We start from the raw sequence: 72089 nt of genomic DNA on the forward strand, positions 1-72089 counted from the left end.
CCTTCAAGAGTAATGAATAGAATGCCAACACCCGAGCCATGTTGTGTGTAGGATCCATCAAAATAGAAGGTCCATTGTTTGGTGGAGATAGCAAGAACGTCTCTGTCTGGAAATTTGATCTCCATAGTTTTCTTTCCAGGTAGTGGTGCTTCTGCCAGTTGATCCGCAATTGCTTGTCCTTTGATAGCTCTTCGTTCGGTGTAGTGGATATCAAATTCACCGAGGATCATGACCCATTTAGCCAATCTACCTATAAGAGCTACTTTACTGAGTAAATATTTGAGAGGATCAATTTTTGCAACTAGCTTAATTGTGTGAGCTAGCATGTAGTGCTGGAATTTTTGAGAGGCAAATACCACTGTTAGACAAGCTTTCTCAATGAATGTATAGTTGAGTTCATATCCATTCAATGTCCTGTTGATGTAATAGATAGCTCATTCCTTGCTTTGTTGATCCTCTTGTGCTAACAATGCCCCTAGTGATATGTTTGTTGTTGAAATATAGAGAATGAGTGGCTTCCCTACTATTGGTGGTACTAGAACTGGTGGGTTCATTAGATATTGCTTGATTTGATAGAAGGATTCTACACATTTGGCTTCCCATCTGAATGGTACATTTTTATGTAGCAAATGATTGAATGGGAGACTTGTATCTACTAGTTGAGCGATGAATCGCCTGATTGATTGGAGTCATCCTTGTAGGGATCTAAGCCGACTGATTTTCTTTGGTGGTGGCATCTCTATAATGGCTTATACCTTCACTGGATCCACTTCAATACCTTTAGCTGAAACTATGTAGCCTAGTAACTTGCCTGATGTAACCCCGAAGACACACTTCTTAGGGTTGAGCCTGACTTGGAATTTTTCCAATCTATCAAAAATCTTTTCTAAGATGCTTAGATGTTCTGCTCTGGTGAAGGATTTAGCTAGTAAATCATCCACATGGTCTTCCATGAAGGTATGCATCATGTCATGAAAGATTATCGTCATTGCTCGTTGATAAGTTGCTCCTGCATTCTTTAAGCCAAAAGTCATGACATTCCAACAGTATGTTCCCCAAGGACAGGTAAACATTGTTCTAGCTTGATCCTTCGGGGCTATCTTTATTTGATTATAGCCTAAAAAACCGTCCATTAGTGATAGCATTGCATGGCTTGTTGTGAGGTCTACAATTATGTCGATGTTGGGCAAAGGAAAGTCATCCTTTGGATAGGCTTTGTTGACATCTCTAAAATCAGTGCATATTCTGATACTACCATTTGGTTTTGATACTAGTACGATGTTGGAAATCCATTCAGCATAGTCGATGGGTCGGATAAATCTGACTTCTAACAATTTCTTCAATTCAGCTTTGACCATGAGTGCTACATGTGGATTCGTCTTTCTCAGTTTTTGCTTGACTGGTTTAGCTCCTTGAGCAATGGATAAATGATGCATGATTAATTATGGATCAATCCCAGGCATATCTGCATATGACCAAGCAAAATTGATTTGCTTTTCTTTAAATAATTTAATAAGTTCTGATCTTTCTTCCTCTGTCAAAGATTCTGCAAGGTGTATATTTTTGGTTGCTTCTATATTACCAATGTTGATTGATTGAGTGGGCGGTGATCTCTCATGATAATTCTCGGGAAGAGTGTCAAGTCTCCCATCTTTAGGTGCCTTAAAAAGGTTTTCACCCTCAGATGTGTCCTTTATGTTTACTTTTGTGTGATCTATTGCTGCCATTGACTGGTTTTCAGCAGTAGATCCATTATTTTGCTCATTTTTGTGATTGAGAGACTTGGCACTCCCCTGGTTGTAGACATCGTTACTTTGTTTACTAGTAGATTCTGTTTTTGGGTTAATGGTACATAAGTAATGGATAATGGATTCATCAGTTGGGAAAATTGGTATATCTTGAGTTTCAGGTTCGTCCCAATCTATGAGGTCTGGAAAGATAAGTGGTAAGGAGTCATTAGGTGGATCAAGTTCGACCGCTGTAACTGTCAGGATATGGAAGTATCATCGTGGTTGGCCTGAGTGTTAAAGAAGTTAAGGATCTCATCAAGGTCTTCGATGGTATCATCTTTCATATAGACTTGTGCATAATGTTGTTGTTCGCTTTCCTTGGCATCATAGATATTTTGTGTACCAAATTCAAGTGGTCTAGATTCTATGTCACGTTCTTCTTGAGAGATGGGTGTACGACTGTCTATTGCACAAATATCTTCAATAATGTTTGAATAGCTACCCCATTCATATTCATTGGAATCAGTCTCAGAGGTATCATCCCAGATTCTATCAGTGTTGTGAACTAGTATGTTGTAGGGTGAGAACAGGTCTTTGATGACTGATACAAGTTTGATAGTTTTCTTTGATTCTGTGTCAGATCCTACTTCCACTTTTTGCATTTGTTCATATATTGTCTTTTCTCGAGGATGAATGATACAATTAGGAGGTGATTCCTCTTTGTCGATTATTAGTTCTTGAATATGATGTACTTCTGTAGATGCTTCCTTCTTTTGAATGATGGGCTTCTCTTGATGGTGCTTTTATTCTTGATGTTCATGTTCTTTGTGTATTGTCTCAGTTGACTCAAATAGTGCCTCCTGCCAGGAATCTTCTTTGTACTTCTTCTTTGCTTTCCATTGAGGTTTTTGATGTTTGCATGGTGCTCTCCTCGGTAGTAGAGTGAGTTCAAATCCCAATCCCTTTTTGTCTTTACTGAATTGTGAAGGAGGATCTAATGGTTCTGTGATGCCTTCTCGACGTTTATCAATAGGTCCTTTGCCATTGTATCCCATCTATTGCATGATTAAGTAGCCTTTTCCATATAGGTGTGTTGGTATAGCTACTTCCACAGTAGCTGCTCTGTCTTCTTCCTCATCTTTGTATAGCCAACTAAGGATGTCCTTTTCCTCTGATTCATGTGCTAGAGTTCTGAGTTGGATAAATGTGCCATCAAACTTGGTGATGGGCTGAGTTACTTGAAGTGTTGATGATGTAGGTAATCCATGAGATCTAGGTGATGTTGGTAAGTTGGCCAAACACATGGGTTCCAAAGAGTATTCCCCCATGCCTTGTTCTTTGATTTTCATTTTCTGCTTGAAATCCATAGATAATGATTTAGACTTTTCTTGTTGAAGATGTAGTGCTGAGGAATTTTGTTTCTCTCTATTATGTGGAACCAAGCTATCTTGGGCTACCCCCATAGCATTACAATGCTGTAATGGATTATGATCAGCTGATATAGAAACTTCCTGCCCATTGTAGGGGAATTTAACACACTGGTGATATGTGGAGGGTATTGCTTGCATTTCATGTATCCAGGGTCGACCTAACAAGATATTGTATGTGAGGTCTATGTCTAAGACCTGGCACATAGTATCCTTTTGTATCGATCCTACCTAAATTGGCAACACCATTGTTCCTTTAGATGATCTTTCTTCATCATCATATGCCTTTATAGTGATCTTTTTGCATGGATCAATAGACTCCTCAGAGAATCCTAATGCACGAATAAGTTTTAAGGTACAAATATTAAGTCTAGCTCCTCCATCTATTAATACTCATTTAACTCGGTGTTTATAGACCATGACTTCACTATGGAGTGGAGTATTGTGTGGATGGCTCAATGAGATATTATCATGATCAGAAAAAGTGAGGTTATGAGGTTCTGTCATATGAGCCACCATGGTTTGGAATTTGTCAGCATCCATATCTTGAGGTACATTTGTTTCCAATAATGCTTGTTCCAATATGTCTTTGTGTTTTGGCAAAAGTTTCAGCAACTCAAGTATAGATATTTGAGCAGGAGTTTTGCACAGTTGACTGACTAGATCATATTGAATTTTGGGTACGGTGTTTGTTGTTGACATATGTCCCTTCAAGACATATTTTTGAGCTCTGGTTGTTACATTGACAGATTCATGTTCACGCCTGTCTTTGATTGTGATAACATTGACTTGATTGTCCTCAGCTGATATGTAATTGATGGTGTTATTGTATATGTGATTGATACGAGCTTCACGTGTATCGTTTGAGGTTGAAGCTCCATCCTTGTTATACTTTGGAAGAGGATTCTTGAAAGCTCCATGGTCACCATTTGTCTTGAGACCATCGATCGTCAAATCACCTCTATCAATCATGTCTTGAACAATGTTTTTCAGCCTCATGCAATCATTTGTTTGATGACCTTTGTTGCGATGAAAATCACAAAAGTGTGAGTCATTCCACCAGGGTGGTTTGATTTGTGGTTCAAAGTTATTGATTGCTGGTAAAGAGATAATTTTGTTTTCCAGGAGTTCTCTGAATGTTGACTCCAGTGATTGCCCTAGTGGTGTATAAATGCGTTTCGAAAAGTTGTTTGCATTACCTATGAGTTTGGATTAGGTCCCCCATTGGTGTTTTTGTGTTGGGTATTGTTGGTGTTGAGTTGATCTTGATTGGTATTCGGTGCATACGTGTTAGTGCCTGGGTTAGCACCTTTGGGATTCTTTGTAGCTTGAGGATTACCTGATGATGCGAGAATGGGCTTCTTTTATTTTGGATCATTTGATTCAGTTCCTCCTTCATTTCCATTGTTTTTGTTTCTGGTCCAGAATTTGGATTTGTCCAAGTTGTTGTTGTTTTGGTTGTTGTAATTGGATGAACTTGTTCCTTCTTTGAAAAATTTCAACGTTCCTTTCTTGACACATGCCTCTTCTACTTGGATGCCATTCTCAATCAATTTAGCAAAAGATGGTATGCATTGGAGTTTGAGTCTGTAACTCATCTCACTATTCAAGTTGTCGATGAAAATTTCCATCTTTTCCTTTTCGGGTACATCACGAGGATATCTCAAAACCATTTGTCGCCAATGTCGAAGGAAGACCATGAACGTTTCATTGTTTTTCTGTTTGGTGTCACAGATGTCTAACATGGTGATAGCATGTTGAATGTTATAAGAATATTGAGTTATGAATTTGTTGACTAGTTCATCGAATGACGGGAGGTGTGATTTTGGATAACCATTCCATTGTTTTCTCTCCCAAGCTTCTTGGGAATAACCTCATCAAATATGTATCATCATGAGAAAATTCAAGACTCATTATACAAAATTATCGAACATGATCACGGGGATCGCTTTTCCCATCATATTTGTCAAATTTGGGAACGTCTGAGTTTGGAGGAAAAGGTACCATGTTCAGTCTTCTATCAAACGGATAAGGACAAATTTCAGTTAATGAACACTGTATTGTTGTCCCTTGTTGCATGTCTTGCATTTGTCTTTGTAACATTTGCATTGGTTGAGTAAGAGCAATCAAAGGTGCATTATTTTTCTGAGGGAAAAATTCTTCCCTTGTATTAATTCTAGGCTGAAATGGTGTATGGAACAGTATGTTTTGCTCAGGTATATTTTGTTCAGGAATATCTTGCTCAGGGTCATGTACCTCTTCTTCTCGTTGTCATTCTTGATATTCATAATGTTGAGATCTTGTTCTAAAAATGTCTGTGTCAAAGTCTTCAGGAAGTTTAACTCCTTTGCTTGTGAGCATGAGTAAGTAATTTTCCTTGTCATTTTCCATGAGTCTTTCCAAAAGTCTTTGAAACGAAGCACTCTCTTGACATTATTGTAGAAGTTCTTCAGAAATTTCGGTGTCCTTTAGATTCAGATGCTCGAAATGATTTGATAATCTTCGATTCATGCTGGATTCTGGTTGCATTTCGCTTTATTTGTTTCATTGAGAGCAAGTAACAACAGGCATCTAGTAGAAGCTTTATGTGACAAAAGGAATGAAATCTTCTTCAATGTTTTGTTCAGGGGTTGGTGGTTCAAATCGGGGTATGTTGTAAGTGATGCACTCTTCGAGAAAGAATGTTGGATTGATCTTTCCTCCATGATTTATTTGTTGGTTGAATGCTGAGTTTTGACAGAATGCTCTACTCCTCAATGGTTCCTTGTCGAATTCATTTGTTTTTTTTTGAAGATATAATCGTATATGACGAAGGAATGTTCGATGAGATTTGAAGAGTTGACGATTGATGTATAAAAATTTATTTCTTTTGGCAAGTTTCAAAGAACTTGGTTGTTGTTTCTTCAACTTAGTGTTATGATAAATATTCTTTCTTCTCAGAATATGAGGATTAGTCATCCACAAATGATTAATGGTTTCCTTTGATTTGTTTTGGATTTAGTTTAGCTTGTTTTAGAAAATCAAGTTTTACTTTAACAAAGTGAAGGTTTAGATGCCCCCTCACGATAAAGTGCGTCAAATGATGTGGAATACAAGCTTTCTCGATATGGAAACTTGATTTGACAACTTGGAGTTTTAAACAAGTGTGTTTTGGGATAAAAATACGTTTGATTTTAAAGGACCTATTTGCCACTTGTGATGATGTTTCCTGATTTTGATAGGATAGATATGTTTATCGTGTGACTAGCTTCAAATTTCAGACAACTTTGCTTGATGGAAACTTGCTTTTAGAAATAGATTTTGATACTCTATTTTTTTTTGTTTTTGGTTTTCTGATTGATGAAGCTCAGGTTGATGAAGGGAACCTTCCGAAATTGTTCTCAAAATTTTCAAAATTGACCTCTGTTTTGCTCCCTATTTTTCTGATTTTGACTATGCGCTGAAACAGAGATGCAATGCACTATAAAAACTTCTCTATGCGCTGAAGAAAAGACTCTATGTGCTACACTGCCCCATGATACATGCTAACTAGTTAATATTGTTTAATTTTGCTTCAACTTTGGTTCAAAAGGTCATGCGCCAATATGGGCCGCCTATGCGCTAACAGTTAAACCCTACGTGCTAAAGTTTTACTTCCATGCACTAAATTGATGCTTCAACGCGCTAAACTAATTTCAAAACATGCTAACTGCCACTGTTTGTTTTTAGATTCTAGTGAAGTGCTACTGTTAAGACTTGACGTGCTAAAGAGAAGGTTAAATGCACTAAAAGATGGTTCCTACGTGCCAAGAAGTTTCTCTTACGTGCTAAACTATCTTGAAAAATATTGACTTGGTTGTTTTTCAGCAATTTTGGAATTTTTGCCTTGAGTTTCTAGTGTTGATAGATGATTTTCTGAAGTAACAAATGAAAGCACGACACCAAAGAGACAACCATTTTGCTTAATCTAAACAATAAGTGTATGTTCTGCGAGGATGTGTTCAAATCCCCAATGTTTCAATAGGTTTAGATACAACATGCATTTCAATCAAGCTCTTTATTCAAGGGTCATAAGCAATATCATAGCCCACTAGTCTTAATACTCCGTCAGCTCAAATAGTCGTGTCACCCGCTAGGGGGCGCCCATTTTTTTGCCTTTTTCCAAAAATTAACCCAAAGTGAATTGCTTCACAATTGAGTAGTTATCTTGGGAGATATATAATGAGCGATCTTGGGGGCGGATTCTTCCCCACCCTTGCACTATGATATTGTGAATGTCTGGTTACTGACTTGGCTCAAAGTTTCTATGCTAAGGTTCGTAATCAAGCTTCTTGTTCGGCCGTCAGTGATAAACTCGCTCAGGAGGCTTCCCAACCTTTAGAACAAAGGCTTTACGTATCTCAAGGATCTTGGGGGAAGGCTAATCGCTGCATGCAACCGTTGAAAAGGACTTTCGTCACTTTCCACTTTTGATTATAGTGGGTTGGAACACTTGGCTTCAAAGTTGTTTCCCACTTAGGTCATTCCCTTCACACCGGCCAAAAATGGCTCTAAGAGTTTTTCAACCCCTCGGGAAGGTAGGCCTGCTAAAGGTTTTATTGCTTGAATTAAAGAAAGATTTAAGAGTGGTTTGGCTTTTTGATCACCCAATTAAGGGGAGAGCATATACCTTCCACTTTCAAGACAAAGCACACAAGTTCCTTTTAACCCTTCAAAGCAATGATTTGTTAATCCTATATGGAGATGTTGCTCCACGAAAACATGGTGTTCTTTTTAACTTTTCAAGGCAATGATTTTCTAATCTAAAAAGAAGAACTTGGTCAACAAAATGAACACGATGTTTCATTAACAAAAGAAATCAATTTGAAAGGGGAAGATCTTCCCTCTTTAGTTGCAAAAGAAAAGACTTTTGGGATTGTGTGGTTCTTTTACTTTGCTAAAACCTAAAATGGATCCTTTTATACACCAAAGGATGGTGAAGTTCTTTTTAATCCATTTGTTTGCAAAACTTGAAAATTTTTGACTTGTTCTTTTTAAAACCCAATTTAAAAATTTTCTCTCCTAGAAAAGCAAGAAAAAATTTATTTTGTGGTTCTTTTTAAAGCCGAAACAAAAGTGAGTTCAGTTTTAAGAAGAATTAAAAGAAGTTTAAATTTTAACTAACTTAACTAAGTTAGTAAAAACTTTAAACTATTTAATGATCCTAAATTTAAGCTCCTACCTGCAAGAAATTTGTTAGAACCCTGCAAAATAACAAGTAAAATTGTTAGACAATCTATGGACTTCAACAAGTCTAATTTTTATATTCGGTTATAGTTTTTGGTTTTGCCTCTATCTGCAATGCGCTACAGAACAAACTGTATGCACTACTGTATAGTCAGGATGCGCTATCAGACATACCCAGTGCGCTAAGCTATTATTACTCTGTCCCGAGACCTACAGGAAAAGGTTAATGAGGATTATGCACTAAAGTATGATCTTCACACGCTGGGAAATGAGTCCCGCATGCCAAACAGTGAGCCGGATGTGCTAAAAGGTTCACCAAATACGCTAAGGGATGTTCCCTATGCGTTGATTCCCGTTTCCCGCATACCTGTACAAGTGTTTATTTTTAAAAACCGATTTGATTAATGGGCTAGGGCCCCATGATGGGCGCCAGAAATGTATGCGGGAAAAGCAAGGCGATGAAACTTAAAATGTGAAAAATGAAGCTCAAAGAGGCTTGTCCACACACCCACGGGACTTCTTGGTGCAAGTTATGGAGTCATGAAGAACGACTCAACTTCTCAAGGTTGGTTCCATGATTCTCTATCTCACAAGGTCCCTCAAGCCAATGCCTTTGCTCTCAGATCACTGAGCAAAGTGGCTTAGGGATGACAAATGCAAGAATGAGGGATGCTTATGATTGATTTAGTTATGAAAATGCATCCTATATATGCATGATTCTACAAATGCAATAAACTAGATTATAAGATGACAAGATTAGTAGCAATACTATCCTAACATGATATACTAGTTTAAGAGTTAAGCTAATGATAAAGGAAATAGTCTAAAATGCTTATTAGATTAATTCCTATTACAAAGAGAAGATAGATGTGTTAATAAAATTGAGCATAAATGAGATACTAAAAGCTTGCATGGATTCTAAAATGGAGGAATGAGAGCTCTATTTATAGTAAAAATAAGGCAATGGATGGTCAGGATTGAAAGAGTTAATCAAGGGTCAAGTTTGAAAGTTGTCAATCCATGTTTTCAATTTTCACCAATTAAATGGTGACAATTGTCAACATAAGGTTGGTTGAGAGGAGAGGTAAGAAGCATTAAATGTTTGAGAAGATCTCATGGTTACCCTAGGAGGTAAGGGTTAAGGTTAAGTTAGGGTTATCCATTGGATAAATCTTTTACCCAATGGGTAAACTCTTGTGCAAAGGTTAGAGGAATAACCATGGTCAAAGCAATAAATGCTTGATGAGACCCTTGGGTTAGATGGAGGTTACATTAGTCAAAAAGTCTCTAACCATGCCACTAAGGGTTAGTTCGCCATTAATGGTTTGAAGACTTTGGGGACAAATTTGTAAGAGCCCTTCCAAATTTGGGGGTATTCAACAAGTTAGCTTGTTGAATGGATAAAGGCTTTAATGCCTTTTGAAGACTTTACTCCAAATTTGAGAAGTGACCTTCTGAAATTTAGGGAAAAGGGATAATGGATGGGTTTGGGGTTAATTGATTAGGATTGGATGGATTCTAGAAGAAATTAGGAATAGGGTTTAGGATGCAAGTGGGAGATGTAGGAAAATGCAAGTGGGTGAGGGAAAATAGAATTAATTAAAACAAATTACTTTATTTCAATTTGGTTGCAATTTGGGAAATTGAATAAATTAGATTTATTCAATTTGGGGTAGACTATTAATTAAATGTAAATTTAATTAAAAGGTAAGAAGAAGGGATTTAACTAAATAAAATGATTTATTTAATTAAATGATGTAAAGGGCTTAAGTGAATTTAACTAAATAAATTGAATAATTTACTTAATTAAATAGAGGAATGTGGGTGATTTAGTTAAATTAGATTTAACTAAAATAGAGGAATGAACATAAAATATTCATTTAGGAATATGGTCATTTTTATATGTCTACACATTCCTCTACCACATAATCTCACAAATGAGATCTTACATATATACCAAAACCTAAGACCAAATGTGTAGGTCGGCTCACTAAGAATATTACAATTAAATATGAATCAATATGTGATGCATCATGTCGGCTCAATGCATTTACAATAATAACCAATCATTAAATCATCTGCATAACATTTCGTGCTTATCTAGAATAGATAATGCATGTCGGTCCATAACCTGGACCAATTTGCCAGTAACAACAAATATGACAACTCGATTAGACCAATAACCAAATCACCAAAACTAAGTGTCCAAACCATGTCTTCGACATAACCAAGTAATCTCCAGATGATAACAAGTCATCCTCTATGCCGATGAACAATATAACCTGTTGGTGAACTAGATATCGGTGACTGTGCATAAGTCACTGAACATGCCGGTGAACATAACCAAAGATCTCCAGAAAGATAGGTATTGATAAGTGTTGACAAGTGTTGACATCAATGACAAAACCAATTCAACACATCCATAATACCAACAATGACCCCTTAGCACACCATACGACCCATAAAGGACACCATATGGTATCCTTCATTTGACACCATATGACTCCTTAGGACACCATATGACCCCTTAGGACACCATATGACCCCTAATAACACCATATGGTGTCGTTAGGGGTCATATGGTGTCATAAGGGATCATATGGTGTCCTAATGGATAATAGAATATCATATGACCCCTTAGGACACCATATGATTCCTAACGACACCATATGACCCCTAACAACACCATAATGTTTCTTGAGGGATCATATGGTGTCACAAGTGGTCATGTCATGTACTAGGATGTTAAAATGGGTCATATAGTGTCCTAGGGTGTGATAGAACACCATATTGTTGGCATTACAATAAGTTTGTTGGTACGAGGATATTGAGAAGGTTGTTGGAGATTGATGATATAATTGATAAAGGATGATTACTGTCTTAATAATATTATTTTGTCATTGATGTCAAGCAATTGATTTTCTGATTTAGTATGATGTTGCCATATCTTAAAGAGTATGTTTTGATGAGTATAAAGATGTCGGTAAGTGACACAGAAAGAATGTGAAAATGAAGGGGAGTAATAAGTTATTCAATGGGAAACTATTACCGAGTTAGATAGTGATGAAATTATGTTATTTTGATTGTTTTGATATCCTATATATGTGTATTTGAAGACTGAATAAGAAGGAGAAAATATTTCATGCAACAGAATGAGTAAAGGATTGATACTGTTCTATTTTACTGAGCAAGGAGCTAGTCGGTAAACACCAAGGTTATCAGTATCGATTAAAGAAGGAAGAAGTCACCGAGTGTCGTCAGCAAGCAAAACTACTGAGATAGTGACCGAGACAAATACAGAATGTCTACCGAGTAAAGTTCAATATTAACCGAGTATCAACCGAGCAGTAACAGAATGCATTGGATGAATAAATACATTATTAAATGAAGGATGCCAATGAGCTGGAGATTTATAGAAGATTGGAATGTCGTGCAAGAAGTTTGTTAAGGATCAACGGCAATGAAAATTCAAGAGTTAGATCTACAACACAGATTGAATAGTCAAAACTGAGCACAAGTACCAAGGAAGGAATACAAGTTTCAAGGCAAGATAAAACATTTGTCAGTTTGAAGGATTCAATGAACCTAGTCAAGTTTGAAGATCTGATGGCTAAGATTAATCATGGGAAATGTGATTAAGGAGATTAAGTGGTTAGGAATTGCTTATAAATAAGGAAAAGTTGGTGAACAAAGTATGCAGGCAAATAGAAGAGTAGTGATACTACAGAGGTGATTACCGAGTACAGAAGATTGAAGATCTGATTGAAGAACAGATTGAGAAGCCCAGCAAGGAGGAAGATAAGTCTTATGACAAGATTATTTTGAGCACATAGAGTCTGCTTTAACATTTCAGATGTGAAGTTGCAGATATATTTAATTACTGTTATTTATTTTTGTAAGTGACAGGAAATCTCTTAACTGAGTGGGTCTAACAGTTTTATTTGTAAATCCTCTAGCAAGGTAACATTCTGAATGAGTGTTTGAAATCCTTTGACAAGGTCACTTCTAACAAAGTGCAAGATTCTGATAAATCTAAGGGCACTTGATCGGGTCACATCTAACAATGTGTTTATGTAATCTTTAATAGGATTGGCTTTTAACCGAGCATACTCTAGAAGAGTATATTTTCTTTGTGGGTTCGAAATCCCACAGTGGTTTTTCCCTATTAGGGTTTCCACATCAAATCTTGTGTTAAATATGTTTTGATGTTTCAAGTTTATCAGTTTATGAGTTTGAATGATTTACAGTCATAGTTGCATATCAAGTTCGTTCTACCAAGGTTGAATCTGATGAATATGTTGTATTGTGAGTTTATTCGATTCAGCCACCCCCCCCCCCCCCCCCCCGCCCCTCTCATCTAACTAACAATTGGTATCAGAGCTAGAACTCCAAAACAAAATTTTAAAGGAACTTGAGGCAAGATCCGAAGATGTATAAAAGGGATGCACCAAAGTTGAACAAGTCAAGTTTCTCCACATGGCAGAAAAGGATGAACTTACACTTATCAGGAATTGGATAATATGCAATATATTATCTGGAGAATGATTACATTGCACCTAGCACCTACCCTATGACAATGGAAGAGATAAAGGCAAAGCACGAACATATTCAAGCAATGATTGAAATAACATCAACATTGATCGACTTAGAGTTTAATGATCTAGAAGGTTGTAATGATGCCAAAGCTATGTGGAATAAGCTTATATCTATGTATGGTGGTGATGAACATGTTCAAAGAGAAAAAGTAGATAGTCTAAGAGGACAAATTGAATCCATGAGAATGAATGAAGGTGAGAACATAATCCAATATAGTACAAGGTTAAAGGAAACTGTCAATCAAATCAAAGGAGCAGGAGGAACTATTGAAGAAAAGGATGTAACAAGTAAGTTGCTGAGAACACTCCTACCTGCTTATGCCATTCGAGTCTCTGTAATTAATGAATTAAGGTCTGTACCAAACATGCCAGTCTCTTTGGATGCTACTATCGGTAAGCTACATGCTTTTGAGTTAAGTAATTTTGATAACAGTGGGTCTTTGGTAAACAAAGTTGAATCTGCATTAAGTTCTTTTCATCTTGGTGAATCTGATGATTACAATGATAGAATGTATAAGTATGCTGAAGGAAATCACAGTGGAGTAAGTGAGAGATTTCACAAAAACATGGAAGAAGTACCCAAACTATATGAGGAAATCAGAAAGCAAGAAGAGTTTGAAGCATTATTGGCCAAAAGGTTACCGAGAGGCAAAGGTAAGTATAAAGGAGAGTTACCTTTAAAATGTTTTAACTGTGATAAAATTGGACATATGGCTTCAAACTATCCTGACAAAGAATCTAGTGAAAAGAGAGAATACCGAGATGACAGACAGAAAGACAACCAATGCATCGAGACTTCAAAAGGAGAGATAGAAAGACATGCCTAGTAGCTGATGAGGAATTCAATGATGATAAATCTGATGGGACTGAGACAGAGGAAGTTGTATATGTGGCTATCAAAGATGGATCAAATGAAGAAAGGTATGAAGAAAAATCCTTGATATCACACATAAATAATAATGATTCTTGGATCATAGATAGTGGATGCTCACATCACATGACAGGTGATAAACACACGTTTGTTAATTTAGAAGATTATGATGGAGGTTATGTAAGATTTGGTAATGATGCACCATGTCCTGTGAAAGGTAAAGGATCTATCACACTTCTTGAAAATGCTAAATGTGATGATGTATATTGGGTTGAAGGTCTGAAATACAATTTGTTGAGTGTAGCACAACTAAACAATATAGGATACCGAATAGAATTTCAGAAAGGAATTGTCAAAGTTCATGACAAACATGGAAAGTTGGCTGCTACAGGGACTCAAACAAGAGGTAGTACATTTCATCTTGACTCAATCGGAACAATTGTCTATATGCAAAAATAGATACCTGGTTATGGCATAAAAGGTTTTGTCATGTAAATTTTGATAACCTGATCAAAATAAGTAAGAAGCACCGAGTAAGAGGTCTACTGAGCTTGGAAAAACCTGAGAATGCAATATGCCGAGGATGCCAGATGGGTAAGATGACAAAATCAAGCTTTACAAGTAAGTCTTACACTTCTAAAGAAATTTTAGATCTTGTGCACACTGATCTTTGTGGTCTTATGAAAGTTCAAAGTTATTATGGTGATAAATACTTCATATTATTTGTGGATGATTACTCAAGGATGATGTCAGTTATGTTTTTAAAAGAGAAATCAGAAGCCTTTCAAATGTTCAAATGGTATAAGGCAAGAGTTGAAAAAGAAACAGGAAGACAATTGAAATGTCTAAGATCTGATAGAGGAGGAGAATTCATTTAAGATGAATTTAACTTATTTTGCAAAGATCATGGTATAAAGAGACAAGTATCTGCATCGAGAACACCACAACAAAATGGGATAGATGAAAGAAGAAACAGATCAATTGTAGATTATGCCAAAACTTTGATGATAGAAAAGAGAGTACCTCAAATATTTTGGAGAGAAGTAATAAGCACTACAGTTTATACCCTGAACTGAGTACAACTGAAGAAAGGAACTATGAAGACATCGTATGAAATATGGTATGACAAGAAACCAAATGTAAGTTATTTTAAAATATTTGAAAGTAGATGTTATGTTCACAAAGATGACATAAATGGAAAATTTGATCAGAAAAGCGAGGAAGGAACATTTCTTGGTTATTCCTCTAGGAGTAAAGCATTTAAATGTCTGATCAAATCATCTAACAAAATAGTGGAAAGTGCAAATGTTAAAATTGATGAATTTGCAGAAAGGAATGATGAAGGAAATTCCAAAGAACCAGAAGATTATGAAGAGTTTGTATATGTACAACTGAGAAGTTTTACCGAGAAAGCCGATGAAGAAAATACTTAGTTACCGAGTGATGAAGAAGATCATACAGAGCCTACCGAGCCTATATTAGCAAAATATGTCAGAAGAAATCATGCATCAAGTCAGATTATAGGAGATAAGGATTGTCTAGTGATGACAAGGAACAAACTAAGACAAAACACATGTCTAATATTCGAGTTTGAACCGAGGATGGTAAAAGAGGCATTAAGCAATGAAGATTGGGTGAATGCTATGACAGAAGAGATTGAACAAATCAAGAAAAATGAAACATGGACACTGGTCCCAAGACCAAAAGAGAAAAATGTAATCGGTACAAAGTGGATTTTCAGAAATAAGCTAAATGAAAAAGGTGAGGTCATTCGGAATAAAGCAAGGCTAGTTTGCAAAGGTTATGCTCAAGAAGAAGGAATAGACTATGGTGAGACTTTTGCACCTGTGGCAAGACTTGAGGGAGTGAGAACATTTTTGGCATATGTTGCTTTCAAAAATTTCAAGGTATATCAAATGGATGTTAAATTTGCATTTTTGAATGGTATACTAGAAGAAGAAGTCTATATTGAACAGCCTGAAGGATTTATTGAAGAGAAGAATAAAGATCAGGTATGTAAGTTGAACAAAGCTTTATATGGCTTAAAGCAAGCACCTAGAGCATGGTATGAAAGGTTGCACTCCTACTTAATCAAGATTGGATTTATGAGGACTAGTGAAAATAGCAACATGTATATGAAGAATGATGAGGATAATGGAATATTGATTTCAGCCATATTTGTTGATGATGTTATTTTTTGTGGAAATGATTCTTTATGTAAGAACTTTGGAAATGAAATGTGCAAAGAATTTGAGATGTCATTAATCAGTGAAATAAAGTATTTTATAGGTTTACAGATACTGCAAATGAAAAATGGGATTTTCATTACTCAATCCAAGTATATAAAGGAAATCTTGAAGAAATTTGGAATGAGGGATTCTAAACCTGTAAGTACTCCTATGACTACTAATTGTAAACTATCAAAGAATGATGAATCTGCATCTGTTGATCTGCATCTGTTGATGAGACACTTTACTGATCTATGATTGGAAAGTTACAATATGTAGTTCACAGCAGGCCTGATATAGCCCATGCAGTAGGCATAACTGCAAGATTTTCTGCAGATCCCAAAGAAACCCATATGACAGCAATCAAGAGAATTTTCAGATACTTAAGAGGCACTGAAGATTATGGTTTACTATATAAAAAGAGGAATGATTTTGACTTAAAAGTCTATACTGATGTCGATTGGGCAAGAAATATTGATGACAGGAAAAGAACAAGCGGTGGAGATTTCTTTTTGGGAGAAAGACTAGTGAGTTGGCTTAGCAAGAAACAAGGATGCATTTCACAATCAACAGTCAAAGCTAAATATGTTGTTGCAGCATTGAATTGTACCAATATAGCATGCATCAAACAACTGTTGGAAGGTATGAATGAGACAATTACCGAGCCAGTAACTATATTTTGTGATAATATAAGTGCTATTAACATTTCAAAGAATCCAGTAATGCACTCGAAGACAAAGCATATTTCTATAAAGTATCATTATCTAAGAGAAGAAGTTCAAGAAAAGAAAGTTGTGCTAGAATATGTTAGCACAAAGGAACAAATAGCAGACATCTTCACAAAGCCACTGCCAAGGGACACTTTTGAGTATCTCAGAAGTAAGTTAGGGGTCCTACCCCTATCTAGTACTCACTGACAGAGTTAGGTGAAAGCACCAATTCTATGACTCTACAGAATACTATTTGTGAGTTGATGTTGATTTACACACTTTAGGATGTTGTCTAAAGTTGTGCAGGAAATAGTGAATGAAGACAAGATGCTCTGACCGAGACTAAGATGATACATTTGTATATGTTGTAACAACAAGGAAATTACTTCACAGGGGAAGTAATCATGGATTAGTTTTACTTTCAGCATTGTTGTCAAAGGGGGAGATGACTAATGACAGGAAGAGAGGATAATAGGAGAAGAATAACAATAGTTCAAATCAATTGGAATAAATCAAGTTGGTATTGCCATCAATGCCAAAGGGGGAGATTGTTGGCATTACAATAAGTTTGTTGGTATGACGATATTGAGAAGGTTGTTGGAGATTGATGATATAATTGATAAAGGATGATTACTATCTTAATAATATTATTTTGTCATTGATGTCAAGCAATTGATTTTCTGATTCAATATGATGTTGCCATATCTTAAAGAGTATGTTTTGATGAGTATAAAGATGTCAGTAAGTGACATAGAAAGAATTTGAAAATGAAGGGGAGTAATAAGTTATTCAATGGGCAACTATTACCAAGTTAGACAATGATGAGATTATGTTATTTTGATTGTTTTGATATCCTATGTATGTGTATCCGAAGACTAAATAAGAAGGAGAAAAGATTTCATGCAATAGAATGAGTAAAGGATTGATACTGTTCTATTTTAACGAGCAACGAGCTAGTCAGTAAACACCAAGGTTATCGGTATCGGTTAAAGAAGGAAGAAGTCACCGAGTGTCGTTAGCAAGCAAAAATACCGAGACAGTGACTGAGACAAATACAGAATGTCTATCGAGTAAAGTTCAGTATTAACCGAGTATCAACTGAGCAGTAACAAAATGCATTGGATGAATAAATACATTATTAAATGAAGGATGCCAATGAGCTGGAGATTTATAGAAGATTGGAATTCGTGCAAGAAGTTTGTTAAGGATCAATGACAATGAAAATTCAAGAGTTAGATCTACAACACAGATTGAATGGTCAAAACTGAGCACAAGTACCAAGGAAGGAATACAAGTTTCAAGGCAAGATAAAATGTTTTTCAGTTCGAAGGATTCAATGAACATAGTCAAGTTTGAAGATCTAATGGCTAAGATTAATCATGGGAAATGTGATTAAGGAGATTAAGCGGTTAGGAATTGCTTATAAATAACGAAAAGTTGATGAACAAAGTATGCGGGCAAATAGAAGAGCAGTGATACTGCAAAGATGATTACCAAGTATAGAAGATTGAAGATCTGATTGAAGAACAAATTGAGAAGCCCAGCAAGGAGGAAGATAAGCCTTATGACAAGATTATTTTGAGCACATAGAGTCTTCTTTAACATTTCAGATGTGAAGTTGTAGATATATTTTATTATTGTTATTTATTTTTGTAAGTGACGGGAAATCTCTTAACCAAGTGGACCTAACAGTCTTATTTGGAAATCCTCTAGAAAGGTAACATTCTGAATGAGTATTTGAAATCCTTTGACAAGGTCATTTCTAACAAAGTGCAAGATTCTGATAAATCTGAGGGAAATCCCTTGACCGGGTCACATCTAGCAATGTGTTTATGTAATCTTTAACAGGATTGGCTTTTAATCGAGCATACTCTAGAAGAGTATATTTTCTTTGTGGGTCTGTAATCCCACAGTGGTTTTTCCCTATTAGGGTTTCCAGGTTAAATCTGGTGTTAAATGTGTTTTGTTGCTTCAAGTTTATCGGTTTATGAGTTTGAATGATTTACAGTCATAGTTGCATATCAAGTAAGTTCTACCGAGGTTGAATCTAATGAATATGTTGTATTGTGAGTTTATCTGATTCACCCCCCCCTCTCATCTAACTAACACATATGACCCCTTAAGACACCATATGACCCTTTAGGACACCATATGGTGTCGTTAGGGGTCATATGGTGTCCTAAGCGGTCATATGGTGTCATTAGGGGTCATATGGTGTCCTAAGTGGTCATATGGTATTCTATGACCCATTAGGATGCCATATGACCCCTTAGGACACCATATGACCCCTAACGACACCATATGTCCCCTAAGACCACCATATGGTGTCCTAAGGGGTCATATGGTGTCGTTAGGGGTCATATGGTGTCATTAGGGGTCATATTGTGTCCTAAGGGATCATATGGTGTCCTTAGGGGTCATATGGTGTTCTATGACCCCTTAAGACACCATATGACCCCTTAGTGCATGACATATGGTGTTGCTAGGGGCATATGGTGTCCTAAGGGGTCATATGGTATTCTATGACCCATTAGGACACCATATGACCCTTAACAACACCATATGGTATCGTTAAGGGTCATATGGTGTCCTAAGAGATCATAAAGTGTCCTAAGGAGTTATATGATGTTCTATGACCCCTTAGGACACTATTTGATCCCTTAGGACAACATATGACCTCTAAGAACACTATATTGTGTCCTAAGGGGTCATATGGTGTTCTATGACCCCTTAGGACACCATATGACCCCTAACAACATGATATGGTGTCTTAAGGGGCAATCTGACATCGTTAGGGGTCATATGGTGTCCTAAGGAGTCATATGGTGTTCTATGACCCCTTAGGACACCATATGACCCCTTAGGACACAATATGGTGTCGTGAGGGGTCATATGGTGTCATATGGGGTCATATGGTGTCCTAAGGGCTCATATGGCATCCCAAGGGGTCATAGAAGACCATATGACCCCTTAGGACACCATATGTTGTCATTAGGGGTCATATGGAGTCCCAAGGGGTCATATGGTGTCCTAAGGGGTCATAGAATACCATATGACCCCTTAGGACACCATATGACCCCTTATAAAATCATATGACCCCTTAGGACACCATATGGTGACGTTAGGGGTTATATGGTGTCCTAAGGGGTCATAGAATACTATATGACCCCTTAGGATACTATATGACCCCTTAGAACACCATATGACATATCCTAAGGGTTCATATGGTGTCTCAAGGGGTCATAGAACACCATATGACCCGTAAGGACACCATATGACCCCTTAGGACACCATATGGTGTTTTTAGGGGTCATATGGTGTCCTAAGGGGTCATAGAACATCATATGACCCCTTAGGACACAATATGACCCCTAATGACACCATATGACCCCTTAGGACACCATATGGTAGTCTTAGGGGTCATATGGTGTCCTAAGGGGTCATAGAACACCATATGATCCCTTATGACACCATATGACCCCTTAGGACACCATATGACCCCTAACGACACCATATGACCCCGACACCATATGACCCTTAACGACACGATATGGTATCTTAAGAGGTCATATGGTGTCCTGAGGGGTCATATGGTGTTCTATGACCCCCTAGGACACCGTATGACCCCTTTTAACATCCTAGTACATGACATGACCACTTGTGACACCATATGACCCCTAAAAACCCAATATGGTATCGTTAGGGGTCATATGGTGTCCTAAGGGGTCATATGGTATCGTTAGGGATCATATGGTGTCTTAAGGGGTTATATGGTATTCTATGACCCATTTGGGCACCATATGACCCCTTAGGACATCATATAACCCCTAACAACACCATGTGACCCCTTAGGCACCATATGCCCCATAACGACACCATATGGTGTCGTTATGGGGCATATAGTGTCATAAGGGGTCATAGAATACCATATGACCCCTTAGGATACTATATGGTGTTGTTAGGGGTCATATGGTGTCATTAGGGGTCATATGGTGTCCTAACGAGTAATATGATGTCCTTAAGGGTCATAAAACACCAAATGACCCCTTAGGACACCATATGGTGTTGTTAGGGCTCATATGGTGTTCTAAGAGATCATATGGTATCCTAAGAGGTCATAGAACACCATATGACCCCTTAAGACACCATACGACCCATAGTGATACCATATGACCCCTTAGAACATCATATGACTTGTAACGACACCATATATTGTCCTAAGAGGTCATATGGTTTCCTAAGATAGATAGTAATGGTTTCCTAAGGGGTCATATGGCCCTCCATGCTCCTGCACATACCCAAATGGGTTATATAGAGATATAAGATACCTAGAGGGGGAGAGAGGCGTGAGAGACCTAGATAGGGTGAGAGAGAGAGAGGGTTGAGATAGATGGAGGGGGATAGAGAGGTTGGTAATGAGATATGGATGGAGATGTAGAGAAGTGGAGAGGGAATGAGGGAGAAACCTAGAGAGGGTTAGAGAGGGTGTGATAGAAAGATAATGATGTAGACAATAAAGAGAGAATAATAATTAGTAGGGAAGGGCGAGAGAGATGGGGATCAGGAGGGAGAGGGAGATAGAGAGGGAGATGGGAAGAAAATAATGGAGATGCCTATAAATGGGAGGGAGGGATTAGAGGAGAGATGAAAGAATAAAGAGAGAGAAGAGTATGAGGGGATTGAGGGAGAGGTAGACATGGAGGGACTACAAGACCTATGGAAGGAGATGATTTAGAGGTGGGGGGAAAGCGAGAAGAGGAGGAGAGAGTTCAAAAATAAATAGGGGTAAAGGGAGAGGGAGATATAGGGGAAGAGAGAGGGAGAGAACTAGAGAGGGGACAAATAGATAGGTGAGAGAACTATAAATTGGGAATGAGAGATGAGAGACCTAGATGAAAAGAGAGAGGAATGAGATAGATAGAGGGGGAAGAGAGAGGTGATTAATGAGACATGATGCAAAGGTAGATATGTGGAGAAGAAGGAAGTGGTAAACCTAGAGACATGAGAGAGAGTTGATAACCTAGAATGTAGAGAGAGAGAATAAAAGAGGAAGAGAGAATAAAAAAGTGGGGGAGTGAGATATATATGAGGGTATGTATGGATGGGGAGGTAGAGAGGGAGAGGGGAAGAAATGAAGGGAGAGACCTAGAGAAGGGAGGGAGGGAGAAGAGAAGAGATAGAATAACAAAGAGAGGAGTAAGAGGGGATGGATGGAGAGGTAGACATGGAGGGAGTGAGAGACCTATGGTAGGAGGAGATAAAGAGGTTAAGGGAGGAAGAGAAAAGGAGGGAGTTCATAAAGGGATAGGATTAAGGAGGATGGAGAGAGAGGTAGAGAGGGACATAAAGAACTATACAGGGGGCATATAGACAGGTGAGAGACCTAGATGGCCAGAGAGGAGTGAGATAGATAGAGGGGGATAAAGAGAGGTGGGTAATGAGACCTATATGCAGAGGTGGATAGGTGGAGAGGAAGGGAGGGAGAAACATAGAGAGGGGAGATGGGGTGGGATGGAGAGGTAATGACCTAGACAATGAAGATAGAGAATAAGAGAGGAAGAGAGAAGACGAGAGAGTGGGAGAGGGAGATAGAGAGGGAGAGAGGAAGAAAGGAAGGTAGAGACCTAGAGAGGGGAGGGAGGGAGAATATAAGAGATAGAAGAACAAAGAGATGAGCTAGAGGAGATGGATAGAGAGGTAGATGTGGAGGGACTGTGAGACCTAGAGAATGAGGAGATAGAAAGGTTTGGAGAGAGAGAGAGAGAGAGAGAGAGAGAGAGTTCATAAATAGATAGAGGTAAGGAGAAGGGAGAGAAAGGTGGAGAGGGAGGGAGAGAACTAGAGGGTAGACAATTAGATAAGTGAGAAACCTAGAGGGGGAGAGAAAGGTGGGTAATAATATAGGGAGGGAGAGACAGTGAGGTGAATGGTGAGGGAGGGACAACCCTAGATATGGGGAGAGAGAGGATAAAAGGGATAGGTAGTGGCCAAGAGAAAGGAGTGGGAGGGGAGAGAAACAATAAGGGAGTGAGAGAGAAGAGAGAGGGAGAGAGTCAAGGATAAAAAAGAAAGAGAGATAAGAGAGGGAGAGAGATAGGTCTAGAGTTTGGGGAAGATAAAGAGAGTGAGATACATAGCTAAAGAATGCTAATGGGATCATGTTGATTACTGAAATTTGACTAAGTCTGAAATTTTATATGATCCTCTAAAAATTAGAATCTACATTATAAGTCCTATAGAGCTATACTAAAATTTTATATCTCATGTATATATTATTCTTTGGGGGTGGATTTAACTTGTGCCCAGATTGAAAAATCTACACACTCACAAAATCTTCACATTGGACAATGCAAAATATTTGGCGCACGCCAAATTTGGCCCTCGCCAAATGCAAAAAAATGACTTTTCACATTTGGCGAGCGCCAAATTTGGCGTGCCCCAAACATGAAAATTCAAATTTTGCATTTGGCGAGCGCCAAATGTGAAAATTCAAAATTTTGCATTTGGCGAGCGCCATATATGGTTTGCTTGGGAGAATACCAACCCTTTAGGTTGGATTTGCCTTAGGCATCCAACCCATAGGTTTGGACGACCTTTTCATGCCAATGATGCATTTTTATGAAAAAATAAGAAGTGACACCTTTTTGGTACCACAACTTGGTGCACTTACCCAAATATAAATTCAAATCAAATGACATTTCATTTTAATTTCCTACATCACATGTCAAATTCCTAACTGCCACTGACTTTGAGACTAACTCTCAATCACCTTTTTCTAACTAATCAATCAGTTCAACTAACTGGTCAATCAAATCAGTCAAGTTAGTTAACTTTCAATCAAATTTTGTAACTAATCAATAAATTTTGTTTGACTCCTAGTCAAATTTCTAAACAAATCAATTAATCTTCATTACTCTCAATCAAATGACTTATTTTCTCAATCAATGAGTAATTCTCTCAATCATTCTCAACCGTAGATCGACTTTATTGTTGAATTAATCTCAGCCGCTCAATCAATCCTTCCAGAATCTATAAATTCGATATCAATCCTTCATTACTAGTAAATCACTATCTTCGAATTATTGTGTTAACATATTGTAGGTTTTCATAGTGCAACTTTGAGAGCCAATCTCCCACAAGAAGTAAAAGAACAATAGAAGCAACATGTTTGGATTCAAGAGTGAGTTTCTAGTATTTTGATTCGTTTTTATTGTTGAATTTACTAGTAGGCTTTTATTGTCATTACATTTGGATTTTAGTTAATTAGATTGGGTTTAGTGGTTACCTGTTAATCTGATTAGCATGATGAATTTCCATGTATACAAACATCATTATTAACTTGATTAATTCTAAGAGATCAATTTCAAATAAAACTCTTGATGCAAAACATAATTCACAACCAATAATTCATTTGAAAGTGAGCTATTTCTATGGATGAATTACAATCTTTCTTAATAAAAGTATATTAAGGAACCATAAAGCTGCACTCACTACTTATTTTCTTTATACACCAAAGTAGATTCCACCTACTTTTTGACATAACCTAAATATTAGTACAATCTCATGCAACCCCAAAAAATTGTAAACACTTTCCTCACGGAAACATCTATCTAGAAATCAAAATGCATTATTGATTGTACTTTTCTATATTTATTGATTAATTAAAATCAAAATATTTTTTTGTTTTCAATTAATTAATAGTTTTTTAAAAATACAATGATACATTTTGATCTTACAATACACAATGGCTTGTGCTCAGCTTTGAAAGTACAAAATCATCTTAATGATTTTTGCATGGCAGTCAATAGTTACATATTTTTGAATGTAGAGCCTTACACCCGTCACTCGCTGTTTGTTTGAATAATAAATGTTGATCGAGAGGTGGACTTTTTTCAATCTTTGTGGCAGGTTAACACCATCAATTATTTTTTGATCTTAGCTATAGATTCCCCTTTGATTGTTCAGATCAACGATTTCATGCAGCAATGGAGGTTTGACCTTTAACTAATATAAAGCATGGTGTCCTCTACCGTTGAGGAGAAGTTGCAGAGCTTGCGATGTTTGAAGATCAAGAGGACCTTGCAGAATTTTGATGACCTGCCACATGTAGGGTCTGGCCTCTTCCCTTTCCTGAATGCACCATCCACCCACCATGGTAGCTCTTCTAATCTCCTCGCCCTCTGAATTGCCGTGAACAAGATCCCCATCCTCCTCAGACAGTAAAGGATTCCCCCTTTTCATCTGCTCTGCAGCCCACGCCTGAAAAAACATACTGCTCGACTCCACGATCAGATCCGAATTCCTTCGCCCCGCAATGATTTCAAGCAGCGTCATGCCAAAGCTGTAGACGTCAGCCTTGGCAGTGATGGGCAAGCCAGACATCCACTCGGGAGCCAAGTAACCCCTCGTTCCTCTGATGAACGTCTCTTCATGGCTGAAAGCTACGCCCTCTAACTTCGCCAGCCCAAGTCCTCCAACTTTCGGGTGGAATTTCGCGTCCAGCAGGATATTCTCAGGCTTTATATCACAGTGCACAATTTCCTTGTCGTGCAGATAAGCGATCCCCTTTGCCGTCCCAAGGGCTATCTGGAAGCGGGTCTTCCAGTCTAAGACCTTGTATTGGGCTTTGGAATTGTCGAATAAGAAGGAATCAAGGGATCCGATGGGCATGTACTCGTACACCAGCAGATTCCTCGACTGCTCCAAACAGAACCCTCGGAGCTGGATCAGATTCTGGTGTTGTAATCTCCCCACCGTGCTCAATTCCTTCTGAAACTCTTTCTCTCCGTCCTTTGAGTTACCAATTTTTTTCACGGCCACCTGAGTATTATCGTTTAGAGAACCTTTGAACACAGAGCTGAATTCGCCGCCACCCAACTTGTGGGTGAAATTCCTGGTTGCAGTCTTGAGCTCCTTGTAAGTAAACGCTCTGAGCGAAGGGTTGCAGGACTCTGCCCACCTCTGTGGTGGTACTACTCGCTGCCTTCGCTTGCGTAGAAACGTAAATATGCCCAAAGCAATTGCGACTGCAACGACCACAGCTAGCGCTGCGCCTACGATAGTTGCTGTTTTGCGTTTGGAGGAGGACGATTTATCAGTCTTTGGAAGTGCAGAGGCAGCTAGTCGAATAAAAACATTTGAAGTGCTTTTTGATGGAAGAGAGCTACGCATGTTTAACAAATCTCCAGACAAGATGTGGCAGAGTCCTGAAGACGGATTGAAAGAAAACGCTGTGCACGAGCAGTTGAGGAGGCAGGCTTTCTGGCAATCTTCCTTTGTGGTTGCAGGGTATGAAGAAGCGGAAACAGCATCAGGCAACGCGGTGACGGTCAGCTCCAGAAATCCGTCGCTGCTGCCATTTTCGGCACCGCAGTTTAACGGGCTCTGTCGAACACAGCCACTTGACCACGACTCTTGCGAATACCAGGCTCGAGTGTCTTTGGGAGTGAAGCCTTCCACGCAGCTGCAGAACTGAATATTGTTGGAGTTGCAGCTTCCGTAAGCGCCGCACAAACCATATACGGCACATTGATCTCTCGGTTGAGAGAAGAACAGGCTCCATTTACCGTCATCAAGCAGAGCATATAATTGCATTCCTCCAGAATGAAGTAGGACGGAACGTGAGACCACATTCTTGATAGATATCGACGTATATGTGACATAGAAACCAGAGTTGGTAGTTTCAACGCTGATATTGTATAAGCCTTTGTTTGACATTTCTGGAATTTGACTGAAAACATTGCCATCCCAAGCTCCGCTTGCCCAATACTGTACAGAATTGTTCCATTTTAGCAATAATTGTTTGACCCCAGATGGATCCACTTGATAAGAGAAAAGCCCAGGAGCAGGATCCAGTGAGCTTTTCCAAGAGACTAGCTTTTTCTGTCCACCGAACCTCATCCCTGGCAACACCGTGTCAACAGGGTAGTCGAAACTCTGCCAAACAGGTTCAGATTTATTGAAATCACTGAGCATTACAAAATTACCAGAATCTAATATCACAGCATGTGAGGGCTTCTTGGTCACATTGACCGACCAAAGAGACGCGCCCTCTGCATCGAACAGTCCCAGATGACCTTTTTTTGACAGCTTCAAAACGCCTGACCTGTTTCTCGCGGGAGTCTCCCTGTTAGCCACCCAAACGATTGTCTTCTCTGGTATATTGGCATACCAGATGCCGATATACCAGTTATTGGTTCCAGTTGGGCTGAAGAACCCCAATTCAAATGTGCCATTCTTTGAAATTATTGTCCGATTTCCAGTAATTGAGGCACCTAAGGAAATAGTATCTATACCCTCGACTGCAGCACCATAACTTTTGAGTTGAATAAACACTGCAAAAACAAAAACCAGGCATAAGCAGAGCTTTTCCCTGATTTCCCCCATCGCTGAAGTGTTCGGTAAGGAACGAATCTCCCTCTAGCGTTGAACTACAAGAGAAATGCTCAGGCGCGAACTCTCCCGACAGAGAAACGTCACTCCCAAGATGCCACTAAATTTAGAAAGGAGATCACTAAAAGACGTTCAGTTTTGCATACCAAAGAGCTTGGAATGCATGCACCCTGTCCCATATAATTGTTTCAACACAAAATTTTAGGCCACCGAAGCCAATGCTTTAGACTGTATTTGGGCTTTTTCTAAATTAAATGTTTTTGGAAAAGAAGTATTACCCGGGTATATGGATGGTAACATTCAGGTTGGACCTCCAAAATTTCAAAGAGAACCGCCATTCAAAAGAAATCTGTTGACGGTCACAATTATAGTGCCGTTCGAATGCGCGTGGAAATTTCGTTTCTTATGTTGCGTGTCATAGGGTGCACGGCATACACAGGTCCATTCAATTTTAACGTTTGCGCAAAAGTCAGTGGTCGTAGTAAACACGCAAGAGAGAGGGAGGAGATAATGGCGGGTAGGTATGGAGGAAAGCAACAGCCCATCTTAATACAGACTTCTAGCGTGAGCTTATCATCTAATTCGCACCAAGTCTTTGCACGTTGCAGGACTCTTAAGGATTCGATTGCAACGTGAGGTGACTTTTGCCATTTGCATTACAACTGTTGTTTGACCCTGCAAAAAATCACCTATTGTTTGACAATAACAGCAACAAATCATGGCTTAAAACTATATACAAAAGTAACTTTGTATACAGTAAAAATTTAAGTCGATTGTTCACATATGTATAGCTATATATAATATACTTTAAAGAAGATATGTTTTAGTATTTGAAGAGTGATTTTAAATGGATAAATATCATCAAAAATTTGTTTGTTCAAAGTAGTATCATTTGTCAAATTTAGATTTTCAATTGAGGATTAATGAAATAGTTAAAATAATTGTGTTAATGATATTAGATTCTCACAATTCATAATTTTAGATGTTGTTTTTTGATTTGCTTGTGTGAGAGTTCTTATCATCAACATTTCGGATCATACTTTTTGATCCATCATCACGATGAAAGAGCATAAAGAGAATAAAAAATGATTGGATTTTTTAATGAAAATAATTTCACCTTAAATTTAATTTTGGTTAATCAAATAAAATACAACACATCAACATAAATTAACCTAGATTAATTAAATTGATTGTTGTATATTAATAATTGAATAATTAAATTGTTTCAAAAAAATAAATGCATTAAATTAGGGTATTTGAATTCGGAAATGGTTATGAAAGAACAACTCTAATGTAACACTAAAAATTTCTAGTTTTCTAAAAAAAAATAATAATAATCTAAATACACTGTCTATTTTGGATTTTGCACATAACTTTCAATTTTTCAAGTCAATGCCCTTACCAACATGTGCACTTCATATGCCCAAGGATTTTAAGTCAAGAGGAATGTGGGCTTCAAAATTCAAGAGAAAGACCTCATGTAAGAGGCGATCATCAATAATAAAGAGCTCAACACCATTAAAACACAAAAAAATCTTGAGGGGTATCTCTTCATTGTCCTTTCTACAAGGTTTTTCTTAGCGGAATAGTTTGGCACAATGAAATTACCTCAAGTCAAATCTTTAACCATTACAGGTGGGAATACAGTTATTAGTTTTTTCGTATAACACTCTAGATAACCCTCCCTTATTGTAAGTGATAGGGTCTCTAATTTATGCCTTGCTATCTTCCATTAGACCAATAAGTACAACACAACTAGTAGCTTGTTTAAAAGATTTTAATGTCTAGGAAGATGTCATAGTTACATATAGGAATAATTTCTCTTGGTGGATATGATTATATTTTCAAGGGACTAATTTCAAAATAAGAACTTTTACGCCATAACTTAGTTCAAATCTAGTACTTCATAGCAAATAAAATACAAATAAAATGTTTACAATTGAACTATTTATGTGGATAAATTACAATATTTCTTCAAAAATGTATAACGAGAGTATAAACTTGTACCCACTAGTTTCCCTATACACCAAAGTAGATTACTCCAACTACTTAACATAGCCTGAGTGCTAATACAATTTCATGCAACTCCAAGGAATCACAAACACTTGCCTTCTAAAATTTGCAAGTATAGAATTATCAATAGATTAGAGCACAACTAATTTATTTTTTACATAGTAGTTAATAACTATTATGTTATGAATATGGAGACTTACACCTATCATTGTTTGTCCATTCAAATACTAAATATTAATGGACATCTGGACCTTCATTAATCTTCATGAGTAGGTTCTACATTCAAATCCATTTTGATCTTAGATTTCCCTTTGATTATTTAGATCAATAGTTTTATGCAATCATGGAGGTTTAACCTTCATCTAGCTGGTTATTAATATATGGGCACAAAACTTAAAGCAAGGATACCATCAAATCAAATAGATAAATCAATTATCAATCATTTTCCATAAGTACCATCTGGAACCACTAATCACTGTGTTCAATTGTAGTACAAATAGCCATGTGCCTTGAGATGATAGGCTTGGGCATTAGTGTAGTCAAGGAAGGAGGAGTGGATCAACCTCTTAAGAGCATAGGAAAAGAAATAACATGAAGAAAATGAGGAGTTACCATGCGGTAGGCATACATAGTTGGTTTGTTGTTAAATTGATAAATGAAGGCTTTAGTAGGTTGGAGGACATATGTTACGTTCTAGTTCATCATTTGCAACTTACTTCAACAAGATAGTTGAAAAATCCTATACTTTAATCACGAATTATACTTTTCAAAAAAAATAAAAGATTATAAATTAATATCTTTAGCCGATAGACTGTATTACGTGAGGTTTTCACCAATACCTGTCTCACGCTGGTAAACAACTTTCAGGTTTGAGAATCCGGCCTGCGAAACAACTTTCAGGAGAATTTAATGTCATCTCCAAATCAAATCGAAATAATCTAAAATTTCTGCACCTCTACAATAAGTGGATGTAACTGCCCTGAAGCGTTCGTGCCCTTTTGTGCTCCAAATCTGCGATTTAATCTCCTTGTCGTCGATTTCCATTTGTCGTTGATTCCATTGTTTACGTCTGATTGTTGGTTTCAAATTCAGATGGAAATTCGATTTCCCCACTACAGAGACCCCTGTCAAAACAATTTTGAAAAGGTAATCTTCACTTCGATCATAATCGTAGGCCATTTCAACATTCAAATCAAAACTGGGGAGACAACAATGCTGCTGTGGACGGTAAATTTACCATGGAAAAACAGCAGACCTGTTCACAGATAGTACAAATCTTGATGTAGGGGAAATGTTGTTAAGAATATATATAAAAGTAACAAATCCCCCTCCATTGGTGACAAAAATAAAAGCTTAAAATGCAATCTTAATCAAAATCAAAGGGAGGAGATGATAACCTACAGGAGATTCGAAGGGAAAGAGCAGCAACAGAAAAAATCCGTTTAAACGCCGTAGTTCAGCAGAATAGAGGCCTTGAAAGCACAAAATGCCTCAAAGAGATGTCTTCTCATTGACTGCAATGATTGCAGAAAATGCACACATTGCGTTTGCTGAAAAAGCTTTAAAGACTTTCAAGCAAATGCAATTGGCGGGTATAAAGCCAGCTTCCACTATCTTTGCCAGCGTCTTCCCTGCCTGTGCCAAAATGGGAGCCTTGGAATAGGGCATGGACATCCATCAAAGCATAAATAATAGAAGAATTTTATCAGATGTTGCAGTTGCAGCTGCCCTGATATACATGTACACAAAATGTGGAAGCATTATTAAGGCACGTGAACTGTTTGACAAAATGCCTCAGAGAAATTCCTCTTTCCTATTAAGACTTCAAAATCATACAAAGATCTGGCCTTTATAAAAACTAAAATCTAAAATATATTTAAGAGAGCATGTTTATTATCATTTCTATATAGTTGATATCTGTAATAGTGAAACTATAATTAATGGAATTAATATTTAGAAATTTAATATCAAAATATTTTTATAATTAGAGTTAATTATTAATAATTGTGAAATTTGTTCGTGAAAGTTAAGAAGGATTATATTGCAATTCAAGTTCCTCTTAAATGTTATTAAAATAATATGTTAAAAATAAGTTCAAAGAATAATGTAGTCTATAAATTTTAAATGTATAATATACAGGCTTTTAATTTACTTGTTTTTTTGGTAGTAGACAATTGAGCTTGATGTGAGAATGAATAGTTTTAGCTTGCTATTTACATGCATTACAAGAAATTAATAGTTGCTACCTTATATCACAATGAAATATAATACATACAATAAAATTAAAATCACTTTATATTAAAATCACTTTAAAAATCAGCAAGAAGCCAAACCTTCCTGACACAAGGTGAACTAAATTGAATCTAGACAATCCTTCTCATTTTCTACTTGTTGCAAAGGGTACCAGAGGAAAGATAAGATTTTAAAGGTAATTCGCAATATCATGTTCAAAAAAGAAGATTTAGAACATTTTGAAACATTTCATTAGAGTGAGCTCTACTTCTCTATAATTACTTTTATGTGGCATTCTCATAGATATAGATGTCATACAAAGGAGGTTAAAATAAATTAGAAAGAATGAATATTTAAAACAAATACCTTGTGTTGCATGATGACCATATAATAAAGAAAAAAAGTTTAGTGACGAAGAGGATGAGGACATTGATATTGTGGTAGACACAAGAAATATAATAGAAATGAAAATTGGAGTTGTTATAAAAAATAGGCTTTAATAGTGGTGGGAATGTAAATACCATTAAGATGCTTAGAAAACACAATTTTGATAGCTTCAATAAATGTAATATACATATTGTACCCCCACATCTACATGACATTGGACATAACATTTCATAAGCACATACAAGACGTCCCAACAAGATGACTAGTCCAAATTAGGATTGAATGATCCACCATATGCAATATCTCTAAAACAACAACAAACACCCATCATAATTATTAAAGAACAATATAATAATCCCCCATATGTAATATCTACCAAACAACAACAAGCACAAGTGCCAACTTATTAAAGAAAAAGCATATCTATTACTCTCATTGTTGTCTTGGAATAACTACCACACGAACGTTATGAAAAACTATCTATGCATCACACTCAAATCCTAGATTCATATGTCAACAATTTACTACAACCATTACATTACAAATATTTTTTATCAATGGGGTGACACTCACTAAAGTTGACTTTTCCAAACATTATGAGATGTAAAACAAATAAAAAATGATCAAGAACTACTAATGAACCACACTAACAAATTATTGTCAATAAATAAACAAAAAGATTTTGGTCGCTCAATGCACCTATTTACCACAAATTATTTAATGAGGCTATGCAAAAAAATGCTCGAACTACTAAATTTTTAAATTGCACATAGTGTTGCAAAAATAAAAATACATGAAATCATACATTGATAACGATATTGACCAAGTTTCCCAAGTACTCTTGTCAATAGCAGGGCAAAAAATCATGCTAACAACAAAATTATGAATTCAAAAATGGCTTGTAAATGTTCTCCTTGAGAGATCATTGATTTGATGTACATAGTTATCTTTAGACCGTCCAATTTAGCCTTTTATGTACTGGTGTTAATTGATAAACATAGTGGTCCACATGGAACTAGAACAACTTACAAATTATACTTACAATACTTATATTGATAGGAAATTATGAAAAAATACTACTATCCATGGCAATGACCAATTACTATACATAAATCCCAATGATGAATGCTAAAGAAAGAAAAATTGATAGCAATACACAAAAAGACAAGACTTGACTTTTACAACTATGTCTATATTTAAACCTAGAAGGTGACTTTGAAGAGAGTTTCCATTCTCCTTTGATTGATATTCAAGAATGAAAAAGCAATCTATACATAATTATTAGGAAACATAAGAGTATTTCCCATGCTTGCTCTCCTTATAATGAGTTTAGGTAGGAAAATTTTAATGCAATTGTAGACACCTAAAATTGTCTACAATTGCATTAAAATTATTTTAGCCTAATTCTTCTATTAATTAAATAAATTTTTATTTATTTAATTAATTCATTTATCCTCTTCTAGCCTTATTTCTCATTGATATAAATACATTTATTTATTTAAATAATCATTTTCCTTAATTAAATAAATATCTTATTTATTTAATTGATCCCACTTCCTCTATTAATTAATTAAACCTTTATTTATTTAATTCATTCATTACCCTTTTCTACCCATGACACATGTCATTCATCTCTTAATTCCTACACTACCTACCCTCTCATTATTTTCTTATTTTCTTTACCTACCCTCTAATCCTAGCCAACCATTTATCTTTTACACCTCTCAATCTTATCCTTCCATTTCTTATGGTGTCTTCTATATAAGGAGACGCTTCCTTCATTATCAACCCTATTCAATTCTAATCAATAATCTAATCATTCTAATCAGCTAATCAACCCGACTACTCTAGCATTCGATCTTTCATATGCGATCAAGCCTACTTGCAACCACATTTCCGTTCTTTGTTGAGCTCTTGTGCACACATAAAATCTGAGAGCAAATATATCAAGCAAGATCAATGGAGATAGGAAGAATGGATATTCAAACCCTATTGGACATGTGATGGTATAATCTTTGTGATTTCATTTGATTTGCATTGTCTTAGGTAATCTTCATATGTTATGGTGGATCTTTGTTGATTGTTAGGCTAGGGTTTTGTGGTTGAATCTATTTAGTCTTTCAATATTATTGTTATTCCATTTTCACCATAAACAACAATAATATGTAGATAACTTTTCAATCTATTATTTTCATTGCAAACTTCATTCTATATGCTTTATAGGTGCACGCTGACAATCATATATTGATGCATCAATAACCCTTTTATGTTAACCTTATTATATTTTCTTCACATTATTTCCTTTTCTTAACTTAAACTAACTTTCTATTGTCTACAATATATACTTTTATCATAAAACCATGAACACATTTTCAATATAAGTCCAATAAATTTTTGTTTGAATGTGTAGGAAATTGTTAATTGCATTCCAAACCGAATTTAAGCTGTTACAAATAATTCTTTGACCAATTGTAAGAAAATATGTAATACAAACATATTTAAGCAGATTCCATAGCTATTGCAGAGCCCTCAACACCCATACCTATTCCCACATCTGTTGTTGCTAATATTTGGGCATCATTAACTCCAATACCCACTATGGCATTCATGCCCTCCCCCTTTAGCTCTCCAATAAATCTTAGCTTGGCTTCTGAGAGATTGGGAATGAACTTCAATTTCTCATCTGTGAATTAATAATGTTGTGACAGGATTGCCTAATCAAATAAACAATAAATAAGATGTCTCCTTAGCATTCTAACTTAAATATGCTTTCCTATCAGCATAACTCTTGCACCCCTTTTGGTGCAAGTGCTAGTAAATACACCTATCTAAAAGTTGTTAAAGATTTCAATCTTGAAATTATTCAAGATAAATAAAAAATTTAATAACTCTCAAATAAAGTAGCTCCAAATGAATATCTTATGACATTTTTAAACAAATATATTTAATATATTTATAATAATAGCTATTATTTAAATCTAAATATTTTATAACCTAACAAATAATAATTTACAAGTATTTAAACAATCTAAATTAACTTTACTATTCAATAATGTGGCTCCCAACAAGAGTAAACATATTAATTATAATTAAATTTATATTTACAAGATAAGTTTAAGCTTAAATAATCTGCTTCTAATGTTTTTTATTAAAAGATGAAGCAGGTACACAGAGAACCAAGACATACAAAAGACCAAGAAAGAACACAAGAAAACAGAACAGCACAAAACAACTAATTCAAAATCTTAAAAGGCTTCAACAGCTTCCACTTCGAACTGAGCCCTTATGTTATTTCAAAATGATTCCCCTCTATTATTCTACCTAGTGACATCGCCATCGCTGTCAGTATCGCTTTGGTCTGTTTTATTGTCCACGAGCATAGAGCTCCGAATCTGCTGAACTTGCGGCTGCATCTTCCCTTCCAGCATTAGCACAGCTTGCCTCATGCTTGGCTTCACCTCTTCATCCTTTTCAATGCATAATAAACCTACAATAGTTCGTTCTTCTTACCTCTTCAATATCTCTCTCCTCTGCACCACCCTCCACAATATTAATAGTGATCCCCTTGCAAATTTGAGTTGCAGCCCACGCGGGAAAGTAATACTGACTCGAATTTTGCACGTTTAAATCAAGAGTTCTTCGCTCGGAAATGATTTCCAAGAGCGTCACACCAAAACTATATACATCAACCTTGGGTGATGGGAAGACCAGAGATCCACTCTGGAGCCAAATATCCTCTCGTTCCTCTCGTTGTGGTCAGGACATGGCTGAAATCTCTACCCACAAGCTTTGCCAACCCGAAATCTGCTACCTTGGGTGAAAAATTATTGTCCAGAAGAATGTTTCCGGGCTTTACATCGCCGTGACAGATGCGATCTCTGCACTCCTCGTGGAGATAAACTAAAGCTCGTGCCGTGCCTAACGCTATCTGGAATCGGGTGTGCCAGTCGAGTACCTTCCGTTTATTTTTTGAATTACTGGTGAACAGTAAAGAATTTAGAGAGCCATTAGCCATGTAATCATAAATCAGAAACCTTCTCGATCCTTCTGCATAAAACCCTCGAAGCCTGATCAAATTCGCATGTTGTATGTTTCCAAGAGAACTGATTTCTGCTTGGAATTGCTTCTCATCTTGTCTTGAACCCTCCATCTTCTTTACGGCCACAAGTGTACCGTCTATTAGGTGTCCTTTGAACACCGTGCCGAATCCTCCGCTCCCCAGCTTAGACCTGAAAATGCTAGTTGCAATCTTCAACTCCATGTAACTAAACATTCTTAGAAAAGAGTCTGAGGAATCTGCAAGCCTCTCCATTGATCGTAGCCGATGCCTCCGCCACATTAAAAGTGAAAAGATACCCAATACAACGGCAAGAGCACCAACAATACCTAGCACAATAATTGTGGTTATGCGTTTTGAATCTTATTTTGGAAGTACAGAGGCAGCTACTCAAATAAAACCATTTGAATTGCTTTTGGGTTCAGTTTTACGCATGTTTAACTAATCTCCCGACCAGATTTTGCACGGCCCTGAAGGTAAATTGAAAGTAAATGCAGCGCACGAGCAGTTGAGGAGGCATGCTTCCTGGCAATGTTTCTTTGTTGTTGCAGGGTATGAGGAAACGGAATCAGCATCAGGCAGCGTGACACTCGGCTCAAGGAATCTGTCGGTGCTGCCATTTTTGGCATCGCAGTTTAAGGGGCTCAGTCGAACACAGCCACTAGACCACGACTCTTGTGAATCCCAGGAGCGAGTGTCTGTAGGGGTGAAGCCTTCCACGCAGCTGCAGAACTGAAGATTGTTGGAGCTGCAGCGTCCGTAAGCGCCGCAGAAACCATATATGTCACGTTGATCTCTGGGCCGAGACCAGAAGACGTCCCATCTGTCCTCATGAGACAAAGCATAGTGTTGAATTTCTTCAGACTTAGCTATGACTAGCTATGACGAAATGCACATTCTGGATACTCTTCGATGTATAACTGGCATAGAAACTAGAGTTAGTATTTTCAAAGCTGAAATTGTAGCACAAGCTTGTCATTTCTGGAATTTGACTGAAAACATTGCCGTCCCAACTTCCGCTCGCCCAAAACTGTGGAGAATTATTCAATGTTAGCACGAGTTGTTTGGCCCCAATGGATCCACGTGAAAGGAGAAAGGCCCGGGAGCAGGATCGAATGAGTTTCTCCAACAGACTAGCTTTTGCTCTCCACCAAACCTCATCCCTGGCAACCAAGTGTCCACAGGATAGTCGAAACTCTGTCAAACAGTTTCAGATTTATTGTCATCACTGAGCATTACAAAATTACCCGAATCTAATATCACAGCCCGAGAGGCTTTGTTTGATATGTTGGCGGACCAAAGAGACACACCCTCTGCATTGAACAGTTCCAGATCACCTTCTTTTGACAGCCTTAAAACGCCAGACCTGTTTCTCGCGGGATTCTCCCTGTTAGCCACCCAAATGAATGTCTTCTCTGTCAAATGGGCATACCAGATGCCGATATACCAGTTATTGGTTCCATTTGGGCTGAAGAATCCCAATTCAAATGTGCCATTCTTCGAAATTATTGTCTGATTTCCAGTAATCGAGGCGCCCAAGGAAATAGTATCTCCACCCTCGACTACAGCACAATAACTTTTCAGTTGAATAAACACTGTAAAAACGAAAAACAGGCATAACCAGAATTTTTCCCTTATCATGTCCATCGCTGAAGTGTTAAGAGATGGAACGAACACCCCCAAAAGAGAAACGTCACTAAGGAGAGGCCATTAAATTTAGAAAAGTTTCCCATAAGTGTGAGATTCAGATTCATACCAAAGAGCTTGTGATAAAGAGATCCGTCATTCAAAAATTCTTTATGGTTCACTAGGGTTTTGGGTTGCGTATTGCTATTCTGAATTTTTTTTTTTTGTATGTGTGTCATTCTGCATTCATTGCGGGATTCATAGGGTTTATTATAGTTCCGACCAACTTTAGCCTATCGGTTGATGTTGGTGCTAGAGTTGCGACGGATGCTCATAGCGCCCCCGAACAAGCGCCTTTGCAAATTCGTTCCTAAAGTGTTTCACGAGGTATGCCCTTACCTGATGTTGTGCTTCCTGTTCAAGATTTTGATAATGCCTGTGAGTGGCTAGAAAGTTGCGCTTTGATAAGATATTTTGTGGGTAGGATCCCCCCTGAAAGCATGCTATGGGAATGGGTTGCCAAAGCTTGGAATCCTCATGGGGTCCGGCTTGATGGCGTTCAAAGCCTTACCAAGGGCTTTTTTCTGTTTCATTTCTCGAACCCTTCCCATGTTGAGCTATCCTCTCTCATGGGCCATGGACTGTTCGGTCTTCCCTTTTGGTTTTCCAGCACTGGTCTCAAGAGTTTATTGTCTCAGACGAAAAAAAGTTGAGGGTCCCGGTCTGGGTTGAGTTCCCTAGTCTTCCTTTGCCTAGCTGGCGTTTCATGCAAATCATTGCTCAGTCTGTTGGCAAAGTTATTTGCCTTGAACTAGATTGTTTTTTCAATGCTTGCCCTCAAAAGAGTGTTTGTGTTGAGGTCGACCTTTCCTGCGACCTCAAAGAAACTGTTGATATTCAGGTGGGTGGCAACACTTTCACCCAGAAGGTGCTTTATTTGAATCTTCCCAACACCTGCTTTAGGTGTCAGTCGGCAGAGCACAAAATCAAGGATTGTCCTTTGGTTGTGCCATGGACGAAACCTCTTGTTCAAGAGGTCGGCTCTCGACCTGTGGAGGGAACAAAAAAAGATGAATGGACCACTGTGGTTCGTAAAGGCAAGAATTCTTCGGCTTCGACCCAGAAGCAACCCGTCGATTCAAGCTCTCAGCCATCGGCGAAGACTCCTCCTCAGACACCACCTGTCCAGGTGGTCTCTACACCGCCAACTCCAGTTTCAAACCCTGGCCAGCAGGGGAAGGATTCTTCCGAGGGTGCCTCTCGACCCCCTTGGGTCCGCACTCCTCAAGCTACGACTGTGATTTCTGCTACATAGTCTTTGCACCATTCTCGCACCCCTTCTGGGCGTGTTGAGAACGTAGATTGTGGTTGGGAAAAATGAATAGTTATCTCAGATGGGGATTCTCTTCCTAGCTTCATTACCAGTTCGAATATTTTGCATAATAGTTTCTCCTCTCTTGGGGACGAAGATGGTATGTAATATTTTTCATGAATTACATCCCATGGAATGTTCGAGGTCTCACAGACCTAAACAGAAAGTATTCTATTAGAGATGTTTGTCAACGTGTTCCTGGTCTGGATGTTCTTTGCCTCCAGGAGGTTAAAATTGTTCATTTTATGCTTCTTGTTGCATGCCATGTTATTTGGTCGGATAGCCTAGTTTTTTCTTCCCAGCGTGATGCTAGTCGAGGAGGAGTTACTACTCTCATTTCCCCTCGCTGGCATTCTTCTGTTATTATTCACGGTTCTGATCCCATGCAGAGAGTTGTATGGGTTTCGCTGCTAATAGACAATCATTCCTTTGTGATAGTTAATGTTTATGCTCCCAATGACGTGGTTGAAAGATCACACATATGGCATTGGATTGCGAATTCTCTTCCCCCCGCAACTTGGGTCATGTGTAGAGACTTCAATATGGCTGAGGTGGAGTCTGATAAGGATGGGATTTTACCTTTTCGATGGACGACTGGAGAGAGACAAGCCTAGTACTATATGCGCAGTAAATCAAATCTTTTTTATCCCAATTCCAATCATCGCCGCCTTGGTGGGGTATGGTACACTTGGTCTAATTTTAGAGTTGGCTCAGAAAGGATTTTTAAAAGGCTCGATCGTGCCATGATCATTGCACAATCTTTTTTCTCCTTTTCTGAGGATCAAGAATTACCCGTCTTTCCTCTTGTTGATGTGACACTATTTGATCATTACCCCATTAAATTTCGCATTGTATGGCAGACAACTAGGATGAATCCTTCCAAGATGCAGTTCTTCCTCAACACGTCATTTTTGCATCATCAGGCCACTAAGGCCCACATTAAAAGGGTTTGGAAATTGGAACCCAGACCACATCAACCCACAAGTTGGATTACGTGGTGGAATGCTACCATCACTCGCACTGCAAGGTTTCTCCGCATTTATCGTAGACAACTTGCTATGTACCGTAGGCGTTCGTATGACACACATACCAAGGACCTTCGTGCTGCCACTAAAGCTTTGGCTTCAAATCCCTTCAACACAAATATGCAAGTTTGGTTAGCTCAGATTTGGCATCATAAACAAATTGCAAATAATTACTCTGTCAGAGGAGCTCAGATCAAAGCTAGACTCCATTGGCTTAAGGTGGGTGACAGAGCTTCAAAAGAATTTTTTCTGGCTCTATGTGCTTGTCATACCTCTATGGGAATTAAGAGAATTAAGGAAGGGCAATCTGTTCTCACTGAAATTCAAAACATTCTTCAAGCCTTTTTCCAACACTATGAGAAGGTGTTCACTTCGCAGGGAAGTTCTCCTGCCAGTGACCAAGCCTTGAAGGATTGCTTAGCTGTTGTGCCCAGATGGCTTTTAGAGGTTCAGCAGATCTTTTGTGATCAAATGCTTACCATTGATGACCTCAAGAAAGTTGTCTTTTCCATTGTGTATGACAAGGCCCCTGGGTGCGATGGCTTCCCCTGCGAATTCTACAAGGCTCTCTGGCCTTGTGTTGTCCCCAACCTTCATATGGTCTACCTTGAAGCCTTTCATTCCCAGTCTCTGGGAAAAATTATCAACAAAGGTAACATTAAGTTTATCCCTAAGGCTGGAGATCTAGAGGATATTTGTAATTGGAGGCCTATTACTTTGTTCAATGTCTCTTACAAGATCATTTCCAAAGCCTTGGCTCTCAAGATTCGTCACATCCTTCCTTTGATTGTTAGACCAGAGAAGACTGGATTTATCAAGTCTAGGTTCATCCTAGACAATATTATTGTTGTCTGGGAAGGTATGGAATGGGCTCGATGCTCCAATCAAAGGGAATTTTTTGTAAAGATTGATTTTGCTAAAGCTTATGATTGCATTGAGTGGCTTTTCATCCCTGTCATGCTCAGAGCCCGTGGTTTCGGCCCCAAATTCATTCAGTCTGTCAGATGCTTTTGGGGGATGCTTCTACTTGCATCACCATTAATGGCTTCCAATCTAATGCTTTTGACCATTTCAAATCTATTTGCTAGGGTTGTCCTCTGGCTCCTTCCTTGTATGTTCTTGTTGCTAAAGGTTTTGGGTACTTACTTGCTAATGCAATCTCTGCTGGCCATGTCAGAGGAATTTCATTGACTGATTCACTTGCTCAACTTGTCAATCACCATTTTGCGGATGACTCCTTTCTCACTCTCTTTGAAGAGAAAAATGTTAAGGCGGCCCTTCAGTGTCTTGACACTTTTTGTTTAGCCTCTAGTTAGCCTATACAATGGCACAAGACTCAATTCTATAGACAATCTTTCCTTCCAGCTCCACCTTGGATTCTCCAATATGGCTAGAAGTGGTTACAACATGGAGAAATTTTTTGCTTTCTAGGCATTTCTTTTGCCTTTCTAGCTTCGCCCATGGACCTCTGGAATGTCATCTTAGTCCGGATTGAGAAGAAGTTAACATATTGGATTACTAAGCCTCTCTCTCTGGCTGACAAATTTCAAATTTTCTCTAAAGTTTTGGCTACCACCCATGTTTATTATTCTTCATGTTGGGCTCCTTCCAAGGCCTCTTACATGAAGTTGGAAAAGTTATTGTGGGAATTTCTTTGGGCCTTTGGAGCTGATCATCATGGGTTCCACAGAGTTGCCTGGGAGTACTATTGCCTTCCCAAGGAGTCTAGAGGGCTTGGTCTTCTTTCCATCCAGAAGTGGGATCTTTCCCTGTGTGCCAAATGGGTCATCAGAGCCTTATTCGGTGATGAGGCTTGGAAAAATCTTCTCAGATTTTGCATTTCTTCAGGTTTTCTTGTCAGTAGACCTGCTTGGAAGGGGATTGGATTTCAAACACTTCTTATTATGAAAGACCCAGTTCAGATCCAAGGCACTTTTGTTGTCAAGGGCATTTGGAGAGCCTGGGAAGATGTTAAGCCTTGGCTTCGGTGGGGTGGAGATGGCTTTCAAGATGGCCAATCCATGAATCAACATAACCTCTGGTGGTCACCTCTTTTCATTTGCAAGGTCTCCGTCTTACTAAGATCTAGGGTGTTAGAGCTCTGTGTTTTCACAAACATGGCATTAGAATGCCCAAGAATCTGTTCTCTAGGGCTACTATGAGCCTTTGGTCATGGGATGACCTTCAGGTCCAATTTCATCTCTCGCCTAGATCGACAAACATATGACCTATTGGTCTTGGCTTTACCTTCACACATGTTGCATAAGATTGGCATTCAATCTGTCAAGCCATGGTGGAAGGATTGGAAGTGGTATCCTTGGACTCCTCTTTCCAGCTATAAACCCAAGATGGGTTATCACTGGTTGGTGCCACATTTGCCTATGGTCACCATTCTTAACCAGTGGTGGCATTTGCAGTCTTCCCAGAAAACACGGAGACTTCGGTTTCTTACTGTTTGGTTTGCCATCACAGAACCCAAGATTGCACACTTTGCTTGGTGTGTTCTTTTTTAGGGGTTGCCTTTAGGTCCTAGACTCAAACATTTGGGGGTTCCTAACCCCATATGCCCTTTTTGTAAGCAACCAGAAACTTTCATCTATATTTTCTGGTTCTGCAGAAGAGCTCAACAGTATTGGAGTTGGGTTCATGATTTTTTCGGGCCATTTAGGTCGGAACCCTTTTCTTGGCACATAGTCTTGCTGGGTGATTCACCCAGAATCCCCTTCAAGTTTTCCTAGATATGGCATGCTTTTAGGATGGAGATCTTATTTACTCTTTGGAAAGATAGAAATGTTATTTTATTCACTCACAACTCTCTAGATATTAAGGTTTCTATGTACACTAAGGCATGTATTTGTAATAATGTGATAATGCAAATCTAGGCTCAAGCCAATAAAGTGGCTTTAGAGGTGGCCCTCCTGCAAGATCTCTTATAGCACTAGGGCAATGCCCCTTGTATGGTTGTCAGAGTGTTGTCAGACTCTACTTCTACTGACTGCACTCCGCCCCGTGGCCGCCATCGTGGTCATAGTTCCTTCGCTTGCCGTTTACAGACCCCGCAGTTCCAGATCCCTCGTCGTTCCTCGGGTGGGGGAGGTGACGCGTGGAGGCATTTCCTAACCTTTCCTCTGCATCATAGCTCTGCCTCGGGGTGGCCTTTTGTTTCTCCTGCCCCCTCAATTGTTGGTGGTTCCAGTTGGCTTGATACTGGAAGAGGTTTTGTGTGGCTTGCTGCCACTTCCTCCAAGTGGTTTCCTTGCCTGGCCTTGGATTTTTTGCCTTCCAGGAGGGAGGAAGAAGAAGATGAACAAGAAAAAGAAAAAGAAGATGGGTGGTACCTTTTGGACCCAACCCCTGGCCCCGCTAATGTATGGGGTAAAAAGGATGATCAGGATCCCCCCCCTCGGCTGCCACTACTTTGGCTGCTTGAGGTGGCTTTCTCTAAGCTATGCCCATGTTTTTTTTTTGATGAATAGTTGGTTGTTTTATGGTTCTGGCCTTGGGCCATTTGACTCTCATGAGGTGATCTTGTATCCGTGGTATTTTTTATTTTTTTTTCTGAATATGTACTTTAATATTTTTAATTAATAGAGAAGGCCTATTCATCAAAAAAAACCTTTATGAGTAAAATTTTAAAGAGAACCTCCATTGAAAAACTCTAATTTACCAGTAAAAATTTTAAACTGAACTCCCGTTCAAAAAATATGGTTACTATTCAAAATTTAAAAGAGAACCACCCTTCAAAAAAATCTAAGATGGTCAAAATTTTAGTGTTGTTCCATGCATATGTAAATTTTGTTTCTTCCATTGTGTGTCGAAGGATTCAGAAACATGATACCCCAAGTCCAGACAATTTTAACATAAATATAAAAGTTAGCAAAACAATAATATATACACAAGAGAATGGCCATTTAAATTAATCTATTAGATGGCCAAAATTATAGTGTTGCTCCAAGCATATAGAAATTATGTTTCTTTCATTGCATTTCAAAAGAAACACATTGCTTGGTAGACAAGTCCAATCATTTTTAACGTATGTTTTAAAGTCAATCATCATATTCAATAAATTAATAGCTTACATATATTGTTGTTTTTGTTTTTTTGGATCTCAACTGTGTAAAATATTTTTGCATCAATGTTTCAAATCATACTAAATGATCCATCATCAGGATGAGAGAGCAGTAGGATGAGAATGAGTGAAATTATAGACCAAGAAGGCATAAATAGGGTTAGGGAAAGGGAAGCATAGGCAAAAATTTAAGAATAAAATAAATAAAAGTATAACTAGATATCACAAAAAATAAGAAATAATAATAAAATAAAAGGAGACCAAGCAAAAACTAAAAGAAAAATAATAGAAAGAGAAAGGAACAAATAAATAGATAGAAAATAAAATAACATAAAACAAAAAATAAATAATAGAAATAAATAATAAAAATAAAATTAAAAATAAAGGTAAATCTAAAAATAAAAAGACAAGAAATAAATAAATAAATAAGTATATATATATATATATATATATATATATATATATATATATATATATATATATATATATATATATATAATAAAAGAGCAAGTATAAATTTATATAAAATAGTAAAAATATAAATAAATTAGGAAACAATAAAGATATAATATATATAAATAAATAAGTAATAATAAATAAATAAATATATAAATTTATATAAATATATATGCATGTGTATACATAAACATATATACATGTTTATATTCATATATACATGTGTATATACATATACACATAAATATAAACATATATATGTATATGTATAGAAACAAGCAAGAAAAATGGGAGAAAGAAAAGCAAAGCGAAAGGGGAAAACCACAAAAGTCAAAAAATACAAAAATTAAAAGAGAAGGAAGGGAGGGTTTGAGAGAGAAGTGAGGGGGAATGGAAGGAAAGGAAAATCTAGGGGAAGAAAAGGAGAGGAGGTTACGAAAGAGGAAAGAAGAAGGAAGGGAGAAACAAAGAGGGGGAAGAGGAGCAAAGGGGAAGCGAAAATATCGAGGGGGGAGGTGAGGGTTTCTATGGGAGGATAAAAGAGGATGCCAGGAGGAGCTCAAGTTCCAATCGTCATCTTGATTAAGGTTGGATGGATGGTTATAGATTTCAATGACTTCCTTGAGATTTCTTTTGAAGAAGTTGTCTTCGATAGAAAGGATTTGGGTCATGTTTAAGTGAATGTGGTAATTGGTGGAAGAGGAATGCTCAGCAAGGGTTGACTTGAGTACAGGCTCATGCTTAATGTCTGCATCATGTTCTTGTTGGTATTTGGCATAACTCATGCAGAATGAGATGATGCAGGTGATGCAGTTGAAGATGGATGACTGCACTGGTAAAGGATAGAAGACTATTTGTGATGAAGAGATTGAGATTTTGTGAGTAGACTACTTGATCAGTTATTTGTGTTGTCATTGATGGCAACTAATGTCAAATGATGCTTACTGATGTTCCTTATGTTCTTTTTTGTCATCTAAGTGATTTGGTTTACCAGAAGATAGGGTTTACCGGCAAAGAACTGAAGTCTGTGAAATAGGACTTTAACCGATAAAGCAGCAATGTTTTGATTGAATTGGACGATCGACGATGATTGGTGATTTGTGGTTTGGAAGGTGATCTTGTATCATGGAAAGGAGTATCTGACAGGAACCGTAACTTGTGATGACTATCGGAAGTCATGTTTCAAATTTCTGATGAAGTTTTGCTAAGGTTTTAGTAGGGCTTAAGACCAATGAAGAAATCATCAAACCGGTAATGTTTTTTGTTATGATGGTGATCGACGGCGAGTCTACATGAAGGTCCTAACATGGCACAAACCGCGTGAATGATTTGATTTTTGTTTTGGTGTGATTCAAAGAAGAATTTCTTGGGAAACAACGAAACGCTTAGTGGAATGTTTTGACGTTTTGACTTTGGTACAGATCATATTTTTCATGATGGGTTACGATCAACCAATGATTGATATTGCATTGTAATTTGATGTAATGATCTGTATATTGATCTGGGATGATCTCTTATGATTTTTATTGTAAATTCATGATGTAATTAGGGTTTATTGGTCGACCTAGTTAAGATGGCTATTTAGGATGACACAATTGATGTTTATTCTATCGGTGGTCTTAAGAGAATGTGTTGAGTCATCCAAGAGAAGTGTGAGATCTGCCTAAGAGTTGTAGAGTGTTGAGCATAACTAGATCTGATTTACCAAGCTGAGAAGTGCAAGTAACAGATCACTTTTTCACTATTGTTCCCTAACAGTTGTAGCAGGTCTAATAGATGAGGATAATGAGTTGGTAAATGATCAGATTTATATGATTGCTTAAGTGGTGAAAGAATTGATAGATGTGGTAAATAATCTAATTGATATGTTAGCAAATTTGATTGATGTGTTAGCAAATCTGATTAAGAGGTTGTTAGATCTGATAAAAGAAGTTGAGATATTTGATAAATGATTTCAGATCTGATATAAGTTTGATTTTGGTTTAAAGTTTCAATTGCTATTACTACTGATTCCGCCCCTCTTAGTATTAACCAGATCCTCGTAGGATTAACAATTGGTATCAGAGCTTTGGTCCTCTGTGTGCAAAAAACCTAACCGCTTGAGGGAAAGATTCTAAGGAAGTCAAGATGATGAAGAAAGAGGATCCTAAGTTCAACAAGGATAACTACAAGATCTAGAAAAATGGAATGGAGATCTACATCAAAGGTCTTGGTGCACAATATTGGAAGCAAGTTGAAACAAAATATGTTGCTCCTACTACTACTCCCTTGACACCGAATGAACTCAGAGAGCAGCAAGATAACATGCAAGCCCTAGAAGCTATTGTAAATACTTTATCTGATTCAGAATATATTGATGTTCAAGGATTGGAAACTGCAGGTGAGGTTTGGGAAAAGTTAGATTTAATCTATGGAGGAGATGAGCATGTTCAAAGAGCCAAAGAGGAAATCTTGAGAGGAAAGTTCGATGACATGAGAATGCTTGAAGGAGAAAATATTGCACAGTATGATCAGAGAATCAAAGAATTTGTTGGTGGCATAAAGAGTGTTTGAGGTAAAATGGATGATGATGCAATAGTAAGTAAAATGCTTAGAACTCTTCAACCTCAGTATGCTATAAGAGTATTTGCAATCCAAGAACCTAGATCTATTTCAAAGGATAACGTAACTGTTGATTCATTGATTGGTAAGCTTATAGCTTTTGAGTTAAATAGTTTTGACAATAGTGTGATAAAATCTATTGAATTTGCCTGTAAAGATTCTGTTACCGATTCATCTGCTAGAAAAGGAAAAAATATATGTCAAAATCATGAGTGCAGGTCAATTCATGGAAGTAATCGGGGAAATGAAGACAATGAAGATCAAGTGATGGAACTTGAGGCACTGTTAGCAAAAAGATTTCCAATAGGCATGGATAAGTATAAAGGAAAGCTACCTTTGAAGTGTTTCTCTTGTAGTAAAATTGGTCATATTGCTGCTAACTACCCTAACACTGATAAGAAAGAGAAATTTAGGAGATTCAAAGGAAAGGGTAAAAAACATTGTTATGTTGCAATATATGAAGATGTGATCGATGAGGAGTCTGAAGATGAAGATGACAATAAGGAAATTGTGTTTGTAGCCGTGAAGGAGGAACTGACAGATGAAAAGGTACTAGTATCTCATATGGAGAATAGTGATGAATGGATTATAGACAGTGGTTGCTCACACCACATGACCGAAGATGTAAAAGTAATTTCATAACCCTTGATGAATTTGATGGAGGTGTTGTTAGATTTGGAAATAACTCTCCCTGCATGGTCGAAGGTAAAGGTTCAATTTATCTAAATGGAAAGAGTAATGTTGATAATGTGTTTTGGGTTGATAGTCTAAAGCATAATCTTTTAAGTGTTGGTCAGGTCAATGATAAAGGTTATTTGCTTGAGTTTAAAAGTGGAGTTTGTAGAATTCTTGGAGGTAATGGTGAACTGATTGCTACCAGAAAGCAAACTAGAGGTAACTTATTCCATTTGAATAGTAATATTAATAGTTGTCTAGTTTCAAGAATGGAAGACAGTTGGTTATGGCATAAAAGATATTGTCATGTTAATTTTGATAATTTGGTTAAGATAAGTAAGTCAAGTATTGTAAGAGGATTGCCACAAATTGTCAAACCAGATAATGAGATATGCAAAGATTGTTAAATTGGTAAGATGACCTCTATTTCTTTCAAGAGAAAGAATTGTACTTCTAAGAATATTTTAGATTTGGTACATAGTGATCTCTGTGGCCTTATGAGAACAAAGAGTTATTACGGTAATAGGTATTTCATGATTTTCACCTATGACTATTCTAAAATGGTGTGGGTGACATTTTTGAAGGATAAATCAGAAGCATTTAGTAAAATTAAATCATTTAAAGCTCTAGTTGAGAATGAAACCGGTAAGAACCTGAAGTGTTTAAGATTAGACCGAGGAGGTGAATTCACATTTGATGAATTTGTTAAGTATTGTGATGAACAGGGTATTAAGAGACAAATGTATGCTCCAAGGACACCACAACATAATGGCATAGTAGAAAGGATGAACAGAACAATAGTTGAAGCTGCTAAAACAATCCTATTCCAGGGTGATGTATCCAAAATGGTTTGGAGAAAAGCAGTCAGTACTGTTGTATACACTTTAAACCGGGTACTAGTAAAGAGAGGTAACAATAAGACACCCTATGAGATATGGTATGGAAAAACACCTTGTGTAAGTTATTTTAAAATTTTTGGAAGTCGATGTTTTATTAAGAGAGATAACTACACTGAGAAATTTGATGCAAAATATGATAAGGGAATTTTTCTTGGTTACTCTTCTAAGAGTAAGGCATATAAATGTTGTACAATAAGAGAACTAAGAAAATTGTTGAAAGTGCTAATGTAAAAGTTGATGATCAATCTGATAAGTTTGAAGGTACAAGCAGATCACAACCTGAAAAGGATGATAATGAGGAAAAACTTGTGATCATTGAATTGGAGGCAAAGAATAATGAAGAACCAGCAAATGCAGAATTAGATGCTCAACTGGTAAGCGATGATAGTGAGGAAGAAAATGAAGAACCTGATGCAGAAGATGCAGAACCGGCACAGGTAATACCTAGATGTGTCAAACTGAACCATTCACAAGAGCAAATAATTGGTGATAAAAATGCAGGTGCGCAAACTAGGAGAAAGATCCGAGAGAACTCATGTTTGATATCTACAATAGAACCCAAGACAGTTAAGGAAGCACTAAAAGATGATGATTGGGTGAATGAAATGAATGAAGAATTAGATCAAATTGAGAAGAATTAGACATGGTCACTTGTTCCTAGACCAGAGGATAAGAATGTAATTGGAACAAAATGGGTCTTTAGGAATAAATTAAATGAGGAAGGAAAAATTGTAAGAAACAACGCGAGGTTAGTCTGCAAAGGGTATGCTCAAGAAGATGGTAAGGATTATGGTGAAACATTTGCACTGGTTGCTAGATTAGAAGGAGTAAGGATGATGCTAGCATTTGCTACATATAAGGGATTCAAAGTTTATCGAATGGATGTCAAGTCAACCTTTCTAAATGGGATTCTAGAAGAAGTATACATTGAACAACCGGATGGATTTTCCTTGACTGATGATAAGGACATGGTGTGTAAATTGCATAAAGAACTATATGGTCTTAAGCAGGCACCGAGAGCATGGTAAGAGAGATTGCATGCACATTTGATCAAAATTGGATTTCAACATACCAATGAGGACAACAACATTTATTTGAAGACTGATTGAGACAAGATGTTGATAGCATAAGTGTTTGTAGATGGCATAATTTTTGGTGGAAATGATGATATGTGTATGGATTTTTCTCTAAAATGAAAAAGGAATTTGAAATGTCTCTAATCGGTGAAATAAAGTTCTTTATTGGATTATAGGTCCAACAACTAGATGGTGGTATTTTTATTTGTCAAACCAAGTATATCAAAGAGGTGTTGAAGACTTTCAGTATGGAAGATTGCAAATTGGTAGGAACATCGATGTTAACAGGTTGTAAGTTATCAAAGCAAGATGATTCCCTTGTTGTTAGTGAAAAAGAGTACAGATCTATGATTGGAAAGCTACACTATGTTGTTCATAGCAGACTGGGCATTGCTCATGCTATTGGACTAGTGGCTAGATTTCAAAAAGAGCCTAAGGAGAGTCACATGGTAGCTATGAAGATATTTTTTGGTATCTCAAAGGCACGGTAGACTATGGTTTATGGTATCCCTATAAAGGAGATTTTACTTTGGATGTCTTTATTGATGCTAATTGGGCAAGTAATGTGGATGATCAGAAAGCACAATCGGTGGAGATTTTCTACTTGGTGGAAGATTAGTGGCATGGACAAGAAACAAACAAACATGTGTTTCTCAATCTACAGTTGAAGCAGAGTATGTAGCTACATCCATGAATTGCACGCATGCAATATGGATAAGACATGTGCTAGAAGGATTAAAAATAGATATGTCTGAACCGGTGACTATCTATTATGATAATACACATGCAATAAATATTTCTAAGAATCATGTACTTCATGATAGAACCAAACACATTGAATTGAAGTATCACTTCCTAAGGGAAAGAGTTAAATAAAAATAGGAGAAAATGGAATATGTGAAGAGTAAATATCAGTTAGCTGATATCTTTACTAAGCCCTTACCGAAGGCTACCTTTGAGTTTCATAGAGATAAACTAGGGGTTAGACCCCTACACCAGAAGAACTAGAATGATGGAGATGCATCAATCCTATGGATTTCGTGTTTATCTTTCACTAAGGATTGATGAAGGTGAAAGCTACTCCTTTGGGAGAGCAAGTCTGATGTAAAGCTCTGATATAATTTTTTTAATTTGATTAGTAGAGATGATGGAAGAGGTAGCAACAAAATTGAAGACAAGTGATGTATTTACACCTTTGGCATTGTTGTCAAAGGGGGAGAAGAAAAGAAATTAGATATGAGAGAAGTTGAAGATCATATTGAGAGAAGCATTGGTTAAGGGTGAGAAGACAAAAGGAGGAGAATCGGCAAATGATGTGATACCAACAAGCAAGTTGCAGATGATGATGTTACTCTGATTGTATATCTGATTGGTGTTGCCATCAATGCCAAAGGGGGAGAATGTTGGCATTTGGCATAACTGATGCAGAATTAGATGATGCAGTTAAAGATGGATGACTGCACTGGTAAAGGATAGAAGACTATTTGTGATGAAAAGATTGAGATTTTGAGATTAGATGACTTGATTAGTTATTTGTGTTGTCATTGATGGCAATTGATGTCAAATGATGATTACTCATGGTCCTAATGTTTTTTTTTTTTTTCATCTAAGTGATTTGGTTTACCAAAAGATAGGGTTTACCGACAAAGAACTGAAGTCTTTGAAATAGGACTTTAACTGGTAAAGTGAAGATGTTTTGATTGAATTGGACGATCGGCGATGATTGGTGATTTGCAGTTTGGAAGGTGAGCATGTATCATGGAAAAGAGTATCTGACAGGAACCAAAACTTGTGATGACTATCGAAAGGCATGTTTCAAATTTTTGATGAAGTTTTGCTAAGGTTTTAGTAGGGTTTAAGACCGATGAAGAAATCATCAGACCAATAATGTTTTTTGTTATGGCGATGATCGACGACGAGTCTACATAAAGGTGTTAACATGACACAACCCCCATGAATGATTTGATTGTTGTTTTGGCACGATTCAAGGAAGAATTTCTTGGGAAACAATGAAATGCTTAGTGGAGTATTTTGAGGTTTTGAATTTGGTACAGATCAGATTTTTCATGATGGGTTACGATCAACCAATGGTTGATATAGCATTGTAATTTGATGTAATGATTTGTATGTTGATCTAGGATGATCTCTTATGATTTGTATTGTAAATTCATAATGTAATTAGGGTTTAGTGGCTGACCTAGTTGAGATGGCTATTTAGGATGACATAGTTGATGTCTATTGTATCGGTGGTCTTAAGAGAATGTGTTGAGCCGTCCAAGAGAAGTGTGAGATGTGCCTGAGAGTTGCAGAATGTTGAGCATAACTGGATCTAATTTAGCAAGTTGAGAAGTGCAAGTAATAGATCACTTTTTCACTGTTGTTCCCTAACAGTTGCAGCAGGTTAAATCCCTTAACCGGGTAGGTCCTAACAGGCCTTAAACATTTAAGTCCCATAACAGGGAAGCTCTCAAAAGAGTGGTAGATCCTCTCATGAGGTTGATCCTAACAGATCATGAAGCTCCTAACCAGGCCGCTAGGCAAATCCCTTAACCGGGTGACTCCTAATAGGACGTATTGTAAGCTTCTAACAGGGCGTAATTCAAAAGAGTACAAATATTTGTGGGTTACAACTCCCACCATGGTTTTTCCCTATTTGTATTTCCACGTCAAAAAATTATGGTGTGCATGTGTGGAATTTTTTTCATATGATGTTCTTATTTATGTTACATTTAATGCACTATTTATAAGTACATCGGTTATGATGTTTTATCGGAGGTTTATCAAAGTTTACCGGTACTGATAAGAGTTGGTAGAGAAAGTGTTTGATCTGATAGATGAGGATAATGAGTTAGTAAATGATCAAATTTATATGACTTCTTAAGTGGTGAAAGAATTGATAGATGTGGTAAATAATATGTTTGATGTGTTAGCAAATCTGATTAAGAGGTTGTTAGATCTGATAAAAGAAGTTGAGATATTTGATAAATGATTTCAGATCTTATATAAGTTTGATTTTGGTTTAAAGTTTCAATTGTTATTAATACTTATTCCCCCCCTCTCTCAGTATTAATCGGATCCTCATAGGATTAACAGTTCTTTGATCCTAGTCTTAAAAGAGCGCCTAGTTTCACCTATGTGTGGGGTACCACAGGAACAAATAATTTTGTATACCCCAGAATTAATAAAGTTGTCTCCAAGATCTTTGACAAAAGGGAATATTTGTTTAGAAAATTTTGTGGGAAAGGCCTTCGATGTAAGGAAGGGTGGCAGAAGGAGGGGTGAAGGTACCAGAGGGTTTAGGATTAGAGAAAATAAAAAATTTGGCCTGCTTGAAGGTTCTAGATATTTGCTTGTTGCTATAGCCATTCAAAAGGAAAACATAATGAAGATCGGCCAACTCTTGGTTCAAGTGGTCCTCATCACAAATGTGCCAAGCCCTAATGGTTAAAGTTTTAAGAATGCTAGCTTTTTGGGAAGATGGTATTATCATGCTAGATGGTTTTAAAAAAAAAGAATTAGGAACATTTGATTTGGGGTCTTAAAATGAATTCAAGAGTTGATGGGGATATGTAGAATTTGCATTCTCATGTTAGGAAGAAAGTAATTGATTAGAAACTAAATAAAATGGATGTTGATTGTATCATGGTATCTGAATGTGTTTTAATAATAGCTAAGCAATGGTGTTCAGATACCCTAGGCAATGATTGTTGTGAGATGTTTTGTTATTTCTCTTGCATATTATGTTGTAAAAATATGTTTATGCTTAAGTTATTTTTACATGCATGTACTGTTTGATTAATGCATATGAGTTCTTGTAGTATAATATGTTGCATTAGTAGTTGATTTTTAAAAAAATTATCTCTATTTGTTAGTTAGTTTAGTTAATTTCTCTAGGGTATTTTATAAATTTATGTATTTATTTACTTATTAATACTTATTTATTTCTTTTTTTATTTATATATATTATATCTTTATTGTTTCTTAATTTTTTTATATTTTTATTGTTTTATATATATTTATATTTGTTCTTTTGTTTTATTATATATTTTCATTTGTTCTTTTGATTCTCGTGTGTGGTTATTTTCTTTTTTATTTGTTTATTTTGTCTTTTAATTTTTAGATTTACCTTTATTTTTATTTTATTTCTATTATTTATTTTTTATTTTATGTTATTTTATTTTCTATCTATTTATTTGTTCCTTTCTCTTTCTATTCTTTATCTTTAAGTTTCTTCTTTGCCTCCTTTTATTTTATTAGTATTTCTTATTTTTTGTGATATCTAGTTATACTTTTGTTTATTTTATTCTAAAATTTTGGCTATTCTTCCCTTTCCCCAACCCTATTTATTCCTTCTAGGTCTGCAATTTCACTCATTCTCATCCTACGGATCTCTCATCCTGATGACAGATCATTGAGTATGATCTGAAATGTTGATGCAAAAAAAAATTACACAGTTGAGATCCTGAAAAACAAAAAACAACAATCATGATAGACTATGGCAATCTAATATCATTAACTTATATATAGTAAAAATAAATATAATATTTAGAGATATCATTTTGGAGATATTTAGGCAAGGGTCTCATGAGGGGGGCTTAAGCTCTATTTTTAAGAAGAGGTGGTCCCATGAAGAATTTTTTTTTGTGCTGGAGTTTATTTGGAATATTTTCCAAAACAATAGGAGCACCTACTTTTTAGGCCTACAAATTTGAGCGGGTGAAAAAGGGGTGGGGCTAGAAATTGCCCCACCAAATTAGGAATGTTATCTACCATTTGTCAAACATCTTATTTTAATTTCTATTAAAAAATAGTTTTGGAGGGAAATGAATTATTTTTACTTGTTTTTATTATGCACATAGTATACAAGACAAAGGTATTATATTCATGAGACCACCACTTTCCTTAAATTTTGGAGTTTAAATTTTTAAGTTGAACTACACTATAAAATTCATGGGACCAACAACTTTAAAATTTTCCTAAAAAATCTCAGCAACTTCAGCTCTATTTTTTAGGAAACTCCCCTCCATGGGGCCCAACCCTTATTGTACTTTTTATGTGAGAAAATAGACGTCTTGGGTAGAATATCTCTAGACGTATTTTATATATGTTCTTATTAGATATATATGTTAATTGTACATCATATTTAATATTAAATAAATTAATATTATTTTGTTATACTCTTACATAATATAACATTATACTAGCAATTGTACCCTGGTGTGCAATGGATGCGCCGAAAAGGTGTGGAAGGTAGGTTAGAAAAAAATTGGTCTTTTTTTTACATACATTTGCATAATACACAAGGCCAATTGGTAGGCCATTTATAAAACGATGTTGTTTGGTCTCAATGGAGAACTGATATCTTCAAATCAACTATGCATCCACTTAAAGGGATTCAAAAACAACTAAAACAAAGCCTATGAAGATAGAGGGGGAGAGAGGTATAAAGAGATGGGAGAAGAGGATGGATAAGTAGAAGGATACATATGTAGATATAGAGAGAGGATAGAGGAAGATAGAGATAGAGATGAAGATAGAGAAAGAGAGGAAGATGGAGACAAATAGATAGATATAGCTAGAGATAGAGATAGAGATAGAGATAGAGATAGACATAAGCAAGAAGTGAGTGTTGTGAAAGGTAGATAGGGAGATAGAGATGGAGGAGTAAGAGAGAGAGAGAAAGGTGGAAAAGACAAGTAATAAAGAGATATATAGAGGGAGAGAGATAGATAAAGATGGTGAAAGATAGAAGGAGTGAGTGCATGTATATGAGTGATAAATAGAAATTTTTTAAGATAGGGAGAGAAATAGTGAGAGGAGAGACAGAGAGAGAGAGAGAGAGAGAGAGAGAGAGAGAGACAGAGAGAGAGAGAGAGAGACAGAGAGAGAGACAGAGAGAGAGAGAGGGGGGGTGAGAGAAGGAGAGATAAAAAATATAGAGAGGAAGAGGGAGATGGATAAATAGAGATAAAAATAGGGAGACAATGAAGGAGGGGTAGATAATAAGATAGAAAGATAAAGATATCAGAAATTATATATAGAGAGAGAGAGGTAGAGAGGGATATATAGAGAGAGAGAGAGAGAATGAGAGAAGAAGAGATGGAGGGACAGATGGAATGCATTAGAGAGAGGTAGAGATAATGAGATATGTATAGAAAGGGAGAGATGGCAAGGTAAAGATAGAGGGTGCACTTGAGTGCGAGATAAAGATAGAGAGAGATCTGAGGGAGAAATAAAATGTGTGTGAGTGAGAGATACATATAGAGATTGACATAGGGAGTGAGAAACAAGAAGTGTGTTCCAGTGAAAGAGATATGGAGATAAAGATAGAGAGGGAGAAGGAGGGAGGGAGAGAAAGAAAGAGATGATAGAGAAGTAGAGAGATGTAGAAAGAGGGAGTGAGAGGGAGAAAGGGAGAGAGGGAGAGATATATTTAGTTGGAAAAAGTGACAAGGATGAGAGAGAAAGATATATTAGGGATAAGTAAGGAGAGAGAGAGATAGGAGAGAGAAATAAACAACAACAGAAACTATTTTTCTTCTCCCATCAGTTTTTTAGCATTTTCTTCTCTAGATTAAATCATTGATTTCTCCTTGTGGTTTCTATCATGAGTTAGTAACTTGTTATAGACACGATAAACCTCAAATGTGCTATGAATAGAAACAAGGTGAAAATTTAATATTTATTATTTAATTAAGTATTTTGCATGTTAAATATATACTATAATTATATTAATTGTTATATGACTAATCACCTATGTAAATATTTATTCTAAATTTGCATAGATTAATTTAAAATAATATCATAATTTAATGTATATTAAATTAAACTAAATAATATAATTGTATCATATATAATTTAATTTATAATATATAAAAAATTTATATACTAATTATATATTTATATTTTAATTATTTTTTATAATGTAATATATAATTATATAATTTATATTATATTTATTAAAATCATAATTAATTATAATTAATTAAACTTTATTCTAATTATCAATAAATTCTTCTAATATGTATAGATTAATTAAAAATAATATTATAAGTTAACACACATATATTAGATTAAATTTAAAATATATATTATGTAACATAAAATTATAATATAATTATAGTAATTATTATATATAAATTTAATTATAATTAACATAATTACTCTTTATTTGTATTTAACAAATAAATTTTATACATTTAAAATTTGTAACATGATAACTGTTTATTAAAAACTTAAATAATAATGAAAAAAACATTTCAAGAAAAAATTTAAATACCCCTATCCCACACAAGGACAAAGAGAAACATTGATATGTTGGCGTGCCTTTATCATACACGTGTGATCCCCCAAACATAATCCCACAAATTCACGGATTTCAAACTTTTAGTTTAAAAAATACACATTTCAATAATAAAAAAATAATATTACTGTAGACACTCAAAATTGGTCATCACTCCTATGTTGCTAACCCAATTTTTAACATGTCTTCTATGTCGCATTTGATTTTCATCATATGTTGACATTATGTCATTCTTCTACTTTATATTTTCTATTTTCCTAATCATTTAAATCATTTCATCATTAATCATCCATTTCCTAACATTAATTGAATAATCTTTATTATTTGATTAAGTTCAATCCTACTTTAATTAAATAATATTTATTATTTAATTAAATTCAATTTCATTTTCCTCATAATTGAATAATTTCTTTAAATTATTTAATTAGCTAATTCTTTCATCATAATTAAATAAATTTCTATTTATTTAATAAAATCTTAACTATCTTCTTCCAAAAATCAAGAATGGAAACAAATCTCTATTTGTTTTTATTTAATTAATTTAATTTCTAATTATCCTCATCCAAATTCAAAAAATGGCAATAAATCAAGAAAATGATTTTAAAAATTAAAAATAAATCATTATCCTTTTTAAATAAATTATTTTCTCATATTCTCCCAATTTTAAAAAATGGAAAGTATGTCATATCTTCCTAAAAATTGAAAATGGAAATAACCAGTTAGCTCTGATTTTCTTGATTTATCTTCTTGTAAAATATCTCTTTAATATCAATTTAAAATTCAAAAAGGAGATATTGTTGGCAATTTTGATGTTTGATGTTGTGATTGTCATTGATGGTCACACACTTGCCTTGAGATCTCTTTTTGTTTGTATGAGTTAATGCTCAACCGGTATTTGTTCCAACCGGTATCATGTATTATAGTCTTTAAACTATCGGTGTTTTGCAGAAAGAGTTCACCAGTCTCAAACGGTATGAAGACCCAAGCAGTTCGAGGATCTCAAGCAGTTCGAAGAAATGAAGCGGCACAACACATTCTTTCCCAGTCTTCATTTTGTCAAACTGGCAACCGGTATTTTGCTTAAACCGGTATTTTGTTTTAATCGGCATTTTCTAATGAGTTACCATCCACCGATTGTTTAGCAGTGCTGACACTTTGGCGGTGCATGTTGTGTCGTATTTACAAAAGTGTCCAGATACGTTGAACCTAGGAAATTGTATTGTAGCCCTATTGGACCGACATGAAATCAGATTCCTTTATAAGGACATCATGTCTAGAGTTTTAGAAGTAGCTGCTAGGGTTTAAGGTGGTTGATGAGTTTTTGTAAGTGTGAACATAGAAGAAAAGTTTAGGTCTATGAGAAGAGGCAGAGAGTAAATGTGTTGAAGACTAAAGTAATGCTGGGATGCATTAGGAACGAGATATCAAGGATCTAACCAAGCAATCTGTGCTATTTGATAGATCACTCACTTGTTGATTACTCACATCTTCGACAAGCTTGTAGCCCTTAACCGGGTAGGCCCAAAAGGTCTTTTATAAAATCCTCTAACAAGGTGGTTCACATCTGTGGATCGAAAATCCTCTAGCAAGGTAGTCTTTAACCAGACTTATCTCCTAACAGAGATTGAGATTCCTAACAGGATCTGTTCTGGTAAAGAACAGTGTATGACCTTAACCAGTCTGACCTTAACTGGTTTGGTTCCTTAGTTACTTGTGAGTTTCATCTCACTGTGGTTTTTCCCATTTGGGTTTCCACGTCAAAATCTCTTCTGTTATGGTGTTTGTGCTTCTGTGGTTGAATGTCTTATTTGCTATCTAGTTTGCATGTGTGTTAACCGGTTTGTTTGTTAAACTGTGTTACCGGTTTGTTACTAGACTGTGTAAGTGTTTAAATATAGTGATTATCAACATACTAATTCACCCCCCCTCTTAGTATTCATCAGATATGTCTAGTCAAAATCCGCTTTATGCCATCTTTTTTAATCCATCTTGATTCTCCAATCAATCTCAATCTTTCTATAAATTTAACCCTTTTCTCATTGATTTTCAACCACATTTCGAGTATCCTTATGCTATCAAAATCACTTTTCTATCATTATCTTGCCAATGGATAATTATGGAGGAGATATCCGCATTTGTAATGGTTTGTTTTTCGTTTGATTATCTTTTCTTCATAGCTCTATTGAGTGTATTAGGGCATTTTTCATTGCAACTTAGCTTTGTGGTTAGCTAATGTTTATTGCTTTGATGTTTTCCCAAATTCCTAGTTACAATTACAAAATATACACAATTTTAAATTTAATATCATTAACAATATGGACATAATAAAAAATGATTTTGTGTGAAATTTAAAATACTTTATTACAATCACCTTAAACAAATAAAAAATGTAGAATGTAAAAAGGTTTTATCTCAAATTCTACATGCTTTTTTCTTGTTACAAACTTTCCTGCCCGAGCTCCACTTGCTTGTATCCCAATTAGAAAAGGAAGGGGTTATTCTCCACATAAAATGGCACCCCATATGCCACCATGTGCATCTACCATACATAGGTGGACTTTCATGGGCCCCATGATGGAGGGCTTCGTGTTCCAACGTGGTAGAAAACTTAGCGCCAACACTTTTTAACATCAGGGATTTGCAACAATCGGGAACAGTGGACAAAAAAAATGGTGGCGGGAAAAACGGACAGTGGTGGTGTACAACAAAGACCTTTCTGACAGTAAGAAATAGTCTTGTTGGTGTGTGGCCCATTTGGATGGTGGCGTTGTACAACAAAGACCTTTTTGACGGTCGAAAACAGTCCCATTAGTGCGTGGCCCATTTTGGCGGTTCCTTTTGGCAGTAAATGACTTGTGTGTAGCTGTCGTTTGTAACCAGGACAGTCAGTGGGAGGTTTATGATGGTGGATAGTTGTGTGGAAAACACAACATTTTCACCACGATACTTGCAAGGAACGATATTCGCTGCAAGATACAGGATTAGGAAAATAGTGGCGGTTTTTTTCTTTAAGACGCAGGCTGGGAACGATTTTTGGATTCCGTAAAAGAGAGACTAGGCATAACCTTAGTTCTTTTCACTATACAAAAGGAGGTTGGAGAGGGTGAATGAAGAATTCAAGAGAAAAAACCAGTAAGGTATACATCCTTTTAATGTTGTAATTTTTTCAGTTATTCGTGGAGTTTTTTTAATGTTTTAGGTCTTTGAAAGGGCATTTTTATGGTGTAACAAAGTATGGATTTCTAATTTCTACCAAAAAACGTAGGGTTTTGTGCATTCAAAATTGGCGGGAACCAGGGTTTTTGTGACCGTAGGAAAGGGGGTTGGATTCGATGAGGGTTAGGGAAGAATTCAACACAAAAAAACTAGTGAGTAAGAAACCCATCTCTTTAACGTTGTAATTTGAGTTATTCATGGAATTTTTTTGGGTTTTCGTGCTCTGAAGTTGTATTTTTTCAGTGAAATAAAGTATGCATATTCAATTTCGGTCAAAAACATGCGTTTGGACTATGCTCCCCTAATATACTAGAAAAAACTCGTGATGTCTAGAAAGATTACTGTGTGGAAAATCATAGTTTTGTTTACTGTGTTTTGAATTTACATGTGTCTATCGTGGCATTTATCACTACTTTAACTTATTTTACTCCCTTTGAGTGCGTTCATACTTACTCTCGTTATTTTGGGAATATCACCATGATTTGTTGTTCATAATAAGAAGAATATAGAGGTGATTTATTGTTCCTTGGACAACATCTCTATAGTGATGGCATCTTTGGTTGTACTTTAACCTATTCTTGTTATTTTTTAACACTTAGTGAAAGGTTAGAATTTTGTTATATTTTATGTTAGTATATTATCAATTATGTAGATAAGTTAGTAATTAGTATAAGTTATTGTTGTTGTTAGTAAATATTATTTGAAATGTTATAAATTAAATTATATTTTATGCAAACAATAATCTAATAGAAACAACTCTTCCATTGCTATAATAAAAACCAATTTGAATGGTGCTTGACCATTCCCTCTTGGCTAGAATACATGATTTGAACTCCTTTATTGAAAATCACTAGAACATGAACCAATATTTTCATACAATACCTTATTATTATTCACCTTGAAATACATCAAAGGCATTCTATGAAAAAAAATTAGTCACATTGGATGGTTGTATTAGACCTATACATCATCAAACATTACACAAATAGTATGTAAGATTCAATTTTTTGTACTTTACTACATTGTGGCAACCTTAAATATATGTTTGCAACCTTATAAGTTTTTCTTATGTATTCTCTTAACATTGTGGAAACCACTATGCACTTCAAATGTATTGCTTAACATTGTTGCACTCTCCAACATTGAATCTTCATAATCTCATTAAAATTCAAGCCTGCAAATTAACTTGCATGTTTTTGCCATATGCAAAATTTCAACATATACAAGCATTTTAGGATAACCTTTGGTATGTTGGAAAATGTTTCTTAAGCATTATAAACACTTCAAGAACACCATCAAAAGATAAGTCTACCATGCAACAATGTACATTGAAAATATCATACTAAACTTTTCAAACATCTCAAATCATAACATTTAACAAACAATCAAACTTCATAAAAAAAATGTACACTTGATTTGAACAGTAAGTGAACTTTTCTGGGTCATATAAGGTCTCGTGAGATTTTTAATTCTCAGATTTATGATACATACCCTTTGGGTGTTGAAATTGGGTCTTCATTATAAAATATCAAGTGATCCTAGTGGCTTGCTTTTACATAACCCAAAGTAGTTGTAAATTCCCAGGTCATTGGTGTTGTTTGCCCTTTTTAATGCATACAATACTTGGTTATGAAAATGATAAGGAAGGAGGTTTGTTGAGTTTGATTGAACATAGGACTTTGATTCCGAAGGTTTTCATAATAAAAAAATGAATGGTCGTGTTTCACATAAGATTATCAAGGAATAAATTTTAAGCCAATTAATTTAACAAATGACACAATTTTCACGGGATAAATCTAGATGAAAAATATGCAAAGAATGTAATGAAGATCCATAATATATGTGGAGTTGATAAGGGAATAGAAAACCCTAACCCCGACTATGCTCCTTTAATTAACCCAAAAACCATCGTGTTTTCCACAAAGAATACTGTGTGTGGAAAACCGCAATTTTGTTTATTGTATTTTGAATCTACATTGTGTGTCGTGGCATTTATGATAGTTTAATTTAGATTAAAAAATGGGAGTGTTTTAAAAATTTGCATGTAAGATTTTGACAAGTGCAAACTTAGGGTGTTCAATTAGTGCATCCTCTGTCGTAAGTAGATGCCAATTTGATAATAGACAGCCTTGAATTGCAATCATAGTCTTTAGATAAAAGAAAAGATATGTGTGTTCAATGCAACATTTAGAGGCATTACATATAGCTAATCATATTGCATTTTGAGGCATTGCATATAGTTGATCATGTTGCATATGCGTAATTATCTAATGTTGCATTCAGTGCAACAATTATAGGCATCTTCCTGGCCATTAATCAAGTGCTAAACAAGAACAATTAAGGAGCACATCTCATTAAGTTTCAGTGTTAGTCTCAGTTGCATAGTTGAATTGAGATCAATTCTCTTCATTTTTAAATTGTGTAGTTATTTAATTGAGTCAATAATAAAATAGTAAAGTGATTTAATTTAAAAGTAGACAACCTTTCTGTTTTTTACAAGAAATGCAATGAAATTTTAAATGAAACGCAAAGCAGAGATACAGACTAAGCAGATTTGAAAAGTTCCAAAAAAAATTTCAGTTGTTTGAAAACCCTAGTTGGCTCCCCTTACAGTGTGGGCATTTATTTTCAATAGTCGGGTTTTGTTTTAAGTTGAATATTATTTGAATGTTGCTGGTAGGATAACTACTCATGTTTTCCAATCCCCAGAAATGAAGTATTTGGTTTGTATGATGTGCAAGCACAGTTTCAGTGCCCATCAGGAGAGATGGGCTTAAGCTATCTTTTATTAAATTTAGGCCAAACACAGAAATTATATTTGGTAGTTGATGAAAATGTGTTTTCTGCAGTTGCATTTCTTGAGAAGCTCCGAATTCTCATTTCTAGACCTCCTATCTAAACTACCATTTGTTTCTGGTGGTGCTGCAATCTTTAGTTTTGCAGTGCGGTACTGGATCATTGTTTTAAAAAATGTTTCTTATATTCTTTGTATACCATCATCACCTCTTTTCGTTCACTACACAAAATAAAATACATAACCAATGAGAGGTGATGATTGATCGTGGAATGCTCTTCACTACATGCACAACTTCTAGTCACCGTTCATAGGATGCATCATATTTTTAAGATTTGCCTCCTTTCTATTATTGATTGAGCGTTATGTCTACAGATGAAAACAATGATCTTAATGATTGAGGTTGGTGGCAGCAATGGACATGTGTAGGTTTTGGAGGTCACCGCATGGGTTTTGGTGTACATGCCTTTTATCCTTTCCATGTAACATTTTTAAATGTGAAACACAATGTCATTCTCTTGTTATATGCTCTTCAATTTTGTTAGTCATCTACATGGTATGTTGACTCATATTGGAGGTTCTTGAACTAATTCACGATAGAGGCTTGTAGGTTGTATATCACGTTGTTTTTAACAATATGACTAAGTTAAGTTCATGGATAATATGAGGTGTACTTGATGGCGTATGATGCACATTTCTAGAAACCATTCATTTGATTTGTGAAAATCTCTCCTCAGATAAACGAGGTTTGTACACCTCTTAAACAAAAATTACCTCTATGCAATTAGCTATATGATTACAATGTTGGATTGACGGAATGTGTAAAGTGGAAGTTAGTAGTTGCTAGGAAACCGGTATTTGGCAGCCCCGTTAGAAGAATGTATCATTTAGTTTATGTTGTTGGCCATATTCTACATGCAGATTGCCGGATGTCATTATTTTTTACGCTTTGTTTGTTTTTGTGAATTGTTAATTTCATTTTTTTTAAGAGATGTCAATGATTTCTTTGATATCTGAGTTTGGTTGTAGCAAAGTTACTTATTTCATATTACTGGAAACGATTCACACGGTTTTTCAGCATCTTTCATGTGGGAAAATTGGTCATAGGGCTACGATGTTGCATTCATTGTATATGTGTATTTAAGGTATTTATTCCTTTCCAAATTCAAGGTCGTCAACCCCAAGAGACAATGTATTATTCGGAATACGTCAATGTGGGGTGGCCAATATCCCCATATTGCGAATGTCATTATGCTTTGTGTAGAACAGTAAGTCCTCTTGCACCTGCATGCCTTCCACCCACACTTGCTAGGGTGTCATTCAGTGACACTCTTGCTTTATTTCTCTATATCACTTATTCAACACTTTATGTACAGAATACAACAATTTCTCTTTTTATGTTGTTATTTTGACGGAACCAATGGAACGACATACATAGGAAACATCTTCATAACACATATAAACATTGATATTGTTATGTAAGGTTAACTTCACGAGTGAATCACTTCAATGATAGAGTATATGAGTACATTTACGGTTAGAATAATACATTATTGAAATACCTTCGACTAGCTATTTGAATGTGTTAATAATGAATTGTTATAGACAGAGAAACAATGTAGTTTTTAATTAATTTTTTTTTTATTATATGTTATCTTTCACATATGGGAAGCAATAACGTATGGCATTTATGAGAAGATTGTCTTGTGGCATATGTTATTAGGATGGGGAGACAACACAAATGGCGTTTGTTAATGGACTTACAAGTTCAAGATGTTGCCAATGGAGTTGGTCGTTTTTCAGCCAACAATCTCCATTGGAGTCCAATTGTTGTTGAAGTGGATGGTCATACTGACCATTGTGCAGCAATTCCTCTTCATAGATTGGATGATTTTCTTACAGGAGAATTCTTCATTGAAAGTGTGGAAGCCACATTTATCTGTATGCATCATAATGAGAAACACAATGGAAGCTTAAAAGAGCACTCGACGATGATGTATTTGTGGTGAGTACATTGTATCATTCATGTAATATGTACACAATATTTTATGTATCTTCAAATTGGTTGTTGACAACATGACAATATGAATTTCAGTTATTGGTGTGTGTGTGGTCCAGACAACCATAGGTATGATCCTCCCACAAAGGAACAAGCAAGGCACTTTACAAAGAAACAGGGCTGCCAATGCCACATTATTGTTAAGGTGATGAAAGGTAAACCAGATATAGCTATACTAATATTCAATCAAAGGCTTCATATGGATGCAAATGGTCAATTTTGTCATGGTGTTGATGATATAATGAACAAGCCACATTCCCGATTTGCTCCAAATGTTTCAGTTGAATGCAGAAGTTATGTTGAGAGCTTGTTGCTAATGGATGTTAATGTTGATGCTATCATGGATAGACACCTATATGATCATCATTTTTATACCTTTTTAAGGAAGAGAAATAAATTCCTAACATGAAATGACATCTTGAATGCATGGAGGAGGGTCAATTCCAAGTGCTCATAGAAGCATACCAATGATTCCAATAGTATAATGCTATGGCAATTAGAGGATGCGGCTAATTTTTTATATTTCCAACTGCTTCAAGGCATTGATAATCCTTTCATCATGGGGATATAAACTCCATGGATGCTGAACATGATGGTCGTACAGTCCCACAACTCGGTTATTTCCATTGATTCCACCTTTGCAACCAATAAATATAGGGTTAGATCCTCTGAATCCTTTCTATTCATTCTTATTTATGGTTTTTTCAAAATATGGATGCATTGATGGCAATGGCTAATCTCCACACAAAATAGCACAGAAAAAAAAAATTACAATCCTAGATTTGCAAAACATAGTGTTTTTTGTGTCATTTTTTCATGATGTTATAGGGATGCAAATCATGAAGATTTAGGTACTCAAACTTATGCAAGAATCCGTTGTCATTGGAAAAATTTTAAAAATTGTATGCAGTATTGTTTTGTGCAGAGATTAGCTGTGCACTGCCCTTATTTGAGCTAACGATTGTGTTTTGTTGATTGTCAAATAGTACCAATTGTATTCACTACTAGTTTTCGATGAACAACAATCTTGGGTGCCTGTTGCACGGGCAGTGTGCTCACAGAACAAGGGCGAGGACATTTAGTCCTGGTTGGCGAAGTTGCAGCGACGTGGAAAGTAGGCCAAACCTGATTAGAGGATCAACGCCTTTTTCACTGACAATTGCACTACAGAGCTACAAGCCATACAGTATGTCGTGTTTTGTTAGTTGCATTTTTTCATCTTAATTATTACGACACATCTCATTGTGCTTGGATGTCTTGCTTATGTCCTTTTGTTGTCTTTTTACAAGAGTTGTGTTTGAGTGTCGTGTATTGCTTTGTATTTGGTATGTGTGTCGTGCATGGTTGAAGAACGTGTATAAGTATGCTTTGAAGGATAGGGCTATTGACATATTTCACTGCCTAGGGATGATCATGATGGAAATGGATGAAAGTGAAGAGAGCACTATCCACCATTTGGACAATTTCTTTGATGATTTTAGTGACCAACCTCGTTTCCTTGACTACTTCTATAGAACTTGGTGCCAAGGAAATGAATGTATAGGTGAGATATAGCTTTATTTTGTTTTCTTGTAGACCTTCTGATGCTGCATGACATAAATTTGGATTCATAGTTGTTATCTTTATGGTTTGCAGCAATTTGAGCAAAAAACTTCAAGCATTTCCCACATGCCAACTAGGACACAAATGTTGTCATCGAGTCTTATCATTACAAATTGAAGATGCACTACATGTGTGATCGTCAAGGCAAATGCACTAAGCAAATGGATCACCTATACAATACCCCTGCCCATAAAATGGAGCCATCCTATAGACATAAGCAATTTTTGCAGCAAAATGGTTTTATCAGCAACTATAGGGTACGCCATTTGCAGAGCAGTATTGAGAGGGCAAGGGAAATCTCCAATGCTGACGTTGTTGCTGATGACAGTCAATGTGGATGGTTTTGGGTGAAAAGTTAGTATTCATCAAATTGGTATGTCATAAGAATTTTTGGTCGTGACCTATATGTTTGTGACTATCCTTGGAGTTGCAACAACGTCAAGATCAGGGATTTCCCTTTCCCTCTCAATACTGCTCTGCAAATGGCACACCCTATAGTTGCTGATAAAGTCATTTTGCTGCAAAATCTGCTTATGTCTATAGGATGGTTCCATTTTATGGGCAAGGGTATTGTACAGTGTTGGATATCATTGGCATATGATGAACTGACATGTTGATATGATGATAATGTATATTGTCATTGATGTCAAATAAGTGTAAGTGAACCGATGTGCAGATTGGAAGAAGTTGGTGAACCAGTATGAAGAGGCATGAGGAGATTTAGTGAACCGGTGTCGGGGTTTCACTAAGTGTGATTACTGGTTGGTAGTCTCAGCTCTATGGTTATTGGTTTGGTGATCCAGCTTGTGTGATGAATCGATGATACTCTATGATGAGTTAGCTAAGAGATGTGTTCGAGGTGCCATGTCATCTTTGTGCATGTGAAGGATTGAGGCATAAGAAGATCGACCGCATTTGAAGTCTACCTCGGGAATGATAATTCTTCTTAGTGGTATGAGAAGAGAGCGTGATGGGTTACTAATTCCCATGTGTGGTGACGAATGAACGATGCAGATTGTCTTGTGATCTGTTTGAAATTGTAATGCTCTATGCAATATGTTTGGATGGTCAGGATTGGACTGCCTGTTTGATGAATAATGATGAACAACAAATACCCCAACCAGTACTGAGAGGGGGGGGGGTGAATTAGTACAGGTAAAAACTTTCTTAACAACTCATCAAGCTAAAGTAAAACCAATTGGTTATCACCATTACTGAACTTAACCATGGCGATACCGGTTAAACACAGTAAGACACCAAACACCATAAACTGATAGGTCTGAATACTTCAAATACAATCAATTATGCAACATCAACTTCACCCATAAACAAATGCATGTGGTATACTAAAAATACCATAACCTATTAACCCTGCATGCATAATATTTCAACCAAATACTTCATAAACATCACATGAAAAATGCATAACACATAACACATAGATTTTTCACGTGGAAACCCAAATGGGAAAAACCACGGCGGGGATGAGTACCCACAAGCTTGTTTTGAACTCTTTTGAAGCTCATCCTGTTAGGAGCCTAGTTTGGTTAAAGACTTTACAAAAAGGTTCTGCTAGGAACCAATCCTGTTAGAGATCACTCGGTTAAGGCATGGCTATATACCTTGTTAAAGGTTGAAACCCTGTTAAAGGTTACCTCGCTATAGGATTTAAAGAACTCAATGATCTTGAGTCACCTAGTTACAGGTTTTACAATAAGCCTATTAAAGCTACCGGATAAAGGGATTTTCCATCTATTGAAATGATTAGAAGACAACAGGAAAAACTACGATCTGATAATAGCACTATATGCCAAGGTGGATCCTTTTCATATCCTCTACTCTACAATCACACTCTGTAGTTTCTCTCTTATTGGTCTGGCAAGTATCAAGTATCTCTTCACTCAGATACATACACACAACATTTGCCAACAACTTTTCATCAACCTTATAGACAATAGATAGGTCGGTAACATAAACCCTAAACCTTAAGCATCTTAGGTTTACAACACAGGCGGTCCAATCCTGACCGTCCAAACATATTGCATAGAGCATTACAATTTCAAACAGATCACAAGACAATCTACATCGTTCATTCATCACCGCACATGGGAATCAGTAACCCATCACTCTCTCTTCTCATACTACTAAGAAGAATGATCATTCCAGAGGTAGACTTCAAACCGGTTGATCTTCTTATGCCTCAATTCTTCACGTGCACAAATCTGACATGGCACCTCGATCACATCTCTTAGCTAACTCATCACAGATTATCATCGGTTTATCGCACAAGATGGATCACCAAACCAATAACCATAGAGCTGAGACTACCAACCGATAATCACACTTAGTGAAATCCCGACACCAGTTCACTGAATCTCCTCATGTCTCTTCATACCGGTTCACCAACTTCTTCCAATTCGCACATCGGTTCACTTACACTTATTTGAAATCAATGACAACATACATTATCATCATTTCAACATGTCGGTTCATTGCGCTCAGGTTACAATATGAGGTGTAATCGCGCCCAGGTTACACACACTATTTTTACGTCCATGATAAATTCACCGTGTTTATCACCAAAGGGAGGTAGAGTTTATAAATGTTGTGTTTATCACCAGGTAAGGAAAGGTAAAAAAACCATGTATATTGCACCGGTGAAGGTAGACATGATGTAAAGGTAGGACTTTGACAAAGACAATAGATAATGATAATACGACTGTATATCGCACTCAGGTTACAGACACCAGTTTTTCCTTCACTGTAAATTCATTGTGTTTATCACAAAAGGGAGGTAGAGTTCAAAAACGTCATGTTTATCGCTGGGCAAGGAAAGGTAAAAACACTATGTATATCACACTGGTGTAGGTAGACATGTTGTAGAGGAACAACTTTGACAAGGACAATATGAGGTGTACTCACACTCAGGTTACAAACATTGTTTTTACCTCCACTATAAATTCGCCGTGTTTATCACCAAAGGGAGGTAGAGTTCAAAATGTCATGTTTATCACCGGATAAGGAAAGTAAAAACACCATGTATATCACACTAGTGAAGGTAGACATGTTGCAGAGGCACGACTTTGACAAAGACAACATACAAGGACAATATGAGGTGTAATCGCAATCAGGATACACACTATTTTTACGTCCACAGTAAATTCATCGTGTTTATCACCAAAGGGAGGTAGAGCTTATAAACGTCGCATTTATCACTCGGTAAGGAAAGGTAAAAACACTGTGTATATCACACCGGTGAAGGTAGACATGATGCAGAGGCACAAATTTGACAAAGACAATAGACAATGACAATATAGATTCTATATCACGCTCATGTTATAGACAATGGTTTTTCCTCCACTCTAAATTCACTGTGTTTATCATGAAAGGGAGGTAGAGTTCAAAACCGTCATGTTTATCACCGGGCAAGGAAAGATAAAAATATCATGCATATCGCACCAGTGAAGGTAGACATGTTGCAGAGGCACAACTTTGACAAAGACAATAGACAAGGACAATATGAGGTGTACTCGCGCTCAGGTTATAGACACCGTTTTTATGTCCACTATAAATTCACCGTGTTTATAAAAGTTGTGTTTATCACCGGGTAAGGAAAGGTAAAAACACCATGTATATCACACTGGTGAAGATAGACATGATGTAGAGGCACGACTTTGACAAAGACAATAGACAATGACAATACAAACTGTATATTGCACTCAGGTTATAGACACCATTTTTACCTCAACTGTAAATTCACCATGTATACCACCAAAAGGAGGCAAAGTTAAAAAACATTGTGTTTTTTAAACAGGGCATAGTTGTAGGGTTCGAAGGGGTTAGAGAAGTCACTTACATTTCAAATATATTATGTGATTAGATGATTGTGGTGAACCCCTTTATTCATACACAATAAACTCAAACCATAAACTCAAACCTGTAACAAGACTAACATGGATTTGAAGACAACGTATATTGAGTAAGGATTGAAAAGATAAGTATGTTGATATATCTAGAAAGTGATATAACTATAGACACAACACGATAAGAAGATAGAGATAGAGGGAGAGATGGAAGAATAAATATAAAGAGATATAGCTATAGACACAACACAATATAGATATAGTGGTCTAGGAAGAGGGAGAGAGAGGGGGACATGTCCATAGATAGAGGGGGGAATGGAAAATAGAGGTAGAGAGAAAGAGGTGTGGAAGGTAATTTGGGAAAAAATTTAGTCTATTAGTTGCATACATTTGTGCAATACATGAGGTGAATGAGGATAATTGGCACATATTTTAGCAAATAATGTTTGTGCATAGAGGTCTCAATAGAGAAGTATAGCTTCAAACCAATTATGTATCCACTTACAAGGATGAAATCATAACTAGTATAAAACCTCAAATAAACGAATATAATCATGTTGCAACACTAACAAGATCATATTATTTTTTATGACAGGGAAAGCGAAAGAGAGATTGAGAGATATGGATAAAAAGAGGGAGAGATATATGGTGGATAAGGTAGGGATATATATCAATATGATATGTTTAGAATAGAAAATTAAGATTTGTCTTCCATAAATTACACAATGATTTGATCTTTCATAGCCAAATCCATATTATGCATATATCACAGACACCAAAATTTCTAGAACTAAATTTCTTGGAGTCATACGACCAAATGGTTCTCATGTTTGTTCATGCTTCCATGTTTTGCAAGCATGTTTAGCAGAGCCTTGTAACTAGAATTTTTTAAAAACCTTATCCTTATATTATGTGTTGACATATATTTTCCTTCATGTTACTAGCTATCTATAACAGTTTGTATTAAGGAATTTCATCAAACAATTCATGTTGCTTGTCTAAGCGTCCACATTAATTTCATGCCAAATAAATAAATAAAAAATTGTGTCTCCCTCTACCTTGTCAACATGGAAAGATACACTGGCATAAATATCAGATGTTCTTAAGCAGCATCCACCTAAAAGGATTCTCATCTTGATGCAGAGCATCCTCACCAAAATCATCTTAGGGAGATGCTTTCTCCCAACTCACCTATTCAATAGGTACCAACCCTTCCATAACTTCACAAGTCCCCTGACAAGGCTACTACTCCACTCACAAGGATACAATAGCCCAAACACACCCAAGCTTCTTAATCCCTTATACAATCACTCATACACATTCTATTGGATATTATTGGCATATGATGAACCAACATGTTGATATGATGATAATGTATGTTGACATTGATGTCAATAAGTTCAAGTGAACCGGTATGAAGAGGTATGAGGAGATGTAGTGAACCGGTGTCAGGGTTTCACTAAGTGTGACTACTGGTTGGTAGTGTCGGCTCAAGGGTTATCGGTTTGGTGATCCATCTTGTGTGATGCAACCGATGATACTCTGTGATGAGTTAGCTAAGAGATGTGAATGAGATCAAGGTGCCATGTCATCTTTGTGTGCATGA

General features: G+C 36.4%; 3 protein-coding genes across 3 annotated transcripts; all 3 read right to left on the reverse strand.

Annotated features, from left to right (window-relative positions):
- Positions 1 to 24427: 24427 nt before the first annotated feature.
- On the reverse strand, positions 24428 to 27492 carry LOC131045990 (G-type lectin S-receptor-like serine/threonine-protein kinase At2g19130). The gene has a single exon (XM_057979622.2). The coding sequence runs from the start codon at positions 27150 to 27152 to the stop codon at positions 24771 to 24773; it is 2382 nt and encodes a 793-aa protein (XP_057835605.2). The 5' UTR covers positions 27153 to 27492; the 3' UTR covers positions 24428 to 24770.
- A 6796-nt stretch (positions 27493 to 34288) lies between these two features.
- On the reverse strand, positions 34289 to 36476 carry LOC131045988 (G-type lectin S-receptor-like serine/threonine-protein kinase At2g19130). The gene is made up of 3 exons (XM_057979620.1): positions 36302 to 36476; positions 35481 to 36176; positions 34289 to 34473 (listed from the first exon to the last, which is right to left on the reverse strand). The coding sequence occupies exons 1-3, from the start codon at positions 36474 to 36476 to the stop codon at positions 34289 to 34291; spliced, it is 1056 nt and encodes a 351-aa protein (XP_057835603.1).
- A 15-nt stretch (positions 36477 to 36491) lies between these two features.
- Positions 36492 to 37494, reverse strand: LOC131045989 (S-locus-specific glycoprotein S6-like). Its single transcript, XM_057979621.1, has 3 exons — positions 37158 to 37494; positions 36754 to 37044; positions 36492 to 36670 (listed from the first exon to the last, which is right to left on the reverse strand). The coding sequence occupies exons 1-3, from the start codon at positions 37492 to 37494 to the stop codon at positions 36492 to 36494; spliced, it is 807 nt and encodes a 268-aa protein (XP_057835604.1).
- Positions 37495 to 72089: the final 34595 nt, after the last annotated feature.

The sequence above is a fragment of the Cryptomeria japonica genome, chromosome 6 (genome assembly GCF_030272615.1).
Source record: "Cryptomeria japonica chromosome 6, Sugi_1.0, whole genome shotgun sequence".
In the NCBI taxonomy this organism is placed as follows: domain Eukaryota; kingdom Viridiplantae; phylum Streptophyta; class Pinopsida; order Cupressales; family Cupressaceae; genus Cryptomeria; species Cryptomeria japonica.

Excerpts from the sequence above, each read along its gene's own strand:
- LOC131045990 (XM_057979622.2), bottom strand. The coding sequence starts at position 27,152 with ATGGGGGAAATCAGGGAAAAGCTCTGCTTATGCCTGGTTTTTGTTTTT.
- LOC131045988 (XM_057979620.1), bottom strand. The coding sequence starts at position 36,476 with ATGCCAAAAATGGCAGCACCGACAGATTCCTTGAGCCGAGTGTCACGC. Across the intron at positions 36,177-36,301 it reads TCAGGGCCGTGCAAAATCTG|GTATTGTTGGTGCTCTTGCC; the intron begins GTCGGGAGATTA and ends TTATTGTGCTAG. Across the intron at positions 34,474-35,480 it reads TGGTCTTCCCATCACCCAAG|ATGAGAAATTGAAGTTCATT; the intron begins GTTGATGTATAT and ends ATTAATTCACAG.
- LOC131045989 (XM_057979621.1), bottom strand. The coding sequence starts at position 37,494 with ATGGACATGATAAGGGAAAAATTCTGGTTATGCCTGTTTTTCGTTTTT. Across the intron at positions 37,045-37,157 it reads GGAACTGTTCAATGCAGAGG|AGTTTCGACTATCCTGTGGA; the intron begins GTGTGTCTCTTT and ends ACTGTTTGACAG. Across the intron at positions 36,671-36,753 it reads TGCCAGTTATACATCGAAGA|ATGGGACGTCTTCTGGTCTC; the intron begins GTATCCAGAATG and ends TCATGAGGACAG.